Genomic DNA, 72,089 nt, shown 5'->3' with positions numbered 1-72,089 from the left:
GTGCTGATTTAATATTACACTGCCTGGTGCAGCATTAGGACCAAATGAGCTAGCGATAAATTTGGCTGCCAGAATTTTCAAAAGCGCTTATTGCTCACTACCAATTCGAATATTAGTGCTTATTTCTGTGCAGTGAAACCCGTTCGTACGCTTAAAAATAACTGCAGTGGAAATACAAGCAAAGTAGTAATAAATATGATTAAGCTAATCCTATCATCAGCCGAGTACCTAAACCCAAGCGTTTGTGTCCTTTAATCACCGGCTTAGCTCAAAACATAAGTGCGAGCATGTACGAGGACCCCAATAAATGTTAGTTTGAAAGCATATCTAACCTTGCGAATGCACTCACCTTCACAACATTATGTCCGTGTTATAAGTATAGAGAAGCTAGCATATATTTCATTATTCAGTCATTCAGTTCCTGCGAGCGTCCAGCCTACTTGTCCGCCTCAGTGGATCACTAGCTAGGGTGCTCGGCTGCTGACTCGAAGTTCACTGGTTCGATCCGGGCTGCGGCAGTCACATTTTGAGGGAGGCGAAATGGTAGAAACTCATGTACTGTGCGATGTTAGTGCACGTTAAAGAACAACAGATGATCAAAATTTCCGGAGCCTTCTACAACCGCGTGCATCATAATCATGTCTTGTTTTCAGACATCAAACCCCGCATATAATGGAAGCGGTATGCTCTCAGCGCATGAAGGAAGATGAAGAGGTGGAATTAGGGTAAGAAGAAGTGAGAATAAAATGGCGGATGGCAGCCATCTACTTCAGGTTAAGTCTTTTTAGTCTGTTAGTTCACAGGAGGAACACTACACTTTGGCGCAGCTGTCAGCTTCTGAAGACCGGAAATGTGGGGGGCCTTTTTCCTCGATGAGGCATCATCGGAGCCCCTTGTTTTCACCAGGTACCAAGGTCACGGTGATCCAGCTATGGACATGCCTTATTGAGGTGCTCGAGCGGACTGATCGACGCGGTACCGCAAAAAGCTTCGATGAGTCGCCAAGCGCTCGAGCAAGCGGGATCAGTGAACGTGAATCTGCAGCTCGAGGCTGAGTGAACTCGTTCTGAAACCCACTCACCATGGCACCTTCAAGCAGAAAACGCCTCTCGATAAGGTGAACATCGTTTCAACTGCTGTTGAGCAGCAACGGAGGTGCTGAGGCAACAGACTGAAATAATCAGAACATTGGCCAAGTCTCTCAGCCAAGAAAAATTCTAGAACCTGACCTAATTCAAGGAGACTCGCAAAGCGCGTACCATTGAATCTGGTTTTTCAAGTATGCATGCGAAAGAAGCATATGAAAAAGGAATGACGCTAGGATTCTGCACACGCGCCGTTATTTTGGTGCCACCGCGAGAAACTGGTAGGATGTACAACTTATAAATACAGCACCAAATTGTTGGGAATGGTGAAAGAGTAGCTTTTTGGCTGCGTTCCAAGGGAACGCTGTGAAACGATGCGATGCGGCACTATACGCTTTAAATAGACGTCTGGCTCTCTGCTTGATTATTTTCTTGAAAACCACCGCCTCTGGCATTCTGCAGAACTGACTCTACCGTATTCTTCAGTTGTAGATTTGGTGACACAAGGCTTGTCCATCGAGATTTGCACTCATATACAGCGCAATGATGCAAAAACGTTGAATGACCTTGTTCGACGTATACAAACCACAGGCCAAACATTTCTTTCACACGCCCCATATTTTGGTGAACAAGCCCATGATGGTTACAAGTATGATGAAAATGTAAAGTATCAGTATAGGAGCCATTTAGTCGGAAGTAACCATCAGTCAGACGAAAATGAGGGACCGGCTTCTGCATTAATTGAAGGAGCTTTTCAAAACCGGTCAATTACATTTGCTAACCCTGCCCCAGCAAAAAGCAACCCGGTGACAGGTTTTTGGTCTCATCAACCTCAACGTACACCCTGCTAAGGTCGACGGCTATGAAAAGAAGCCCTGGTGGACAGTGGGGCTTCTGTCTCCATCATCATTAAAAGTAAAGTGGATGCTAGTCGTCTGCACACTGATTGCGCGTGCAAGACTACTATGGATCAATGAGCATGCATAGTGAATGGATAACTATGACTATTGAGTTTACAGGACTCTTTTTACCAGTGAACTGTTGGTGATTCCTGATGCCACCTACAATTTTTTCTCGTGCCCAGACATAAAAAAAGCTAAAGATAAAACCTATTGGGACGACAAGCTTGACGTGTATGATAAGGTAACAACAGAGACTCGTGCTATGACACATAAACCAAAGGGACTAATTATCTGCCAAGAGGACACCAGAATGAGCGACCCAGAACTTACGTGCAATAATAACTACCCTCAATCAATGAAGTCGCACGTTTTTGCTTTCGAGCTTGCTGATAATAAGGTAGTTCACAAAGCCCCTTATATATGTTGAGAAAAGAAAGAGTGGCTTAAAAAAGAGAAACAAGAAATGTTTAATGCAAGCATTATTCGACCTTGTGTATCCGCGTTTGCTTCTCCCATAACAATTGCTCAAGAGGAGATGGGACATGCTGTCCCTGCACTGACTACTGGGCTATAAATCGTGAAACAAAATTGATTTTTCACCCTATGCCGAGGATTGATGACTTCATCGGTGAAACTGAAGAAGGTCATTGTTTTTCACGAATAGACCTCTGCAAAGGGTTTTGGTAGATTCCTCTACCAGAAGAAACGAGAAAATACACCGCCTTCATAACACTTTTTGACTTGTTTCAGTATATCCACCTACCATTTGGCTGGAAAAATTCTCCTGCGTGGTTCCAGAAGATTATGACCGACATTCTGAAACCTCATTTGGGCGTATTATGTAACGTACACATCAATGACATCATTGTGCACTCAAAGACAAAAGAAATGCACGGTGTTCTCCTTTTAAAAGTTCTTGTCGTTCTCAGCCTTTCTCAACTGAAAGTAAATTTTATGGAAGGTGCTTTCTTTCAAGATAAGGTTGTATTTCTTGAAAGGGTGTTCGACGGAAACACCAAAAGCACTGAACAAGAGTCGATAGAGAGAAATTTGAAGCTTACACAGCCGTACGATTTGCACTCCTTACGTGTTTTCGTTAGTCTGGCCGGGCACTTCAGAGCCTTCCTCACATACTATGCATTTAAAACGAGGTGCCTCACGTGCGTAACCCAAAAGACATGCATTTTCTGATGAAACCACGTGTGCGAAGCTGTCTACTGAGAGCTAGTGAAGTTAATATTATCGGATCTAATCATGTGAATACTTCACATTTTTTCTTTCATACTGAATACGGACGTATCTCTTTATGCAACGGGTGCAGTACTTTATCAGAAATACTCAAAGCAGGCTGATCAGATAAAGCATTACGTTGTGGGGCAATACAGCTAAACCAGCTGAGATCAATTACTTGGCCACGGAATAGCAAGTGCTGGCTGTAAGCCGTTCAGCATTTTCGAGCTTACCTTGAAGGGGCCAAATTTATGCTTTTCACATATTATCAAGCATTAAAACAACTGTTGAATATGACACAATTAAAAAGACGCATTGCTAGATGGGTCACAATCTGCAACAGTTTGATTTCATAGTTTCTCACCGTCCTGGCCTACTTATTTGAGGTTACACAACGCTTATTTGAGGTTACGTCTTTTTAATGTGTTAGTTGCCAGGAGGAAATTTGCATATAATAATACCAGCCTTGTTGAATGATTGTGACACTGGTGATGGTAGTGGTTAGAATGAAGAGGAAAAAGGCACCTAATTTCTGTCTGCCTTCAGGCGACACGGCGCAGTGCCTTATAGGGGTGGGGGGAAGGAGGGATAAAAAGAATAGAAGGAAAATAGACGAAGAAGTAGACAGGCAAGCGATGGAAAAAAGAAGGAGATAGGAAAGTGGGGATCAGGTCGAAGCAGTCCAAGGGCGGGGCGCCACAATGCGAGAGCTGCACGGCGTCAGGAGACCACGGATGGCGAACCAGTCAGCGGGAGCTATGCTGGCGTCGGAGATCGCGAGGGCACAACCGTCCAGCTTGAAATCCTGCGAGCGAATCCATTGTGACACTTTTGTGTGTATTGCTTCCCTTCTTCCCTCTCTCATTTCTTTCTTCCTAAATTTTCTGCCTCGTCTCATACCTTCGTCAGTGCAGGGTAGCCGATTAGATATTTGTTTTCTGAATAGCCTCTCTGGCTTTCCGCATGGCATTTTCATCTCTCTCTCTTGATCAGTTTGTAATAAATATATATTTGCGAAAGATATTTCAAATGCTTCGATAGAGATACCCTGAAATGCACTCTCAGTTTGAAAGTTCCCCGATAAAAAAACATGTTGAGCTTCATCATGACTGCCTTGCAGTTCACTAATACCATTGATCGTAATATTTAGATACACTTTACTTAAGTGTTGATAGCTTGCGCCTGATGACGTCATGAACGCGGAATCTTAACCGACTAGTGTTCCAACATGGTGGATGACAACACACAGAACTAAAATGATGCTGTATAATAGAATGAGTTGCTCTTCCACTGCATATATATAACTTAGCACGAACGTATGTATAGCGCACTTCCCTTCAACATGTCATAGCACAGACAGGACACGTGGCGATACAAAATGAAGACACAGCTGGACGGCGTCGTTAGTAACGTTCTCCCTGTGCTATGTATCACGTTCAGTAGTTCAGAAAAACGGCAAGGCTTCTCTACATATTCCTTGCTTCAACAATTCTTCGACTCACGCATGCATTATGTATAGTTCTATATGTGTCATTTATCCGATGTTACACACCGCTCCTCTACCAGCAGTGAGGCTCATACCCCTAATCTTTTCGAACTACCCTCGTCCCATGACGCCGATGTCATCAATTTTTACTGAATGAATCTAGGCGTGAACAGAAGTGTATCGCGTTACTTTTTCACTTGTTTAGTTCTTTTGCGTGTTTGGTTTGTCTTCCTGCGGTACCATTAAAATCACACCATGAATCTTGCTTCTATGCGGCCGAGATAAAAGAATCGCCCGCTAACGACCGCCGGGACCATTCGTCACATGCGCAATGAGAGGGAAGGTTAACGACATCGCGTGGTGGTGGCTCGTTACCTCTGTAGGAGCGTAGGCATAAAGAACTGGTATACTTCGCTGTGTAGAGGTGGTGCAGCATCAAGCGTTCGCTGGTCATTCAAAATGCATTATCTTGCACAACAGTAACTCGAAACTGCCCACGGCAATAGCAGTGATTTGAACGATGTCGGCGATGTTACCTCCGTCGATGTCGGGCTTCGTCGCCTTAGTGCTCACTTTCCCACAGAATGGCCGAAAGTGGAGGATTGCGTACACATAAATAAACAACAAATAATCGTTAGTATACACCATTCCAGTTATAGCGCCTGCTTCCACAGAAGCCTTGGCTAAAATGTCTATGTTGTATTATACACTAACGACGCATGCCAGTGTAACAAGTCACTGCCAGCCATGTCAAACAGAGTATACGTTTCTGTGCAATCAAGTAATAGCATGTGTGTCGCATAGTATACTAATGAAATTCGAGCATTTGATTCACGACAATGTTTATGTGCAATATTTCTTCACAAGAAATGGGAAAATGGTGGCAATGCCGAGGTGTAGTCTATTTTACAGTTGTATGGCTAAAGGGCGAGGGGAGGGGGTAAAAAAAACAAGGCGTTCACAGTTATCATACAACGTCTGCTTAAATAAACACTCGTAAAATCAATATCTCTTCGGAAACATCTTTGTCGAGTATGTACGCAAGCTAATAGTGGAGTAGTACGTGGAGTTGTAGTGGAGGCTGAGGGGCATTCACCTATTGTAGGCTCGTACTTCACAAACTTACCTTATCTTTATCCTGTGTTTTTTTAAGTTTCTGTGCACTCTTTCGGCTTTTTAAAGCCACAAAAATAGTAACAGTGTAAATATTGCTTCAAGATGCATTTCTGAGTGCTCAATTGCTTTGTTTATCAAACGCACTAAAGGCACGACACGGATGAACAAAACGCTAGATAAAGATAATGTTGGTTGTGTGAAAAAGGGTCAAATTCAAGGAGTTCAGCCCCATTGCGTGGCTTCTGTTGGCGACAGCAATAGCAAATACGTAATTGACTAATGGGTCTACCATTAACACTAACAGCGCCAATTTGAGTAGGTAACTTGGCAAATCATGGTGAGGGTGGTGTAAATAAAAAGAGAGTACCTTTCGAGATCCCAACATATGAAATTATCAATCCTCGCTATGCTCGAAGTCCTCATGTGGCAGACACCACAAGTGACATGCAGAAGAGAAAGAAAACAAATAATGTTTCACTGGCTTTGCGCTTCGAGCTGCTTACACGCATGAGCCTTCACTGCCGAGAAACCATGGACCTGTAATCGTGAAGATTGTCTTTAAACTCACTCAAGCTATCAAGCGCAAGTCCTTAAGGGAAGGTTAGGGGCGTCCACCTAGCCATTATTGGTCTTTTTCTCGCATTGGCTTCAGTAGGCTCTTCTTGCGCTGCCATTTTCACTGTTTGTGGATCCCGCGTTGAAAACCATCGTTTCCAGCTCGGAAAACACTCGGAAGAAAAATGACCGCCTAACTCACCGACAGGCCCATAGCGCCAGCTGCCTTTTCGAGGACGCTGGATCACCAGAAGAGTAATATACGACTATCTCCCATTCCGTAGGATTGGCTCGGCTAACCGTTTCTCTTGGCGAAACCCTAGCGACACTTGTACACCTTGAAATATGCGTCTCGCGGGAGCTTCGGATGAACGAGGTGAAACATATCGTGTCAAAGAGACTGAACTGCGCCTAAAGACGCATATTAGTCTTCGAAGGCGCCGGACAATTGAGGCGCTCCTTGTTATTCTTCTCATTTATTTCAAATTGTCTAAGAGAACATTTGCCAGCTTTTTCTTTACTGATATGCTTGTCTTCCTCTCGGTAGATGTGGAAGCTTCTCACTTTTGAATACACGGCTGGTAACTTTCTACGTACGGAGAGGAAAATAAATTTCACAAGAATTGCTGGACTGCACATGTGGATTTAATAGCTACTGGTGTAGCGATAATAAATTGATAAAAACAAGCCTGTCAGGGGCGACGTTACAAACAAAAGTTTCAGGATTGTTTTTAATTTAATTTTTTGTACTCATTGTATCAACTCTGTGTTCTGGTGACAGTTCATAGTGAAAACCCAGAGCTCCTTTGGTTTAATGTCGAAGGAAGGAACTAACTGAAGGTGTTCAATAGAAACCACGGTGTTTCACTTCGCACATGGCTTGGTGATTTACCTACAGAACTTGCAAGGTCTGAACCTGGACGTATGATAGCCAATATACGCGCTTGGTCATTTTAGTTCAGTGTAATTTACCTACTCTTTCATTTTAGGCATTACAGAATGACATTTATACTAGCGGCTCCTAAAGAAGGTGAACGCAATAACGACGAAGCGATGGACATAGAGGGCTGAAAACCGGATCTGGTGACTCGGCGAAGCACCGCGTTTTCACGCGAGGTCTCAGTTATTCAAAACTACAGGAACGGTGATTGCCTCCCCGTGCGAATGAAATGCAAGAACGCGCTCGCAGCGCAACTGCAGTGCTAATCAATGGAGCACCTGCGAGCATTCAGTATAAAAACAATTTACACTAAGGTGTCTCGCATATATTTCAAGATTTGTATATAAAAGCCAAGCGCAATCAATGAAGTGCCATAATATAGAACAAAACCTTGACAAATAACAGAGTGTTCTTGTGCGAGTTCTATCAATACGGGTTTTCACCATTCCACTTTAAAGCCCCCCCCCCCCCCCCAACAAACCTCGAAAATACGTAGAACAAGAGAGGGATTCTCTTCTGGCGTTCTCAGTGTTTTAGGCCCAGTTCGTGACGCGAGCAGATTGTTCACGAAATAGCATGATAAATAGGCTTTGGATTGGTTCATATACCAGGGATATAAGTGGTGAATTTTCTCGTACACTGCTTCAATAGGCAGTCGCACACGTGTTCTTTCTACACTCCAACGAACTTCTTGCGTGATGCACTGATTTTAATTCGTTTGTGTGTTTTTGACTGTGTAGGGTGGAGGTAAAATGTACCATGTGCCGTTGAAAAGAGCAAATTATTGACAGTCTCAACACTTAGTGCTGACATTTTCCACAGGTTGTGTAAAGAAATAAGTGGCAAGGAGGATACAATGCTCCAAAAAACGACATAGTGAAGGCGAGAAAGAAACTAACTCAGAGCGGTTTGGGAGCTCTTTATTAAGTGTTCCGGCAGACGAACGCTTAATGGACAGCTTCACCAGAATGTTCGCTGCTCATGACGACCCGTTGGCTTGTTCACGAGTTGTCCTTGCTGGGCAATACTAGAATAAACTTAAAGCGCATGTCCACGAGTGGGAAGGTGGGAGAGCTTCTTCGCGACTTTCAAAGAAAATACTGCCTACCAATCAATCAATCAGTGAGTATGTTTTTTCACCAAATATGGTGAAAAAGAGTAGATGGTAAACAAAGCTGCGTGAACTGCAGCATGACTAAACATGTCCTCTGCCAGAGCTGTGACGGGGTATAAACAAACACGAAAAATACAAAACAAGGTAAAATACAAATGAACGAAAAAAAATCAGTCCACACTGGTATAAAATACATGAAGGTAGGGCGTCGCGTTTTTGCATATAGCACCGCCGGCAGCGTGAAAAACTAGTACATACAGCAACAGAATTTAAACTATGTAGGTACACCTACGTGAACCATCTATAATTACCTTATTTGCATTATATATCTGGATTTTTATGTTTTGCTGCTTACATTTGGCTGCTTTTGTACCGCGAATAGAGCGAATAACGTGATTTTTCAGGGGGGGGGGGCGTTATATCCATAGTTGCATATGCTTTTAAGGATATTCAAGATTTGCAAGTGCCAAACATGTATCAAGTTTTCCGCGATTTGCACTAATGCTAAATTTCAGCAACCTTAATTTGTATGTCTTTCGTCATAGCAATTTCATGGTTAATAAGAAGTTGTTCTGTGTGTTTAGGGTACAGTATGTCGTCTATTACCTCAGTCGCACTGAGCCGCCGTGCTGTACCGCTGTTACAGATACTCAGCTGCGGACCCGAATGTCGTGCGTTCGATGTGAGTTGCGGCGGCCGCATTTCAGATGGAGACAAAATGCTTGAGGACCATGTAGTGTGCGAATCTGAGCATGTTGACGAACATCAAGTTGTCAAAATTTATGATGACCTCTGCATTGACGGGTCTCGTCATCAAATGGCACATGAAATCCCAGATATAAATATAAAATCACCCCGATAGAATAAGGAATAGAGGATAAAGACAAACGTTGGTTTGGCACTGTATATTTTCACTCGCGTTTTATCTGGTTGACCAGACTTTGTCAAAGTAACAAGTACAGAGAAGTAGGTTTCCTTTTCAGCACGCCTAAACGAGATAAATTCACGAGGGTTATCGATATCAAGATTGAAAAATAAAAACACGGTCACTCACATGCAACCTAGAATCATGCGTGCACAACGGTTACTTGTGGCAATTAAGCCAGATTACAAAGAGTAAGATATATTACTCACACAGTTGATATGGTATTACACAGTAGTGATGTGGCAGTAATATTAGATTGCACGTAACATTGAGGCAAAAAGGGAAAGAGATGACGTAGCATATACGCTTAACTTTTTGTAGTAACGTAGTCACATGCTAGTGTTATACTGCAAACAGTTTGAGACCGCAAACAGTAAATCGGCACACACTACCAAAATCGTATCTTCAGAATAATTGTTCTTTTTCTTTTTAGCTTCCCCTCAACCACACTTAAAAGACGTTAAGGTTAATGCAGCAGGACGCTCGAAATGAAGTTGGAAGAAAAATCGGACGTACACAGCACAGACACTGATCATGATGCAATGCAGTACGTCAACACGTAGTATGGTACAATGAATATGGCAGGTGATGGGCGATTATTAAAGCAAACTTATAGAAAACATGCACGATATTACAACCGAAGCTGCCTATCCTGAGGAACACCAGATTTTGACTGATTGTGCTTAGTGAGAACGCTGGTAAGTGTGTCTGTGCTTTTGTTAATACCAAAGAAGACCGTGTTAAACTTGAAGATTAGGTAGACTCGCGGGCCTCCCGATTGTGATGCGAACGAAAGCCTGACTCAAGTATAGTGGCCCGACTAATTTTAAAAGAATGTCCCGGTCACCTAATGTGTTTTTATAATAGTAATCTAGAAAGCTTATAGGCATGCGATCTATGGTTATTGAAGCGCCCTGGAAATGAAGTCTCCGTATGTTCAATGTACTGTTCTTGGCAGACGGTACATTCAAGCATATATATAACGTTATAACTATCACAAATAAACGAACCTCGAATGTTAAAAGTTAAGTCTGAAAACGTGCTGATGGCTTTCTGTGTCGTTTGCATATGTGTGCACACTTTGCAACATGCTTTGTTGCAATGTGCACCGCCAGTTATTTTGGGCTCCTTTATTTGTGATAAAGTTAATAAATCCCAGATATTCTTGGATCGTCGTTATTTCACGCGAGGTAGTTCAGGCAAAATACTTTTTAGACGTTTACTTTGCGCAAGAATAATATAAGGGCGTTTTAATATAGAATGTACTTTTGGTGCCGAGGCTGAGTGCATTAGTATAAACTAGGTACTATTATGCATTTCGGACAAACGTTTTCTGTTCAGAATTTCGGCTTTATCTAATTTATCAGCTCTATCTATAGCGTCATCAATTAAAGCCGATAGACATTGTCGCTTTGTGAGAGAACTTTTAAGCTGTTCCAATTAGGAACAATATCTTGGCAGATGGAGCACTTGCCTTTAGCAATTATGCTAATATATTTCTTGATATTTTGAAGCATGATTTCTTATTTAGCAGTGACATACAGCATTTCATTTATAAGCGATTCATTGTTGATATCTTCTTGAATTGAACCAATAGGAAGAAAAGCCTTTTGAAATTTATGAATTCGTTTATTGTGTCCCATCGTTAAATCAACCTGTCGTATAATTACTCATCGCTATCGGTAAACTTTCTAGACGTCAATGTGTCGATATGCCAAGGAAAACTGCTTACTAAACTATACCGCAAAACTATCGATAAAAACCCGCTTCTGCAGTTCAAGAGCAGGCATGTACGACATTGCAAGACGGCGATTCCTTAGTCAGGCCCACAGCTTTAAACGACTGTGATCCAAACGCGAAGATTTCATTAATAATTGCGAACAGCCTAAAACTTATTCTACAATACAACAATATCCATCGGATTTAATTGATGACGCTATAGTAAGAGCAGATAAATTAAATAGATTGAAAATTCTGAGTGGAAAACGGTTGGCTGAAAAACATAATAGCGCCAATCTTATACTAAAGTCCTCAGCCTTGGCAACAAAGGTACATTCCATATCAAAACGCCATTACAATATCTACGCAAAATGAACGTCTAAAGAGTATTTTACCTGAACCACCTTGCGTGGTATACCGACAATCTAAGATTCTCCGGGATTTATTTACTTCATCAAAATAAATGAGCACAAAATAACTGGATGTGCCCCTTGCAACAAAGCACGTTGCAAAATGTGCGCACATATGCAAACGACACAGAAAGACATTAGCACGTTTTCAAACTTCACTGTTAACATTCGAGACCCCGCCGCAGTGGTCTATATTGGCTAAGGCACTCGGCTGCTGACTCGCAGGTCGCGGGATCGAATCGCGGCTGCGGCGGCTGCATTTCCGATGGAAGCGGAAATGTAGGCCCGTGTGCTCAGATTTGGGTGCACGTTAAGGAATTCCAGCTGGTCGAAATTTCCAGAGCTCTCCACTACGGCGTCTCTCATATTTATAGGGTGGTTTTGAGAAGTTAAACCCCACATAGCAACATTCGAGGTTCGTTTATGTGATCGTTCTAACGTTATATATATGCTTGAATGTACGATCTGCAAAGAACAGTACATTGGACACACGGAAACTTCATGTCGAGTACGCTTCAATAACCATAGATCACATGCCAATAAACTTTCTAGCCTACCATTATCAAAACACATTCGGTTACAGGGACATTATTTTGATAATATTCGGGCCACTATACTTGAGTCCGGCTTTCGGGCGCATCACAATCGGGAGGCCCGCGTGTCTTAACTAATCTTCAAGTTTAACACCGTCTTATTTGGTATTAATGAAAGCACAGGCACACTTTCGAGCGTTCCCAATAAGCAGAATCAATCAAAATCTGGTCTTCCTCAGGATAGGCAGCTTCGGTTCTAATATCGTACATGTTTTCTGCAAGCTTACTTTGATAATCGCCCATCAGCTGCCATATCCATTGTACCAGACTACGTGCTGACGTACTGCATTGCATCATAATCAGTGTCTGTGCTGTGTATTTTCGATTTTTCTTCTGACTTCTTTTTGAGCTTCTTGCTGTATTAACCTTAAGTATGTGAAGGGCAGTTAATGGGAAGCTGAAGAGAAAAAGAACAATTGATCTGAAGATAAGATCCAGGTGGTGTGTGCCGATTTACTGTTTGCGAGCTCAAAGTGTTTGCAGTATAACGCTAGCATGTGACTACGTTACTACAAAAAGTTAGGTTAGGCGTACATATGTTACGTCATCTCCCCCGTCCCTTTTTTGCCTCAATGTGACGTGCAATCTAACATTACTATATATATATATATATATATAAATGATTGAAAAAAGAAATTCTGTTGGTCCGGTGCAAATATATTTAAGAATAAAGGAGCACACTTACGAAAATTTGATAATTGCTTACTCTACGTTTCGGCCGTGGCACAGCCTTCGTCAGGATAAACGTGGTTAATCCTGACGAAGGCATATATATATATATATATATATATATATATATATATATATATATATATATATATATATATATATATATATATATATATATATATATATATATATATATATATATATATATATATATATATATATATATATATATGTATATATATATATGTATATATATATATATATATATATATAGATATATATATATATATATATATATATATAGATATATATTTATATATATATATGTATATATATATATATATATATATATATATATATATATATATATATATATATATATATATATATATATATATATATATATATATATATATATATATATATACCCTTTTAAAATATCCTATAATATTTGCTGGTTTAGCTCCGCAGCTGTCATTGTATACAGGCTGAATATTGTCATCTCTGTTGGGGTATCATTTGCAGAGCAAGTTACAGTTCCTTGCCCCTCATGCGTATCTGTCAATTTATCAGTGAAGTCCACTACGAACGTGGTCTTTTTAAGCTTCGCAAAATGTAGAATATTAGATGACATATTACATTGTGATAATACTCACCTGGCTGTTAGAACGCCCAATATGAAGCACCTGCTTTACTTGCAGCCCACTAGCTATCTTTACTTGTTCAAGTAAACTCAGTAGTTTGTTGAGTATTCGTGCCATTCAATGAAAGTTGAAGGGTCCATGCATACCATATTCAAGACAATGAAATGTCAAGGCATATGTTTTTTATATACAGGGTGTGATAATAAAAAAAAGGCTAGAAATGCAGAAAACTGAAGCATTTTTTCCACAATGAAGCGCAATTTATTCAAATAGGCAAAACTCTACTTATTGTTAACAAACTGTGCCTTTTCTCTCGGTGAATCTCCATTGGTTATGAACAGTTCATTCTTTCGCTTGCCATTAATATTGTTTCAGCATGTCCTGGTCTATCCAAGCTTTTGGCACATGCCCCATCGCGCCACGATCACAATTTTTTTACATTACCTCCGTATTTAAAAAGTAGGAAACGCACTAAAGCCACATTTGTCTATAATAAAACGTCGCGGTAGATTATTAACTCTCCTTCTCTCATTCATCAAACACCCCCACATATTCCCGAGATTGATACTGAGTCTGCTATCTTTCACCCATATAGGCTTGGCACTCGATAAGCTTCAAGTTGCTGACTTTGGAATCGGCACGCCACCGTTCCATGCATGTAATCGTGCAAGGTCCAGTAGCATCGATATGTCATTAGAAACAATTTTCTCATTCTGTACAGAAAGATAACGTATTCCGGGGGGGGGGGGGGGCGTATTCCTTCAAGGTTCTTTACACAAATTATAAAAAAGGTTGTGTCCCAACAATCGGTGATTGTGCCTTCAATTGTTCAATTGTTTAAGGTTTATTACACAAAGGGCTGTTTGTCGGCAAACGTACAAGAATGTCTTTGCCTTTAAACGAAATAGCCACAGGTAGCATGCTCGAATTGAAGTATAAAAAATTACGATTGAGAGCTCATAGAACTAAAATCTTCTGCTCTTTTTGACATGCCGAGGGATAATATGTTCAGTTATCTTTATGATGGCAAGTGCCACATCACGTTGAGTGAATACGTCTATAATTTATATGCCAAGCATTTTTTTGCATACTACAAGCCCTTCTGACGTCTATCTGCATATCTATCTATCTAGCCACCTACGTCTGGGTGCTCTCATCACCCACTTAACGAGGGTACACCAAAATTAGTACGGGAAGGTTAAATAGTTTGATGAATACGGTGCACTAGTGCTGACATGAATAATGCCACAATCTCGTCGCTTTCGTCGTTAAACACTTTGCAAATGTTAGTGCCACATACCCGGCAGCGGGTACGTTCCACTGGTAGGCGGGTATGTGCCACATGTGACAGACATTTCATATCAGCCCAGAAACGATGAGAATGCACGTGAGTAATTTCAACACTTGAGCGTTAAGAAAAAGCTGACATCGGCAGCGTTGACCGGACAAATGCAAAGAATAAATATCAGTGTATCAGCGGAAATCAATTCCTATAGCTTTCTGCGTGTCAATCAAGTATTGTACTACAGAGCCAAGTCAGGTCTAAAAGATACTTTTCATATACACCCTAAAGGTCATGAAACGTCAATTATGGTAGCAGTACTGTCTATGAAATTTATGAAAATTACATATGTACTCCTATGATACAGCTGTAATATCAGGTTAACATCAATTGCATTCATCCGCTGAGGTTTATTTCTGTAGCAGTGTTGAGGGCTATCATCCTCGCGTGCACGCTGCAGGGCAAACACCAACGCTTCATATCAGCTTACCGCTTCTGGTGTTGTTAATATCCATGTCGCTGTTCGCATCGTTAGGTAAATGCAAGCAACTGCTAATATAAAGCATATGCTGCTGTTTAACGTTTGTCTGTGCGTGGATGTGCAATTATATTGAGCACCATTTGATGACGTCTTGCTCTATAAAGAAATTAAAAAACATTCACCTTGCCTCCACATGATTCGCACAACATCGATTTCGAGAGTATTTAGGATCTGCCATTTCTTTACTTGGTATAAGGGTTGCCTACCACAGTAAAATATAACACAAGTACATTTGCCTTGTTGTATTGAATCAACACCTTCAATAAAGCCCATAGTGCCCGTAATAGTATTCAGTTTGTTGGCACGTATTCCCAAACACTGACGGTCTGAAAAATGCTTCTTCTTACAAGCAAGCACGTTGACGCGGCTGGCGTGATTTACCGACGCTGGGGGAGTTTCATAGACTCCCCGTTAGGGTATTCGTCGCAGCGAAAATTAATATTCGACATCAGATGATTTTCGATGCAATTTTCTTCCGCTACAATGTAGCGACTGTACATTTCTTTCTAGATAATAAAAGGTACATTTTTCCTTAGAACTGAAGCTATCACAGCACCTAATGGCCCTTCTTCTTTCTATGCAACAACTCCACCGATGAGGTCGATTTTTGCAGCACATCATCCAAGAAGGACGCCACAAAGAATTGCCGAATACGCACCGGATTATTCCTTCCGGTTGACCTCCCTCCCTTCTGTCTCTTTCGACACGAGTAGAACCATTTACTTCCACATGCAAGGTATATAAAAACCGAAACAGCAAGCCACATCACAATTTGCAACGGTTCAGCCTTTTTAGCTTGATACAGTTATATCTCTCAGTGAAACAAGAAACGCCGGCTTCTTCCAAGTTGTTGTTACCGCTCTATGCGTTGTTCTGCTATGTCGATGTTCATAAGTAAGGAGGCTCGAGAGAGCAGACCATGTCGCCAAGCTAAGCTTCTGCAGTTCAGCAAGCGTAACGACCGTAATCTCATCCACAGCAGAGTTCTCGAGATCGCTTCCATCGATTCGTAAATAAGGGGCTTAACCCGGGAGATTGTCCAGGCTTACATGGTCAGCATTTATGGGCTCGACGACCACTCGCTATCAGTTCCCAGGCTTATTTGATTGGCGTGGAATCTGGAGAAAAGTGTAGTAACCTTTTGCTGCCCGTTTGTAGGTAAATATATACATCTGCACACGAATGCGTCGACGAGAGCCAGAGCACCATTTGTTACGTGCGTCTCTTTTTTTTTCGCCTTTTTCTGCGCCCTCTGTGGCATCTGGTGAATCCAGTGGCATAGCGGAATAGCACGCCTATTATAAGCCAGCAATTATGGGCATGCCAAACTGGTTGACATATATGGCGTTACGCGCACTCATTGCCCTTTCAACCGGCAAGTCGGTGCCACGTTTCTAATGCAGGAAAATCATGCTGTATTCTTTCAATTATAGCTCTTTTGTATTATTTAGCTTCCAAAAATAATGAAGGCTATTAGAGACGTCGTATTGAACGGCTCCGCATAGTTTTCAGCATCTGGTGTTCTTCAACGTGCACTGTTATTGCACAGTACACGCGCCAGTAGTATTGTGCCTCCATCAGAATACGATTGCCGAGACCACGGTTGAGCCGGCATCTCTCAGTAGGGCCGCGACCACCGTAACCATTATGGAACCATGGCAGATATCTTCCAAATATAGTGTTTCATTAGTGTTAGCATGGGGGGGGGGGGGGGTACATGCATACGTATACGTACGTACGTGTGTATGCATGTGTGTGTGTGTGTGTGTGTGTGTGTGTGTGTGTGTGTGTGTGTGTGTGTGTGTGTGTGTGTGTGTGTGTGTGTGTGTGTGTGTGTGTGTGTGTGTGTGTGTGTGTGTGTGTGTGTGTGTGTGTGTGATGCGGAATGATGTACGTGCTGAATAGTTGGCGTAATACTTCGTCCCGAGCCATTCAATGCGTGTTATTACATGACCCATGCGTAGGTTTTGAAAGCTGAGATTAAATCATAAGTCCGTACACATTTGGAATAATCGGCAACGAAATTTTATTATAAGTCAACATAATGACTCTGGGCCGCCGCCATCATGCCGTGAAGCTCAATAGAAAGTATATAGCGTAGGCGAGTAGTAGTGAATATATGCATGAACGTTTATATATACTATACTACCGTCAGCGCACATGGGTTGTTTGACATTCCACTTCCGCGACGTCTTTCCGAAGCGTCAACAATGACGGGTATAGCCATCTTACAGACAGCAGCTGCTGATATAGCGCTCGCCTATATGATCTTTCTCTTTATTCTTATTTTCTGTTTTTGTCAAGATATAGCATCGTCAAATGCTGCTGGCATTCCTCTTTTTCCTACACTCTTGTTTTTTTTTTTTACTGCTCAACGTCTGGTCATGAAATCTGTCTTCAAGTGCACTATTTTTCATCTCGGTTTGCCTGTGGAAGAAAAATGACACCTCGATAGATTTTTCACACGAATTCTTGCGACTGCACTGTGGGCATCCGGCTGCCGTCCTGAATCGGCAGCGCATATAAATACACGGTGCAATTTCCAGCGCCGAAGTCCTCAGTGTAGCATTCTTTTGAAGTTGTCGGGAAGACAGAGACAGAAAAAAAGCAAAAGAAATACCAATAGGCAGAAGCGGAAAATCGTCTACAGGCGCAGCTATAGAGACTTGGTATTTCTACCAGTCACGTAGACGGCTTTCATTCACTTGTCGTTTCACAAAGCCAATTTCGTTCCACTGCCTCACGTCTTTTGCTACTTTTGACTGCTTAACTTATTTCCAATTCATCTCTATTTTTTCTTTTTTTTTGTTCGTATATTGATAATATCATGCCTGACACATTGCCTGAATGTCACAGCTCTTTTCAGTTCGTGGCCTCACTCTCATGCGCCCCGCGATTTTACTTGTCTTTTTTGCAGTTTATTGCTGGTTGGCTCAGGATATCCGTACAAACACCGCAAGTCTCACGACCAAGCAACTTTATTCAATTTTTTTTCTTAACTTATGTCATCAACAGTTTTCTAGGACTCAAAACACATTTAATGTTCTCTGAACGTTCGCAAAGACTCTCATTGTGCTCAGAAATGTTCACCAATTTTCAATTTTTTAAACGCCCACACGAACCCTCAACATTCAAACGACAAACACACCAGAAGCTAGCATCAGTCGTTAAAACTTCGGAGTGTTTTTTGTTAAAGTGCGTTTCCCTGTATACATATATACGTAATTTATCAAAGAACAGAGGCCTACTGGCACGCACAGATGCCTTGTCAGTTTCCATTTTTCATCTAGTGTTTCCAAAGTTCGACCATTATGGCATGTTCTGCTCTTTATTATTGAACTGCAGTGAATCACCAACTGCAGTGCTGCACCCTAAAATGTGTGAAGTTCATTGTTGTTGTTGTTGTTGTTGTTGATGTTGTGTTTGCTGTTATTGTTGTTGTTGTTGATGATGATGATGATTATGATTGTGATGATGATAATAACAATGATCGCCTTCGTTGGACTTCAACTTTCCGACCTACTCAAGCTTTTTTTTTTCAATTATAAATGAAAAAAAAGTGCGAAGGTGAACTACGTTAGAGCCAGCTATCCTAATAATATGTTTGTAATGTACAAGATGAACAAAAATATAAGAAATATCAAAATGGCGACTGAATGCAGAGCATATTATGGCTTGCACTTTAGCCCCACTTGACCACCAAGTGCAGTCAGCATCAAAAATGCTTGAGATCACCAAAGACGACAAAAACCACTATATTTCTGCCTTTTAGACCGGCAGCCTTGAATTCATATTACTGGCCTGTTAAAAAGGACAATAACAACACGCACTGTGCAGCACGACAGAGTACATTTCGATATTGTTGGGAAACTTAGTTTTTTTTTTTTAACAAGTGGTCTCCAACTTTTACATATCGGTATATTCACCCTGACATCAAGAGTGGCATGTTGGACTGATTATTTTGACTATCTCAAATAATTGACTATCTCAAATAATGACTGAGAGGTTGGCATTGGACAAAGTTTAGTTGGGCAAGTTGGTACGGGAGTATCTGAATACACTGTACGGCTCGACGGAACACGAAGAAAGAAAGCATGCGCGAGTTTGTCGTTCCTTGTTTCTTCGTATCCCATCTCGCGCGCAGATTTTTCCTAAAGTGATTAGTGCAGCGTATTGGTTCAGTTTTTTTTTATTAACAATAATATCCGTGCGCTGGCCGACGACGCGGCGCGCGCTCTGCCGTAGCAGACGACGCGGTTCAATTTTAAACGCTTGAAGCGACTGCGCACGCGTTAGCTGCCGCCAGCGCGCGATTGCAGCGCTATTCGCATCGCGATTCCCGGCACTTCGAGATTTCCCTCAAGTAGGAAAGGGAAAATATAGTAGCACGTGCCATTGCAATGTGGCCATGATGTGGCTAGCAAGGATAGCGCGACAGTCGCGCGCCTGCAGCAGCTCGCGCGTGAGCAGACGCTCGGGGGCCTTAAGGCTCATTCACACCGAAGGCGGTGTGGCAAAGCGGGCAAGCGAGCTTTTCAAAGCACCGAGGCAGCCAGCGCGTGCACCTGTTCCGACGAGTTCAGACCACCGCGGTAGAGTAGGCGAGCATCTCGCGCTTTAGGGCACGCGTTGCTATATGACGTGTCAGTGCTTCTCCCAAACGTACACCCGCACCACCAACGCGCCTCCGCTGCGTGGCGTTCTCATTTGTTATAGAGGTACTTTTACAGTGAAAACACAGACACACCGCAAAGAAAGAGACGACATGCACAAGCGCTGACTAACAACTGATTTTATTTCGAGAAAAGTCAATGCATATATATCTCGAAGGCAGCCCCCCCCCTTATACACACACACACACACACACACACGCACGCACACACACACACGCACACACACACACACGCGCGCACACACACGCACACGCACACACACACGCACACACACACGCACACACACACACACGCACGCGCACACACACACACACAAAAGTGTTCTGAGTTGGAAAATGAAGCAATGTAGTAGATACGCGAAGAAATGAAATCAAACACGGATGGGTGCAGGGACAGAAACGTGTCACTTATGCAAAAATGAGCACTTTTTCTGATATAATAGGCTTCCAAAGCCAGCAGCGCATGCTGTTTGGTGCTCCTGCATGCCATGGATCAACGTCCCTTCAACTGGTGCCGCACGATTTCCGCAAGCGTGAATATGTGCCACAAGATGAGCTCCTTTATCAGCATTCCTGCTAATTCTTTGTGAGTGTTTCCTGAACCACTCGTTGATGCATCTTCCAGTTTTTCCGACATAGAACTCACCACACGAGAGCGAAATGGCATAAACTACGCCAACGGCACACGTAGCGTAGGTCACACCGTGTCGAATTTCGCCCCATCCTCGGCTCATGTCGAAGGTGTGGGAGCATAGCTATAAAAGCTTGTTCGGGGCAGACAGCGCCAAAGTGACAGCATGTCTGCCTGCCACTTTCTTGAGCCTATGGGAGAACCGCTGCATATACGGGAGCACCACAAACCTCCCTTGTCCTGTACGGGGTCCGCCCACATGGTGAGTCTCTTTTTTTGGATGAGCGTTTGGCTGCGGCGAGCCTCGGCAGGCGGCAAGAAATTGCTCCGAGAGCGATTGTCCTTGCCGCCTGGCTTTTCTCCCGATGTCGCCACATGGAGAGGATGTTTTTCTTGCTTTCCGCGTTGCCGCCTCGCTGCTTTGGCCGCCCCGCCTTCGGTATGAACAAGCCTTTAGTGCTTAACGGTTCACCGCGTCGTCAACTATTGCGGTGTGTGCTGGCCACATTTTTGGGTAGCGGGCGGATTTCAACGTTACTGCGGGAACTTGGCTGATATCGCTCATCGCGTAACTGTACGCGTCACTACCGTCCAAAATGAGCTTCCTCATCACTGCTGCTGGGGGCATGAGGAAGTATTCAATGAAGTTGGAAGCTTCACTCATGCATTTTGGCTTCAGTGAGGGAGAGCTGCCTCATGTAATGAATACCATATAGAAGCACGTTCAGGTCGTTATGTAGACCTACATCATTGCTGAACCCCTTCTCGTTTGTTTCATTGTGTTAAACCAGCATAGTTGCATGAAAGTCATATGTTTTCTTTTGCGTGAAATGAGTACCACGCGCGGTACGTGCTCATCATGGTGTTCCTCGTCGCAGCGTACTGCTGTGCAGACAAAAAGAAGAAATGTGTGTGAGCACGCTCAGTACCACGGCGTTTCGAGAAAGCAAACAACGTATGCTGTCAAATACTGTTTCTAGAACCCAAATATCGCCAATGAAGGCTGATAGGTTGGCATCGCTCAACATTTATACCGGAATATTGACCTATACTGTATTTAAGAAGTTCCTATCAGCACTGCAGAGGATAAAGGCCCCTCAGCCGAGAGGAAGGGCGCTTAGCCCCTCCATATGTATTCATTCACGCCGTGTCGTTTGTTTGCTGTATTCATGGCGTCTGCTCAGCAAATTGTAGTTGTTATGGTCAGTTTCTTAACTTCAAGTGCAGTAAAGCTATTAAACAAGCTACTACAGCGGGAACTTAAAGAAGCGTAAATTTGTTGCTCTGCTGAAGATCGGTAGAATCTAATGCCGGTGGATGACTTCACCTTGTGGCTGTTTTTCTCTGACGCTGTTTGTGGCAGTCGTATGTGTTGTTCTCGCTCGACGCGTTTCTTCGCGTCTCCCACTGCAACGCTCCTTTTTTATTTTTTATTTTTTGTTTCCACTGAAGGAGGACCCGACGCGCACGGAAGCTTTTGCCACGTTGCATGTCCGGTATTTGGAGATGCAGCATTCTTGGTCTGACGATGAAGTCCGAACACTGCCTCGGCGCGTTAGGCTTAGCAGGTGCGGGTTAGCAAGCAGCACATCTTACTAATATATATCAAGAAAACGTACCTGATGCTTTATATTCCAGAGTGAGATGAAACATATTGATGGCTAATTTCACCATTTGTTTACTGCTGTGAAGGATGTGGGCGTGTAGCAAGAGCAAGTACGGATCAAAGCGGGCAGTCACTTCTGTGTGGGTGCTGCCATATTGATATGTAAACGCAGTTATCGGCGGTAACCGACATAAATAATTAAATGCTTAAGAAATAAATGCGAAAAATAATAAACATATCTTGTATTGACGTGGCGTAAAACACCAAAACAAATAACGTCCATAGTACCCAACCTCGTCAATTTTAGGGCACTTGTATGGGGGACTACGTTTCGCTGCGCAAGCATGTGGCTTTCTTACACCCCGTAGCTTTGGTAGTGCGGAACTAAAGTGGTGAAACAGAGTATAGTTCCCACAGCAACGAAGAAATAAGCAGCCTGCCCGACAATCTGGTCAGCGTGCACCATGGTCGCAGCCGTTCAACATCACGCTCATAAGGCGCATGCGCCAGCTACTGGCCGCGCGCACCTGCAGCGCTGGCAACATCGCGATGCCACGCACTCCGAGATTTCTCTACATCATCTTGACATGCAGCCTGCACTTTCTCTCAATAAAACTGAAAAATGTGCTATGGCATGAGTTCTGACGTAACGTCGGGCCTAGGGCTACCCCATAGGTGGTGGTGTACTTGACGTACCTGGTAAGCACTAAATCGGCGCAGCAATTAGTCAGATTACAACGACATCAATCCTATTACGCTTGGCTAAAAAATAAAAGAAGAAAGAGGAGAATAAGATCAAGAAAGGAACGGAAGGGAAAGGAAAGGATGTTGAGCAGTCTACAACGACCGGTATAAGCTATTCTACACGGGGAAAAAATGCAGCGTAGGAAAGTGGCTGGTGGCTCCCCATGAAATCGATTTCCGAAATGCGTGGGCTTTGTCAAATATTTCGTACGGCTATCTTCCAGTCAAGCGAAAAAATTGAGAGCTCCAGCAATTAAGGAAGTTCCCAACAAAGCTGTAAGCACATGAAAATCTTTACAAGCAGTGAGAGTGTTGGACTGACTTTCGTGGAGTTGTGGGCACGAAAGAGTTGTGAACTATGGGGACGGGAGAGATTGAAAAGGATAGCGGCACGAGGCGAATGAAGAAAACACCATGGGCTGTGGTGTGTGAAGTGCTGGACACATGGTGCGAGTACGGATGTGATTCGCCGTAAGGCTGTCGGGCAAACAGCCGCATGTGACAAATGTTCTCCCGACAACACAAGTACAAAACATGTGAAATCCATTCGCGCGCCACGCGGGCACCCATCTTGCTGAATATAGCCGTATACAGATGCCCTATCCGCCTGGCAGCTACAGCCAATGGTAGCGCGGGAGACGTGGGACGTGACGCCACTGTTGCATGGAGCCCACTTTGCTGGTTCATTTCTTGCCAATACGAGGCCCCCAATCGTCCTGGCATTTGCCGAGATCACTGCTGACGGCGGCTTAAAAAAACTGAAGTTTAAAGAATAGCAGGGTTTCATGACAAGGGCAGACGTGCCTGCTCTTCCAAAAAAAAAATGGTCAGATCTCACGTTCAGTGGTAATCGATGCATTGCGAAACACAAATGAGGAAGGTCGATATGTCACTTTAAGATCAGGCAATGTTACGAGGTGAACGTAAATTATGCCGTACATGACACGCATGGCATGATTATCACGTTTGAACGAGCCATTTACCTACGTCTCCTGTTCGCGTCACGTAATACAAAATTTGGTATATGTGAAGCTGGCGACACGATCGAGAGCGCATCATGAGTGTGGCATGTAGTCATGTTGTTACATGGAACACACGTCGTTATTATCATGTTTGCACCATTCATATACCGTCGTCATTCATTCACGTCACGTACTACCAAATTTAATTGGTACATGTGAAGCTAGCGGAAGAGCCACAAGCACATCATGAGCGTGGTTTGTTTCCATGTTCTTACTGGACACGCATGCCATGATTATCACGTTTGCACCAGTCAAATACCTTCGTCATCCACTCACTTCACGAAACACCAGATTTGCTATATGAGAAGCTAGCGAAACAGCCACGAGTGCAACATGCGCGTGGCATGTAGTCTGGTTCTTACCTGACACGCATGTCATGATTGTCATGTTTTCACCAGTCATATACCTTCATCATTAATTCACGTCACATAATACCGAATTTGGCGTATGTGAAGCTAGCGAAACAACCGTGAGCCTGTCATGAGCATGGCATGTAGTCATGTTTTTACATGTCATGCATGCCTTTATTATCATGTTTGCACCAGTCATGTACCTTCATCATCCATTTACGTCACGTAATACCAAACTTGGTATATGTGAAGCAAGCGAAACGGCCCTGAGGGCATCATGAGCGTGGAATGTAGTCATGTTCTTACACGTCAAACATACGATTTCAACGAGAGGGCCTGTCACTTATGTTCGCCATGCAGTCATTTTATACCCGACCAGTTTTACGATATATCATGTGAACGAAACCACCACAGGAGCAGCACGACCATGACATGTAAATCTTGACATTCATAACATACATTTCATGATTTTCACGTTATAGCTAGTCAGTTATGCTCGTCATATAGTCATGTTATGCCATACAAATTTTAGTATAGATCCCATTATCAAAACGCCCAGAATAACTAAAAGTTGTAGGCAAATAGATAGATAGATAGATAGATAGATAGATAGATAGATAGATAGATAGATAGATAGATAGATAGATAGATAGATAGATAGATAGATAGATAGATAGATAGATAGATAGATAGATAGATAGATAGATAGATACGATCAAACTCTTCAAAGTTCGCTAAGCATATAAAACAATGAATAACTTGTTTTTGACATGAAATAGCTGTTCATTGAATAAAATGACGTTTTAAGTGTGCCATTACTGTCAAGTGGCACTATAGTTCAGGAATGACTATCGAGATATCGAGCAGCCATGGCAAGCCTTCTCGGTGGTAAACAGCGGCATCGGTCTACCAGCCATGCTTCCGAACTGGCTATTTTCTCTCTTATCTTAGCTCTTCACACCGAAGCTGTCGATAAAAACAAAATGCGCACGTCAACGTGTCCCATAGGAGTACCAGTTATTATCGTGTTGTCAAAAATAGGCGCTCGATGTCGAGCTCGCACTTTTTCGCGACCGGCGCTAGCGGCAGTGGCCGCCCTGCTAAGCCCACGCTCGGAGTCGGGAGTGAATGTGGGCTGTTGAGCTGGTCGTCACTCGCGAAGGTAAATATTTACAGATTATGATCTTTCGGAACGAAGACTACTGTGTAAGGTTGCTCGTTTGGTTTCGAATGAAGAGAATAAAATATACAATATCTTCTAAGCGTACAATATGGGTTGAAGTATGTGGGCGGAACGTATACGCACTGTTTGCTCGTTCGCCTCACGTATCTTGAATCGTCGTACGCCATGTGTGGTGTCGCACGTCACGTTGGAAGCCGAATCGCTCTAAGTGTTTAGCGCTTGAATGTGTACTGCGCTTGCTACCATTCCGATGGAGGCGGAAATGGCGTAGGCCCGTGTGCTCAGATTTGGGTGCACGTTAAAGAACCCCAGGTGGTCGAAATCTCCGGAGCCCTCCACTACGGCGTCTATCATAATCATATGGCGGTTTTTAGGACGTCAAACCCCACATATCAATCAATCGAACCCCTAGCAAACAAGCAGAGAAACACACAGGGGTCGTGCAAACAGTGCTCTTGCAAATTCTCCGACCAGCGCATAAATACCCTTGACACTGAATTACAGAAAAATGACCAAAATGGAGGCAAGAAACACTATTCAAAGTAGGGGTCTTATAAAAGCCTTGAGAAGTTCGATAAGTTTTGTATTTCTCCCCAGACAAGAATTGAACAGAAAAAAAAAACTCCTCTATTTAGCAAGTCATTGAATTATATATGTGGACAAGCAGATGTTCTTATTATAATTTCTTTTCACTCAAGATGCCCTGAGAGCGTCTGAACGAGGTGGTTCGAGAAAGCGGCTTGAATAGCTTTCATGCTATAGCCACGAAGGACTCTATAGTTGCAACAGAAAGCTCTGGCACGTTGCCCAGACGAGTATATAGGCCAACCGAAATAGAAAGTTGCCCCTTTGTTTGCTCGGCAGTTGATGTTGTGGAGCCAGCTCATGGTGAAATTGAAACACGCGCGGGCATTAAAGCGAAACCTGTCGCATTACTGCGCAACGCAAAGAGAAGCACCTCGCAAAAAATAAGTCGCGGCGAAGTACCTCACTCGTGCGCGCTCTACAGTAAAGCAAACTGGGGAAATTGGGGGATATAGCTTAGCCCGCAACTTTTAGTGCGAGTTTCGGGCCCAGTTGAAAATAAGAACGCTGCCGGTTGTTCTCTGAATCTGCTTCGCTTTAATATAACGTCGGTCTTGTCGAAGGGACTGAGGCTTGCAGTACCTTCATTTTGCTGGTAACTGGTTTTCTAGTGTATATGTCGGGTCAATTCGAAAGAAAAAAGAAAACCTTCACTTTTTAGATAAAATGAGTTTGAGATGTTTGCTCTCTTGAGCTGTTATTTGGTTACTTCTTTAAGGCATTCTCCCGTGCAAATATGTGCTGCGCTGGGAAGAGTGTTCCCAGTTGTAAGTGTATTTTATTACGCTGTCGTTAGTAAACACTTTCAATTCGCCTGCTCGATGGATGGTTGGAGCTATATCCAGTTCTGTTAATATGAAAATGGAAATCTCTCGCAAAACTGTGCACTAAAATGCAGTAAAGTTCGGAATGGTTCTTCAAGTTCGAATGGTAATTTCTAGTCCTTCGATTATTCTTTATTACTATGTAGCAGCTACGAAAATCTGGTCACGCGATCAGGTGACCATACTCGGCCCATTACACCGTATTCCAAGCGCTTCGATAAACCTTTGTAGCAGGTGGTCTACAGAGGAACACGCGCTCAAGGAAAGCTTGCAAAACGGGTACTCGTTTCTAGACTATAGTTCTTTCTTAGGGTTCTGAGAAATTCACTCAACCCAACTTCAAGACGAAAACCGAGGGTGTACCTGATGAGATCGACAACACTCGTAAACTAAATGGGAATGCTCAAAGGTTTAATCGTTGCTCTGCATCATTGTGTATCTTCAATTTCCCGCTGATTAAGTGCAATTGTTTAGTACGGAAACTGATGAACTGAACAGGCATGGCAGTTAATTAGGCACCATATTGTATTTTATTACCCTGCATGCGTGTTGAATTAAATTCTGTTTAAAAGAGAAGAGGAGGAGAGATAAAAACATTAGTGACTGCAGCATTAGTTGCAGTACTTCTCAAAAATCACTACGATGCCTTCGCTTTGAGCGTTTTGCATTGTATAATAACGGATAGTTGAGTAAATGCGATCCGCGTGGCCCCGACGTATTGTAATGGCCGTGCTATATTAAATGTTCGACGGCCTATAGGGCACGAAGCCCACGTCAGTCGCAAGAAAGTTCAAAGCTTCGCCACCTTGAAATGCGAGTGGCGCTACCAGTGGGCATTTTCCTCCCTCCTCGTTGCAGCAGCCACTGATGTAGGAAAGGTGTAGCAAAAAAAAGTGATGAGTCACTCGGCCATTGTCCCCACCTGCAACTTTTAGAGCAGAAAATTTCAACGCCGTCGTTTGAAATTCAGCAAGTGCATCGTAATATATCGGTGAAACATTCTGCCTAACCACCACTCAGACGAGATTGCTTCTCCCCTTAATTATCTTGTGGCAGATTATGTCTATATACTCGCTACCAAAAACACTGAATGACGTCTATTTGTAGTACCAACAGGTTGATGTTAAGCCACGTAGCATCGTCATTGTTTGAAACTGCTGCAATGGCTCCGAATTTCACTCTCGTTGTTTGTGATCTTTATTCGTTTGGTCTGTGCTTAACTAAGTAGCTGAAACGCAAAGTTTTCCATAAACTTTTGCCCATTGTGTGGTGTATTATAGTTCAAATTACCTGCTGAAAGTTCTTCTGAACTATGACGTGTAAGATGGAGAAGTAGGGATGCAGACGCTAGATTGATTGCGATTTGTTATATGTACCTGAAGAAAGCGTACGCTAAAAGAGGGATGACAGTGCACGTGCAAGCAGTGGCATCTACACTGCGTGCATAAAGCCTAACGCAACAAACACCATGCCAGCTAGGAATAAAAGGGAGCGAAAAAACGCACCACGTTAGAGCTCGACGGGAGGCAAAAGCCAAACTGAGAACCTTCGCATTTAACGTTGGCATTTATATATTATTTACCTGTTTTCAGTAACAGCCGCGTATAGTCGTATTGCGCTGTAAAGGAGCCCGTGATTTCTAGCGCCCGGCTGACTGCCTGCGGAAAAGACCTCTTCCATTCTAGTCCCACTTCAGCCAGCAGCAGCACTGAATGGGCGAATCGCATCCCGTATGGATGGCACGTCCAACCAGCAAAGGCCTCTCCTGCCACTGAAGATCCACATCTGCGTTTCTCAGAGCATCTTCTCCGCAGAAGGACAGCAGTCTCGAATCTATGCTGCCTGTAGTTTGCGCGCGCCTCAAGGATTTGTTTTATGAGGTGTCGTGAACGTTTATCAGGAGTGTGTATATACACTGCGATGACTCGGTGTTCCCTATCATCCTACGCGACATCTTTGCGCAAACCAGTGCGGGCGTGCTTGAGTGACGGAAAGACCGTAACGCGCCCATGGTTGCACTTCTCGCTCTTTATACTGCTCTCTTTGTCTATTACAAGGTCCTCAGAAACACGCAGGAGACAAAACGGAGCGGATTGTTCTTTCAGCGAGCTAGAGTCACGGTTGCTTCCGCTCATCCAGCAGCCTTAGTGACGCTTGCTGAAGGTCACGCAGTGTACGCTGCGTCTAGGTCGTGAAACAATTGGCCCGAATCTACATGTTACACTGTAAATGTCGTCGAAAGACGATATTCTTGCGTCTGGAGAGAGTGAACAAAACGTTTATTTGATGTTCTGCGCTAGAAAATCGGTGAATGGTATTCTGCAGGCGCTGCGTTAGAGTGCCTCGAGCATGTTGCGGAGGCGAACGAGCGCATCTAGGCGGTAGATGTTCTGTCTCTAGGCACGTTAGACACAAGTGCCATATGGCAGTTATCTTTGAAAACGAAGGCGCGCAGCCCGCGGAGAAAGATGCGCGCCAGTCTCGGAGGTGATGAGGTGTAGAACGCAAAGCGACGTGCAGGTGCCACCACCGTGACGTCGTAGCAAAGCGTTGTAAACACGTTTTTGAGCACCGCGTTGCAGTGTCAGTGCAGCGCGATTAAACGCTACATTCCTTAGAGTTAATTGTGCGTAACTCTTTTGTATAAAGGTACACAGAAAACATCGAATCGTTGTTGTGGTGCCTCAAATATGCGCAATTATTGCTTTTTAATTGACAATCGCACAGCTAGGAAAGCTAAACCTTGCGCAATATTGGTGGGTGCTGTGGATGGGGTTGGCCGTTTGGTGCCGTTTAAGGTATCGTTAGGGCGAACAAACATACAAATGTACAGACAGACAGACAGACAGACAGACAGACAGACAGACAGACAGACAGACAGACAGACAGACAGACAGACCAAAATTTTTTCGTCGAAGGTCCCCAAGAAAGACATTCGTCTTTTAAACTGGTGAGAACAGGAAGCGTTTCGCGAGTTAACTACGCTGTAATGATGCGGTTTCTCAGATTTGGTTTGTCCGGACTATAAAACAAGCCTTGGTGATGGATCTACGCTGCCTAAAGCCCTAAATCCTTTATCTAGACTGTTCCTACCCCTCGAGCTATCAGTCAATAATTTAACTGGAACATACAAAAACACGTTGTTCAAACTGTTTCATGGGCAAGGTAATGAACAACCACAGAAAAAGTCATTACACTCGCGGCATTGTGGTCTATAAACGGAATTCACAGAGCTTTACATTTCTAGTAGTATGTGTTTGCATAGTTATGAAAATATGTAAACAATACCGCGGAAGTGACAAGGGAATGCCCCTGTTGACTATACTGTTATACTTTCTAGCATGGGTACACCTGATACTTGAGCGATAGACAGTAGGGGGTGTGATAGTAAGAGAGCGAAGAATGAGGAGAGAATAGTTGAAGGTGGAATACCCTTTATATATGTGCCTTGGCTAGATTATAGAACAAGTCTCATAGTTCCATTGTGGTGTAATATCCAAAAGAGAGCTTGCCACACGGCCCTGCACACTGCCAATATTACGTCACTTGGAGGGACCGACTAGCCAGGCCGGACTATTTAAGCAACGCATAGTTAACACCTATATCCTCCTTGCGAGAGGGAGCCTTACGCTACAGAGCGTCGACGCTGCCTGCCTGCAGTTCGTTCGCACGGGTACAGAGCAGCCCTCACGGAGCTTCATAAGTACCACACCACAGCATTAGGCGTTCAATGGTGTTCATTTTACCACAGGAGGGTGCCTCGATGCCCACCCCTACGCTCAGTGGGAGGAGATATGTGTGCCATCTGTAACGGCAGCCGCCATTCTCACTCCCACTGCGTATTCGTTTTGCTCTCACGTAGGAAGCTCCACTTACGTCTAGCGAAAACTCGAATGGGCACAATTGTTTGAAATGGTTACATGCCTAGCCAGCAGAAGTTTGGCTCCTTAACTTTATCCCACCAAGCTCTCGTCTTTGCGAAGAAGCAGTAAAAATCAGTTCCTGGAAGTTTTTATGCTCTAAAGGTTTGCGATTGCGCTGTTAATGTGAAGATTACCTCCGAGTAAGCTGCGGCGCCTGCTAGATACAGCTTCAAGATACTATGAAATAGATTAAATGTCGTGAGCTGCTGCCGAAGTCAGCACATATCTCGAACAACACCGCGGGTATTACCAGGCCTGTCCGGGTCCTCCTCCCCAACTATATAAAATCTCTCGGTCCCAATGAATAAAGTTTAAAAAGCCGTTATCCACTGTGTGTGGAGGGGGGGGCACAATGTATTGATTGAGAGTTCACTTGATCCAATGCCCTTCATTGTACTTCAATTTGTTATTGTTATTTGTAGCCCATTTACTCTTATAGCATCAGTGTCAAATTTATGAAGCACATCGGGAAATGCCTGTTCAAGCCTGATCAGCCCAATGGCGGAAATGCTGTAGGCCCGTACGCTCAGATATAGGTGCCCGTTAAAAACCCCAGGTGGTCGAAATTTCTGGAGCCTCCGCTACAGCGTCTCTCATAATCATATGGTGGTTTCGGGATGTTAGACCTCACATATAAATCAATCAGGCAATCAATCAATTTAATCAGCCTAACTAAAATTTCTATCATGAATGACCCAATGCATGCACACTGGCTGGCACTGAAATTCAAGAGGTAAAAGAAAGCGAGCTTTGGTTTTGAAGGAATAGAATCGAATCAAGCCTATCAGCAAAAGTAGTGAAATAAAATTTCACGCCTCTTCATCGAGCCCTACGCATTCTTTTTTGTTTGAATGCTGACAAAATCTGTCACCTAAGCAAACAATTAAATACCTATTCATTGTTCATAAGCTCAAATACAGAAGTTAATTTTTAAAGGAAGAATGTGAACTAAACACCACTCCACTTGTAATATTTATTTTGAGTGTTCAATTGAATACAAGAGTTTGTAAAGCTGTTGTGATAACATGTGCAAATGCATGCAGACTGCCGTCTTCAGACTAATTATATAAACTTTACCTTCCATACAGCTTTAAAACAAAGTGACATGTCAACCATTTAGCGAGTATTTGGAGTATACATCGATTGACTTCCAGCCATTTCACGTCGAAGAAATTCACGTGAACAAGACAACAGTGGGTAGTAGAATGGCGCCCAAAAACCGGTTGAAGTGGCGTCGACTGGTACAAAAGCTCGCATCACCCTAACTCAATCTGTCTCCTGAAAACACTCGCTCAAACACCCACGTCCACATACAACGCAATCGGCACGCAACTGTAACAGACGTGCGTTAATGTAAGATTCTACACGAGGTAATCGCAGGTATAGCCTTTTCATTAGCGCCATACGTTACGTACTAAATTTAAGGCTAAGTGGGCTTCCTGTGTTTGTTTACCGTTCACAAAAGTTTTGCGTAATAGCTCTTTGCGTAATAGCCCTAAGATTTCTTATTATGCTGCTGACAGATGAGCGAATGTCGCAAAATTTACTTGGTAACGGTCACTGCTTCTTTTAGCACCGTTGGTAGCCTAACTGTCGCTACCGTTTTAAGTGGCGACTTTACTACCACTTACGTTACTACTTGTATCTACCTAGGTAATCAATACTGCAAGAAGTAGTTAGTACTTCAAAGTTTCCATCGTTTTTTTTTACATATTGCACCAATAATGATTGATGTTTTAGGTCGCGAATCACGTATAGTAAGACTTTTGTTGAAACAGATACGTGTTTTTTTTTTAAATCTGTATTCCTTTTTTTTTCGACCACAAGGAGTCGAGTTTCATTTTGTGCCCCGGCAGCCAAATTTCTATGCCTGAAAATGTAAGGACACTATTTACCTAGATTTAGGTGCGCATGGAAGTACTTCAGGTGGTCAAAGTTAATTCGAAGTCCCCCTTGACGGTGCTCCTCATATTCGTATTCTAGTCATAGCACATACAACGTTATAATATACGTATCCATCTAATCTATTTCTACACACATTCGTGTGTTTCAAATGACAGAAGAAATAATTTTGCGTAAGAGAAACAAAAAGAAAAGACCAAGAAAAAGCATGCAGGGAGGTCAACCACGCTGTAACTAACTTGCTTCATAGTCAGTGCACTGCGATATCGTTCATTTACCCAGCTTCCCCACTAAAGATGGCCGTTTACTTTTCGTTTTTATACACGCATAACAAAAATTGCCTGACAGAGCAAAATTTGAGTTGTCCAAAGCTACATTTTGTGCCTGTGCAATGAATATTTGACCCTAACTGCACACACAGCTATACGGCTTTTGCGCATGCAGCGATGGTTTAAGAAGTGAGGCAGTTCAAGAGAACGCGAGAGAAATGTACTTTGCCGAGGTCTTCGTATGTGTAATCAAATCGGTATTCATTAGTGAGAAGCCTCTCGATAGCTAGGATCTTTCCACGTGTAAGCGTGCTTTCTGAGATACTCCTTCAACTCGTATAACTATTTATTTCGTAGCATTCAGAACACGTTGATTTATTTATTCTATCTCATTATATTTCTGTGGAACATACACGGCTTACATATAGTTAGCGCAGACGCAAACAAATAAAGATTCTCTTGCGCTTTCTAGTGCAAGGGCGGACCGGCTTCATTTCTGTAGCCTCTGTTTACACGTAAGTCTTCTTTACCGCTAACAATGTCTTCAGGGTATTTTCCGTCCCTAAAAATGTGCCTCAGGATGTAGAAAGAACATCAATAATCGCTGGCAACAGTTTAGATAGAAGCTCCAGCCTCCTTTGTCATCACCGAGTAGAGTATGAGCTGAAGCCACGCTATTCTCATCGCACAGGTCCTGAGTGACCAAGAAATAAAGGCGGTAACCACTTCAATGTTGTTACTAGACATATATGTAGCAACTTTGATATTTTCGGCTCATTTCTTTCAGAACTCTATTTGTCATCTCAAACATGACTCATACGAGTGGCGTACGTTACGAAGCGAGCTGAAGAGGTGCTTTACACCACTTGGTTTACGCAAAAAAAGGAAGAAGGGTCTAGTACTTGATAAATCCTTGCTGCGCTGGTCAATGTGTGCAAAAAGCGCTTTTTAGGCCAACTTCGTTTTTCCTGTGTTTGTCCTCTTACATGCTCGAGAATTTCCAACATAGTGGAAGTATCGCCGCCGTTGTTAGCGGCATTCGGACGTAGCCCATCGAGCCCAACATACTGGTAATTCATCTCCCAGTACCTTTCTCCTGGCAAGTTCTAGAAACAGGGAAGCTATAGTTGTAAAACGGTTGATAGGCGGGCTGGTTGGTTTATATTCATAGTGAAATATTGGGAGCATACACTAACAGGTCGCAAAGGAGGAAAGAAATGAACGCAGAATAACACTTGGTTTATTCAGCGAACATAATATATGTACAAGAAAGACAAGAAGAGGAAAAGAAATACAGGAAAGAAGGTTTCACCGTGATCAAGTCTCCCCTAAAAACGACATTTCACAATCTAAAGTTGGTGTAGATGGAGACCTGACACTACTATCAATAATACCTTTATGAAAAAGGATTTCACAATCTCCCTACTTTTTTGTCACGATAATAGCATAATATAGACGCGAGCGAAAATTTAGGCACGCAGCCACACCATGTGCAATTGGTGAACAATTTCGACTGCCCATTGGGCTTTTGACGAATGGTCGGTCAAACGTAGTTTATTGTATCCCACTCTCGTGTGACAGGTTATATATCGAGCACACTGGGCGTGGCCTGAACGTTCGCCTATGAGAACACCACAATGCGCTGAAGTCGGCCTTGGGTTACATTTGTCCGCCCATTGTGCAAAGTGTGCATGCGTACCTGAATTTTCGCGCACGTTTATATTATTACACCCATCGCGACACAAAAACTAGAAAGATCGCATAATCCTTCTTCTTAATAAAAAAAGAATGTTGATAGTTGTGTCAGCTCACCACCTGTATAGGTTTAGATTGTGAAATCTCATTTCTAGATGACACTTGATTATGGTGGAACCTTCTCCCTTATATTTTCCTTGCCTTGCTTGTCTTTCTGGTATAGATTATCTTCGTTGAATAAACTAAGTTTCAATCTGCGCTCATTTGTCTCCTCCTTGCGTTCCGTTAGTTTCCGCTTCGAATGATTCCTTTGAAAGTTATAGTTACCACATTCCTTTCATCATAATTTGTATGGGCAACACAAATCGGAAGAACAAGGCACCTCGCAGAGTGAAGTGAGGCGCAACAGAACACCAACAAGATAAAACCTCCCACACACATAGCGCGTGCCATACTTCACCTCCTCCTCTAGTTTTCCCAATTCAATAAGGCCATCAAATTAACCTTATCACTTGCATGTTACGTTCACTTCGGTTCACCACTTCTGGGTGAGTCGGGACGTCCCTCCTACACTTCAAGTTTGTTTACTAAATAGTGATGCCGTTTGCTTAATACGCGGAGCGCCTATAGTCAGTCACAACCTAAAAAAAACGGCGTCAGCCCACACAAAGCCTTCGCTGTCCAAGGGAATTTGCATGCATGCTTCATGTATGCAAGCTTTTCCTCGTCAAAATAATTGATTGGGCGAGTTGGTGATTCATGGTGCCTTGAAATACGAGCACTATACGTAGAATGTGGCAGCTAAGACACGGACACGTATTGCGCTCGTATTCCAAACCATGAAATCAAGCTTTTACTCATTTTTGTGAAGTCATGAATTACTTGAGCGATTGAGATAGTTGGATTTTCAGACGAACGTGCCCTTCGGTCTCTGGCCGGAAACTTGGGTGTGCTGATGAGTTTAGTGAGGGATTCTGACGTCCTTCTTTAGGCAAGCGTAATGTTTTAGTACCGATAACGAACGTCGTTTTCTTACTGCGCAAAGTATATACATTAGTCTGGAAAATGTAATTGCAATTAGAACGGAGACTCGTAAACTTGACTTCTTTCACAGGTGCATTGTATATAGTAGTGTGCGTGAAGTCGAGTGTCGACACTGAAACGCTTCAAGAACACTTATGCACTTCCTTGCGAGTTCGGCAAATTCTAACAAGCATTGAACTATACGATGATATTGATTTATATACGGGATTCAACGTCCCGAAACCACCATAAGATTATGAGAGACACCGTCGTAAGTATCTCCGGAAATTTCTACCACCTGGCGTTGTTTAACGTGTACTCAAATATGAGCAAACGTGCCGGCATGCAGCATTATCACTTTCATCTAAATTGCAGCCGCCGCAGCAGGGATTTGATCCCGCGACCTGCGGGTCAGTAGCCGAGTACCTAAGCCACTAGACCATCGTGGTGGGGCAACTCTACCATGAGTGTTGAAGGTTAAATATATAATGGCGTTGTGTCAAATTTCAAAGCGTAAATATATTGGTCACGTGGAGCAGTTTTAGTAAACAATATAGACGTAAAATTTGTCATTCACACACTTTTTAATCTCATTTTTAATTTCGAAAGAGCTACTTTAGGCATAATCCTAAGCGGTGGATGAAGGTGGGCTCGGCGGCTGTGCACCAACGCAGACCGCTAATCCTTTCACTCTTGTCATGCAGGTGTTTCAGTGCGCATTCCTGCGCATACTGCTTTCCGTTTTCCTGCCAGCTTCCTTGACCACACCGTTGCAGTATCAACATCGTTCCAGCGAAAGTGGCACGCTTACCTGTCACGCCCTCTTGGTCTTCGACACAAGCTTATCAACCGCAACGTACTTGGAACCACTGGATTTCACCTCACGCAACAGATCTGGATCCCTTCCGGCGCCACCGGTCAGCTACATGGTCCTCGACAAAACCTGGTCGACGCTATCAGCATCGGCATCGATGCCTGTGTCGACTACAAAAGAGCGGCCTTTGCCGGCGGCGCTGTGTGGGCTCGGCGGCTGTGCACCAACGCAGACCGCTAATCCTTTCACTCTTGTCATGCAGGTGTTTCAGTGCGCATTCCTGCGCATACTGCTTTCCGTTTTCCTGCCAGCTTCCTTGACCACACCGTTGCAGTATCAACATCGTTCCAGCGAAAGTGGCACGCTTACCTGTCACGCCCTCTTGGTCTTCGACACAAGCTTATCAACCGCAACGTACTTGGAACCACTGGATTTCACCTCACGCAACAGATCTGGATCCCTTCCGGCGCCACCGGTCAGCTACATGGTCCTCGACAAAACCTGGTCGACGCTATCAGCATCGGCATCGATGCCTGTGTCGACTACAAAAGAGCGGCCTTTGCCGGCGGCGCTGTGTGGGCTCGGCGGCTGTGCACCAACGCAGACCGCTAATCCTTTCACTCTTGTCATGCAGGTTAGTAAAACTTACAGTCTTCTCGCTAAGAAGTCTAGTAATTACCTGCTGTTTCAGCTGCCGAGCCCACACTGCTGCGTTCTTGTTGCACTTGAGTGTTCTCGTGTTATTCGTGCCTTGTTGATGATGTCGGGCGATATTGAAAGCAATCCGGGTCCTGCTTCTAATGCTGTACTAACTGAACTGCAGAAATTGTCTGCCGGTCAGACGGAATTAATCAGTCAGGTACAGGACCTTAAGTCCCATTTGCTATCAACAGATAAATCTATAGCAGATCTCAGTAGACGCATGACTGATCTGGAAGGGCACTGCCAAAATATTATTTCCTTACGTACTGATGTGGAAGCGCTCAGAAGAGACACCGCTCGCGCGAGTGACCTTCTGCGCAAGCTTGAAGCACGCGTGGATGAAGCCGAGAATCATTCTCGGCGCAATAACCTCATATTTTATGGCCTTCCTGAATCAACTGGATCGGAAGCACTTGTCCAAGTTGAACAACTTGTCATCAAGCACTGCCGAGATCGTCTAGGTATTTCCATCGATCCGAAGGAAATTGAGCGCGCGCATCGTCTGGGTCGCCGCAAGGGTACTAACCACCATCGCCCCATAATAGTTAAATTCGCATTCCATAAAACAAAAGGAGAGATTCTTTCTAATGGACGGAAATTTAAAGGAACCACTTTTAGTGTTGGTGAAGATTTTTCTCGTCGTGTGCAAAACGTCCGTCGGCAATTGATTGCCTTTGCTAAAACCAAGTCGCTGCCTTTTTCCATCACGTACAAGACACTGCTAATGGGTCACAAGCGCTACGTCTACGATGAGCAATCGCAAACTGTAAGGGAAGCGTCGTAGCAATTTCCTCGGCGCAAATCTGCCGGGCACACCCCCACACCTCAATCTGGCCTGTCACTTTCGGTAGTCTTTGCTAACGCGCGCAGTTTTTTTCCGAAACGCATAACTTTTTCTGAGCTTGCTTTGTCATCAAGCAGTAACGTATTGGTGATAACCGAGACTTGGCTGACAAATGATATAACCGATGCAGAAGTGCTAGATCACCTACCTGGATTTCAACTTTATCGTAAGGACCGTACAGGCGCACGTGGAGGCGGGGTTCTGATAGCTGTGCACCAACAGTTATCGTGCTCGGTGGCCAGGACCAACTCTCCTGAACTTGAAATTCTTTGGGTCGTTTGCCGTGCTCGCCCTCATACTGTCCTTGTAGGCGTTTGTTATAGGCCCCCGAACAGTGACCCAGATTTCGCATATAAGCTCAACAACAACCTGAGTGACCTTGGGAAACAGTATCCGCAAGCAGAGATACTGCTTTTCGGCGATTTTGATTTCCCTCAAATAGATTGGAGTAGTAGCGTCCCGTCAGCTGTGGGCAGTGAGCCCGCAAAGGACTTCATAGATTTCTGCCTGAATTGCAATCTAACCCAACTTGTATCCCAACCAACGCGCGTTACAGAGAGCAATTCCAGCATCTTAGATCTAATACTAACTAGTCATCAAGAGAGCTTATCATCAATTACATATCTGCGTGCCGTCAGTGACCACAAGGTAATCCATGCGGCCTTTGCGTTTCGACCTGTAAAACGCGATCTTGTCACCAAAACAATCCGTCTTTACGACAAGGGCAATTATAGTGCTATCAATAATGAATTGATATCTTTTCTTCCTGATTTCGAGAGAATAAGCCATACACGCTCTGTGGATGAGAATTGGATTATATTTAGAGATAAGTTAGCCACTCTTGTCGAGAAATTTATCCCAAAAATAACGTTTACCGCAAACCGAAACAAGCCATGGTTTTCACGTACACTTCACAAACTAAGAAACAAGAAAAAACGCCTCTTCCGATCAGCCAAACAGTCTAAACTTCTGTCCTTATGGGAAAAATATTACGCCGCGGAAGATGATTATCTTAGAACCATTCGAAACGCCAAGCACGTGTTCTTTCATGAAGAGCTGCCCAAAATGCTTGCAACCAGCCCTCGCAAATTCTGAGAGGTGATAAACCCTCAGGAGATGCGCACCACTAGTCTTTCAAATGCGCATGGCGATATAGTCGACAACAATGAATGCGCGAACCTTTTTAACGAGGCCTTTTTCTCTGTTTTTACGAATGAGAGTTCAGTTCCCGATTTTTCTTCACCTGCGCGCAGCACCGAGTCTATGCCCCCGATTGCATTTTCTACGGACGGCATCATTTCGATTATAGAAAAGATTAAGCTTTCTTCTTCTGCAGGTGTGGATGACATTAATTCAAAACTTCTCATAAATGTTAAACATGTGTGTGCCGCATACCTTACATTGTTATTTTCGCAGTCATTATCATCAAGCATTCTGCCAGCAGACTGGAAAGTAGGCAAGGTCGTTCCAGTCTACAAATCAGGTAACAGAGATTCTCCACTAAATTACCGTCCCATATCCTTAACAAGTATCCCCTGCAAAATCATGGAACATGTCATCTACTCCCATATCATCAACTTCTTGGACTCAATGCACTTTTTTCATCCTTCTCAACACGGGTTCCGAAGGGGTTATTCTTGTGAAACGCAGCTGGCCATTTTCATTCACGACTTACATTCTAACCTTGACTGCAACATTCAGACCGATGCTCTTTTCCTGGATTTCGCCAAAGCATTTGACACTGTCCCTCACAAGCGCCTAATTCTTAAATTATCTCTGTTAAATCTAGATCCTAATGTACTTGCATGGATAACATCTTTCCTGACTAATCGTTCCCAATTTGTGTTTGTTAATAATCACTCATCTAACCGACTACCTGTAACCTCAGGTGTCCCGCAAGGGTCTGTCTTAGGGCCTCTACTCTTTTTAATTTACATTAACGACCTACCATTGCATGTATCATGTAACTTTCGTATGTTTGCCGATGACTGCGTAATCTACCGATCAGTAACCAACATTCATGACCAAACACTAATTCAGCATGATCTTAACAACATACAAACATGGTGTGATCGTTGGTTAATGAACTTAAATCCTAATAAATGTAAGCTCGTTTCTTTTTCTCGCCACCGTAACCCTTTTGAGTTTACCTATTCCATCACTAATGTTCCCATACAATCAGTTCAATCATTCAAATACCTCGGCATCACCTTGGCTCATGACCTGTCTTGGCGTCATCACACTACTAACATCATCTCGTCTGCTAATAAATCACTCGGGTTTCTCAGACGACACTTACGCCATACTCCGCCTCACGTCAAGACGCTTGCATACAAATCATTTATCAGGTCCAAACTCGAGTATGCATCTTCCATCTGGAGCCCTCATCAATCATACATCATAAGTGAACTCGAATCACTTCAAAATCGGGCTGCCAGGTTCATTCATTCTGCATATTCATACGATATCAGCATCTCATCTCTAAAGGCGGAATCAGGTCTAGAAACCCTTGCTTCACGCCGACGGTGTGCCACCCTCTCTCTTTTTCATATGTTTTATTTCAGTTCACTGAATCATCCACCGTACATCACGCCCCCTCCGCACATATCCCATCGCACTGGTCATCCGTTACAAGTCGCATTACCACGTACCCGGACCACTGTATTCCAAGCCTCCTTTTTCGTAAGAGCAGCAAAAGACTGGAATGGCCTTCCTCACGCCACCTGTGCCATCACTAACCCATCTATGTTTGCAGAAGCCATTAAAAACACCGTTGTATAGTTCTCTCTTTTTTTTTTTTTTTTTGTTATGCACCACCCCTTATGTAATACCCCTACAGGGGGTCTTTAAGGAAATAAAAGTGAAGTGAAGTGAAGTGAAGTACCCATACAAAGTTGCTGCGTGCATGAAGTGTAATCGTTTGCGGTGTAGCCGTACGTGCATAAATTTTTTGCCCGAGAAGGCAATCGCAAGGAACAACTGCGACGACCGAGCCGGATGACAGAAAGCGAGTATGTTTCGCTCAAACTTATATCAAAATAAGCAGCCGCGTAGGAGAGATACTGCGGAAAGCCGGTATATTAAGTCTAATTTGCCTATCGTAAAACCAGAACTGGTGCTTCAACAGCCGTGGCGTAATTAATTAGATTGAAATGTCTCCGTTGTTTGAAAGAAACTCGACGTTCTATTCACATCGAAAACCAAGCTCACTGGCAGAGCTCGGGTAAGCTTTCTGATTGCAATAGCAGGCCCGCTGAATCCAGACAATGGCCTCTTTCTTCAAACCGAAGCCGACTATTCCTTTCAGGATGCCAAGACAAATTGCTCCAGCCGTTGCGTCTCCGGCGTTTGGTCGGCGAGGAAAGAAAGCCTGCTAGCTTCGGAAGAGGATCTTTTGTCCTGAAAGCTGGAGGCAACATTCAACTTCATTTATATTCTGCAAACGGTATACAAATATTTGTACTCATTGTGCATATGGCCATTCACCGTCGCCTCTACAAGAGCGACAAATTACTCGAAAATCAATACCAACCAACGGACCAAAAGAAAGCGTTGTAGCATTAAGGCACGCGCACAATTTACATATGATAAACATTGAGAAAGTTACCCGCTGAAGCAATTCGATGAGTGTATACAGTGTATAGAAACAGGAATGAAGAAAGAAAAGGAGAAGAAAAAAAGATAGAAAGAAAGAATAGAAGAAAGATGGAGAGAAAAAGGAAGAAAGAGAGAAAGAACCTATGAGAGGCGCGGTTCAGCAATGTGCGGCCCTATGAGAACATAGAAGAGCAATCTTGTACCTGTTTACGGGAGGATAGCACGTATACGCAAGCAGTTGTCATAGGTTAGGTAAAATGTCATTACTGGAATAACCCCGCTTTTATGGGAATCTGGTGCTCTAATCTGGACAACCAGCAGAATCCGGAGAAGGTGTCGTTAATAGCGTTCTGTTACAATAGCGGAAGTTGATGCAAAGCGTTCAACTATCATTCCGTGCTTTTTCGCAATATTAATCTCTACTTGAAGTTTGATGTTTGAAGTTCATTGTAAAATTATGAAGATACGATGGTCATGGTAATAAGTATTACAGGAGCAATCACCGAACTAAACGTGGTCAGGGGGAACTCCTAGCAATATTCTATTGTTTGAATAGAAAGCAGGAGAGGGGCGAGCAAAGAAAAACATGTTGGAAACACTAAATTGGGAAAAAACAAATGAAGAAATATATAGATGAAAATTGGAAAGCACTTAAAAGCTTCATCTAGAACAAGAAATACAACAACAGAGCATAAAGCAAACAAATCATGCATAATAAAATAAATCACAGCAGAATTCATGTACACAAGGCATACAACAAAAATGCACAGCACAAAAGATAAAAAAATTGAATTCAGTTATTAGGAAAATGGTCTAAAAATAAAAGAAACGTGAAGGTGGAACCATAAATTGCTAGGACAGATGTTGAAATAGATGTTTTTTTAAATGAAATTCAAATGATGTTAAATTGCGGCAGCTTTTAATGAACTTGGAAAGTAAGTTCCAAGGGTAAATACCAGGAAAAAAAACACTGCACCGACTGTTTGCCATCAGTTTGAGTGAACTATCGGAAACAGTAAGCTATGTTGTGAGGAGAACCTGGTCAAGCTAGCATTTATTAATTAGCAGGATGGCATACCTTTTGATTCAATGTCATGCTGACGAAGTGCGAAAAATGTGCACCCCTAATTTCATTGTTATGGAAAGATGGATGGGAAAAATGCAAAGGTTACTGAAAATGGGCGTAGCGGAGTCTCTCCAGTTACTGAAGGTGATAACCCTTATAACTGTGTTTTGTAGATAAGCATTCTTAGACAGAATAATTCTATATATGTTTGGACAGGAAGAAGAACAGTGGGTTAAGTGATTATGAATGAAGGCGAAGTATGATGAACGAAGAATCTGCAGTAGAAAAAATGTGTTTTTTTTCAGAACACAAACAACAGAAGAATTCTTACATGAGATAGCGAGAATGTGCTTATCAAACTTAAGGTGAGAATCAAGGGTAACGCCTAGAAATGCGGTTGCGTCAGAGGGATGAATACCATGGGCTTCTATTGTTAGGTGTCGCACAAATGGTAATAATTTTCATGGAGAGTGAAAAAAAACTAATGAAGTTTTAAGTGGAGTACTTACGACCTGATTTTTACGGCACCACTGTACAATATTGGTGCCATATTTATTTAATTTTTTAAGTTATCTAGATCGCTACCAGAGGAAAAGATAGTGGTCCATCGGCATATATAATACATCTAGAACAATTTTCACATTTGGGTAAGTCATTTGTATACAATAAAAAAAGTAGCGGTCCTAGTATTGAGCCTTGCGGAACACCTTCGTGTAGCGTATAAGATTTATAGAATAGGGTAATTACTTATTCAAATAGGGTAATTACTTGTTCAAAGGGTAATTACTTATCAACGTTTGTGTCAGACCACAAACACTAAAGGAGTCTAGTTTTGAAAAAAGGATAGTATGAACAACAGTGTCAAATGCTTTCGAAAAATCCACAAATACGGCTCCAGCGAAGAAGCCTATATAGATAGAACGTTTAACGTAATCTGTGAATTCTATTAGTGCAAGGTCTGAACAAAATTGGGCTTGCAACAAAAATGATAGTGTCGAACTATTAAACTTGTTCAGATAATATGTCAGCTGAGTGACGAGTAGTTTCTTGATAACTTTACTAAAAAAGGAAGTATAGTTATCGGATGGTAGCTATTGATGAGTGTGCGCTCACCTTTCTTGAACGCTGGAACTACTATGCCCTATTTTAGTTCGTCAGGAAATTCACCGTTCCTAAACATGAAGTTGAATATATGGACTAGAGGAATCGAAATGTCTGAGGCAATGAGTTTTATTCTAAAGAGATTAATTTTATCAAGGCCGGCATCTGTGCTCTTTAGTTGCTTTACTACAACAGAAATTTTGTGCGGGGAAACAGGGCTTAAATAAAAAGAATGCGAGCATCGAGGGAAGAAGGAAACAGCAGAAGACGTTGGTGCATTGACCTTGAAAAAATGTAGATTAAACGCATTTGTAAGCACACGTGTGCCATCGATAATTTTTTATATCTTCGGCTCGGAACCATGCAGGTTCAAAAATTCTTTAATTATTTGCATTTTTGGAGCTGTATTTTTCATTGGTAAGAATACGGCTCTGGTAGTAGCTGCACTTTGTATCTTTTAACAGCATAGTCAGTCTAATGGAGTACTTTTTAAACCGCTGCAAAAGTGAGAGGGTAAATGGCTGTATTTTTGCTGTTTCACGTAAGTTATTTTTTTCAATGCTACGCAGAAAACCATTGGTCATCCAAGGTTGTCTGGGAATCGAATATCCTTTTACATTTGATGATTTAGTGAAAAAAATTTTCATTGCATCAGTGATTTTATCACAAAGCTCATGGAAGGCAGGAACAGCAGATATACTGTTTTAGGCATCTGTCCAATCAGTCTGAGAAATGATGTTGCGAAATTGATCACTCTAACAAGCCTCTTTAGTTACAGTTTCCAGTTTATGTTTTACGCGAATATCTACTAAAAGAAACATAAAATAGTAGTCACTAAACAGAAAGTTAACAACACCGGCAGTATGATTTGTAGTGAAATTCATTAGAATGTGGTCAATGAGAGTGCTAAACCCACCAGAAACACTGCGTGTAGAAGTGAAAATTGAACACTCAGTTCATTACCAATTCTAAAAAATGAGAAATTACTTGCATGGATAACTGCTTATCTTTCAATGAGGAGCCAATGTGTTGCCATTGATGGTGTCACCTCGAGTTCTGCCCCCGTGAAATCGGGTGTGCCTCAAGGGTCAATTTTCGGGCCGTTGTTTTTTCTGTTATTTATAAATGATATTGTGCTAAACTTACCCGTAAAAATAAAGCTTTTCGCGGACGATTGTATACTATATCAGGAAATTTACAGTTACAGTGAACAAGAATCTTTAAATACTGCACTAGCAACGCTACAAACGTGGTGTGAAAATTGGCAGATGACTATTAATTATAAAAAAAACAGTAGCAATGCGAATTACGCGTAAGAAACAGCCGCTTCTGTTTACCTATCACGTCAATGACCATGCGTTATCCGAAATCAATAAACACAAATATTTAGGACTCATACTCACATCAGACTCAAAATGGGATGAACACATAGAATATATTCAAAGAAAGGCAATAAAAAAGCTTGGATATTTACGAAGGAGGCTTGTGAATGCCACACCACACATCAAATTTCTCGCGTACAAAACTTTCATTAGACCAGTATTAGAATATGGAGCTGCAGTGTGGGATCCCTTCACTGTGTCCAATATTAAAAAATTAGAAATGGTCTAAAGAAAACATGTCCGATTTGTTTTTAATTGTTATAGTTGGCCCATGTGCTCAGATTTGGGTGCACATTAAAGAGCCCCAGCTTGTCGAAATTTCCGGAGCCCTCCACTACGGCGTCTTTAATAATCATAAGGTGGTTTTGGGATGTTAAACTCCACAAATCAATCAATCAATCGATACCCTTCACTTCTACTAATTTAAGCGGATCTCGAAAAACTACAAGAGAGAAGAAGAATGGAAAGGCTAGAGCTTTTTTACCTCATTTTCCACAACAAAATTGGTATCAACAAAACAGGGCACATTAGACAAACAAGTGAATGTGCTGTGTGCTCACACCATTCAAAGAAAGTTTTAGATTACGTAAACCGCACAGACACATTCAGGTATTCATTTTTTTCCAAGAACTACCCGTGAGTGGAATTGCCTATCACCCGATGCTGTACGGTGTCCAACAGTTGATTTATTTTTACATGCTGTCAATAACCACTAACAGCTTTTTGTACCGTCATGCAGCCCAGAGTTGCTGAATGCTTCCATTTTTTTAGTACGTTCCAGTCAGCAAAACTATGCCATTGTTGTAATGTTTTTCTTTAGTTTTTTCATAAATTAGTACAAAATGTTGAATTGTAACCACTGTCGGTATGCTGTATGATGTCAATTATGTTTTTATCGTAAACAATTCTGTATGCCCATTCCTGCTTAAGACCTGGTAAACAGGTCAGCAGTATGTAATAAATAAATAAATAAATACCTTGAGAACATTTATTATATTTCAAGCACAATGTATTAGATATATCAGCAATGTTTATATTGATGTCACCCATGATGATTAAGTTGTTATTTTTGTTGTCAACTCGACTCAGCATTTTATCAAGGCAGAGCAGAACTCGTGGTAGGGTGAGAATGGCAAGCGATATATACATACCGAGACTATGTTTTACCAAGAAAAATAAGAGCGATTCAATTCTAGCCATACAGATTCACAGTGTTCAGTGGAAAGGGCTAAGTCATAGCGACGGTTGTACGCCAATGCATTGCGTACCCAAATGGCACATCCACCATGTAGTCTGTTAGCGTGGTGAACAAACTCGACACGGTAACCGGGCTGAACAAACAGTACGTCGTCTGATGATGACAGCCAAGTTTCGGAAAGGCTGATGACAGGAAAACCATGATCAAAGAGCGAATTGAAGTGTATATAACTTCGTCAAAACGTTTCGGTAAGCTACACATTTCGAAATGAACAAGTGAAAGGTGATTATTTGCGAGACTATGGAACAGTTTCTTGGCCTGTTCAAAGGTATTGAAAGCCATATTTGAAATGCTTGTTATCAGTTGAAGTTACCAAAAGACAGAAAGATCGCTGAGCTTGGAGATTTGAAAAACACGGCTTTCAGGTTTCTTCTGGCTTTGATGTGGCCGTTGTCAATCCACGAAAATTGCCACTTTTTTTTTCATTTAGCGAGAGTACTTGAGCAAACAGGCGCTTATTTTTAGCGGTGAAGTGGTCGTTGACAAACACTAGTTTTTCGTCACGGTCACTGAAACTAAAGGCACCTGGTGTAAGACGAGCTTTCTTAGCCTTGTTTGCAAACTCTGCTTTTTTCACCTTGCAGTCAGGTTAACCCTCATTCACTTTTACGTGACCTTTCTTTTTCTCTCCCCCTCCCCCTCAAACTTTATTTTACTGTCTTTCATGTTCTCAATTCATGGTGGTGATCTTGTGCATCCGTTCACGTGTCAAGACTCCAATTACGAAATAATTATATCAGCTACTCTAAGTGCCATCTTGCCCTTGATTTTTCGATGTCACTGCTTTTTGCTATTTCACCACCATATCCTAGCAACTTGCGTAATATTTGTATTTACGACGTGGGTTCAAAAATACGCTCTCATCAAAGTTATCACAATCGAAGTCTTAAAAAACACAGAGGAGCTGCTCACTCACAGGAGATAAAAGGGGAGACCGAGAGATAGAAAGCACAAAAAAGCAAGAAAATGCACATGCCTATAGGTTAATCGGCAGAATGTCAGGTTTGCAGGGTAACATATGTAAAAACATCACGCATCACTACACGATCAGTATTTTGAAAACAGTCCATATGCTCGATTGCTTCGTATATGAGAACAGGCACGAATGAATGGCCATGGATTACTATCGGCGTCAAGTGATACCCAAACAGTGACGAGCATTTGCAATGCTATAGTACATGCCCTCCAGTCGTCACCATTAAGAGGAGCATGCATCCGGTTCGAAAGCACGGTCCATAAATGTACAGCCATGGGAATAACCGGAGAGCACACGCTATATCATTGCGAATGCTTACTGCCGTTCACTTTTCATGTGACGCCGATAGTACATAATGCTTTTGGAAGCAGCCAACCAGTAGATACTTTTGTTTTTGGTTAATAACAAACACGTCTTTGGCAATCAAATTCAGTTCCTTAATAGCTCATAGAAGTTGCTAGGTTGTAGTAAAACTTTCTTCTCGTGTGATTTTTTGTACAAGTGATGTAAAAAATGGAAAATGCAATGTGAAATTGTCGCAATGAAACGAAAGCAAAACTGATGTCTTCTATTGATGAAAAAAAAATCCGAACTCCCTCTTTAGAAGTATGTTATTTCGTAGTTACCCCTTTATCATTAACTGTCATATCGTTTTGACGTCATGGGTGTAAGATACAATGAAATGCTTAACTGCATCTCTTAATAGCGTAAAGCAAAAGCTGTTCAGGAGCATGTATGTCTGAAGAGTTCACACGCGAGACTGGCGCAAAGCTAGGTTGCATTCTTTTAATGAAGATCTATTTTATTATTTATATGGTATTTTGGTTTAATGAATGCTTCACTGCAATGACATTTTGAACTTCACCTGAAATCTGTCTCTCTCTCTCTCTCTCTCTCTCTCTCCGGCTTTCGCACGTTTCGTTAATTTTAAATTTTAATATGTATTTATTTTACAGCGAAGCTCTTTAAGCACAGAGGAATTTGGTAGGTCACGCAAAATTATCATCATGAACTAGCGCGCACACTCTTTGTAGCTTCTTGATCTTCTTTTTCCCTCTAAGAAGGCGCGCGCCGATTTGTGCAAAATGGGATGGAATAACTCTGACGGGGAAGAAAGCGAGTGCTGGCAGCGAAAAAAGAGAAATAGACAGAAACAAATAAAGACAGAAAAAAATAGAGAGTTAAACAAATTTTATGAAGAAAGAGAGAAATACAAATACACTAAAAATATAGAGAAAAAAAGTAACGAGAAACAAAAAAGTAAAATAGACAGAAAAGATAGAAATAAGGAGCAAGCTAGATTTCAAAAAGAGAGACAGAGAGGGCGAAATAAGAAGGGAAAAGAGTGATACAGAATATTAATTGTTGCGGTGTAACGTTCGAAACAACCGTATAAATACAAAAAACGGCGTAGTGGAGGGCTCCGGAAATTTCGACCGCCTCGGGTTCTTTAACGTGCAGGGAAATCTAAGCAAATGGGCCAGAAGCATTTTTGTGTGCATCGAAATTGTGGTCGCCGCGGCTGGGATTCGATCACAGGACCTGCGGGTCAGCAGCCGAGTGTCTTATTCACTAGACTACTGTGGCGGTACAGAGATATAAAAAACGTGAGAAATACATAACGAGAGAAAGGAAGGAATAGAAAGACACATAAAACAGGTAGATACAACCGACAAAAAAGAAAGAAAAATAGCAGAAGAAAGAACATGCCCGAAGTAAGAAAAAATTTGCCCGAATCTATATGTTACGAAAGTAATGTACAACAACCTCGGCAAGGAGCAGCGCTTCGAGATAGGTAATGGTGCACTTGAAGTTGTAAAAGACTATGTCTACTTAGGGCAGGTAATAACCGCAGAGCCGAACCACGAGACTGAAGTAACTAGAAGAATAAGAATGGGGTGGAGCACATTTGGCAAGCACTCTCAAATTATGACAGGTAGTTTGCCACTATCCCTCAAGAGGAAGGTATATAACAGCTGTATCTTGCCGGTACTTAGCTACGGAGCAGAAACTTGGAGACTTACAAAGAGGGTTCAGCTTAAATTGAGGACGACGCAGCGAGCAATGGAAAGAAAAATGGTAGGTGTAACCTTAAGAGACAAGAAGAAAGCAGAGTGGATTAGGGAACAAACGGGGGTTAAGGATATCATAGCTGAAATCAAGAAGAAGAAATGGACATGGGCAGGGCATGTAGCGCGTAGACAGGATAACCGCTGGTCATTAAGGGTAACTGACTGGATTCCCAGAGAAGGGAAGCGGGTTAGGGGGAGACAGAAGGTTAGGTGGGCAGATGAGATTAAGAAGTTTACGGGTATAAATTGGCAGCAGCAAGCACAGGACCGGGTTAACTGGCGGAACATGGGAGAGGCCTTTGTCCTGCAGTGGACGTAGTCAGGCTGATGATGATGATGATGATGATGATGATGATGATGATATGTTACACTGTAAATATCGTCGAAATAGGATAGTCTCGCGTCTGGAGAGAGTGAATAAAATGTTCATTTTACGTTCTGCGCAAGAAAATCGGTGAATGGTATTCTCCTGGCGCTGCGTTAGAGTGCCTCGAGCGTGTACCGGAGGCGAACGAGGGCATCTAGGCACGTTAGACACAAGTGCCATCTGCACGCCTTCGAAAACGAAGGCGCGCAGCCCGCGGAGAAAGATGCGCGCCAGTCTCGGAGGTGATAAGGTGTAGAACGCAAAGCGATGGGCAGGTGCCACCACCGTTACGTGGTAGCAAATCGTTGGAAACACCTTTTTGAGCATCGCGTTGCACTGTCAGCGCAGCGCGATTAAACGCTACATTCTTTAGAGTTACTTGTGTGTGCCTCTTCTAGTATAAAGGCAGACAGAAAACATCGAAGCGTTCTTGTGGAGCCTCAGATATGCGCAATTATTCTTTTTTAATTGAGAGTCGCACAACTATGAACGCTAAACTTTGCGCAATATTGGTGGGCGCTGCGGATAGGGTTTGCCGTTTGGTGCCATTTGAGGTATAGTTAGTGCGAACAAACAGACAAATGTACAGACAGACAGACAGACAGACAGACAGACAGACAGACAGACCAAAATTTTTTCGTCGAAGGTCCCCAAGAATGACTTTCGTCTTTAAAAGAAGAGAAGGTAGGCCACCTATGACCGCGTTTTCTTTCATGCTTTGCACTGGTCCCTTAATATTTTTGTAAACGTAGTTTGGCATTTGCATGCCTTTATAAAAGTTCAGCTATAAAGTGATTCTTAAGGTGAGACATTGGTCTACAAAAACTTGGACTGTTTGTTGTAGTGACCTTCTCTGTGAAGGTCTACGCAATGCGTTAATGACTCATAGTCATAAAAATTTACAGCATCTCCCGCTAAAAGGAACCATGTGTTTAAGACGCGAAGAAGCCGGCGCTAACGCTCACACTGGCTGTGGCGTTGTCGCTGACGCTCAGCGCGGCGTTGCTGAGGAGAGAACCATGGGGAGGCGCAAAACACGCAGTGATGAACTGGTATTTTCTACTGGAACATGCCAATCGCTGCTCATGGCAACGAGAGTCACCATTTCGCAAAGCTAATTCTACCGGCTAACTATTACATCCTAATCTTAATCATAAATCCCATTGAAGAAAGAGACCCGCAACCTCTTTTAGTTAACGCGCACACTGCAAATTTTTATTTTCGTACAACACACAGGATCAACCTCAAACCAGCCCTATTTTTGAGGTCAAGATTGAGTGCCGATATATACGGGGTGGCCAGTGAACTGCGTGAGCAGTCGGTTTTTTCAATAAAGAAACTCCCTAGCAGACGTTGCCTGCGTCGACGTTGCGAGGCTAGAGAGTGGGGGAACGTGGGGGACTACCTGACAGGAACTCGGTGGACACCACGAAGCCCTTCCCGTTCGCCGTCGCTCAGCCGCCGCACGTCACCGCACCACCGGCAGTACTCTGGCTCAACGCGGGGCCGGTCTCTTAGCCCGTATCCAGGAAACTAAGGGCAGCAACCGATGGAGGTGCGGTTGCTGTGCGACGCACTACCGAACATCCGACGACGACGACGACGCCGCGATGGAGCTTTCCGCACACCACGCCAACCAGGCAAAGTCTTGACGACGAAACCTCACTCACCGAAGGTGACCTGACGACGCAACATGGAAGCAGTGGAACAAGCCGACGTGACGCAGCCGTGACCCGACGCCACGCCCTAACTGTAATGCGAGTCGGCGAACTAGCGACCTCGACGTTCTTATCGACGGCCGCAGTGTGACCGCTCTCGTCGATACTGGAGCCGACTACTCCGTCATCAGTGGGTCGTTCGCCGCGAAGTTAAAGAAAGTTAGGAAAGCTTGGGAAGGCCCTGAAATTCGCACAGCTCAAGGTCATCTCGTAACCCCTGCAGGAATCTGCACAGCGAAAGTCGCCATTAACGGCCATACTTATCCTACAGACATCGTAGTCCTACAGAGTTGCTCGAGAGATGCCATCCTTGGCATGGACTTCTTATGCCTTCATGGTGCTGTCATCAACTTGAAAACAAAGTCGGTAACGTTATCCACAGAAGAAGCACTACCACCGTGCACGCCGTCAGGAAAACATGCCTTGAATGTGCTGAAAGAACAAGTCACCATTCCGCCTCGCTCAAGCGTCATTATTTCAGTCGGCACTTCTAAATCACCTGACTTGGAAGGCGTCGTCGAAGGCAGTCAGCATCTGTTGGTCACCCGAAATATTTGCGTCGCAAGAGGAATTGCAGAGCTGCGGGAAGGCAAAACGACGGTTATGCTCACGAATTTCAGCAATGAGTACAAGCATGTGAGCAAAGGAACAACGGTCGCATACTTCGAAGAAATTGTCGAAGCCACCAGTGCTTTCGCCCTCGCCGATTCTGCGGAAGCTGCTCAGAGGAACCAAGCCCCTCGCATAGCTTTCAATCTCAATCACAGACTTCCGATTCATAAGCTATAACAGCTTAAGGCCCTGATCCTGCAGTACGAAGATTGCTTTTCGTCGTCATCGAAAATTCGGCAGACCCCAATCACGAAACATCGCATCATAACCGAAGAAAATGCCAGACCACTCCGTCAGAGTCCGTACAGGGTTTCGATGCGAGAACATGATTGATTGATTGATATGTGGGGTTTAACGTCCCAAAACCACCATAAGATTATGAGAAACGCCGTAGTGGAGGGCTCCGGAAATTTAGACTTCTGGGGTTCTTTAACGTACGCCCAAACCTGTGCACACGGGCCTACAACATTTCCGCCTCCATCGGAAATGCAGCCGCCGCAGCCGGGATTTTGTCCCGCGACCTGCGGGTCAGCAGCCGAGTACCTTAGCCACTAGACCACCGCGGCGGGGCGATGCGAGAACGTGAGGTCATGAAGAGACAAGTTTATGAAATGCTGCGGGATGACATTATCCAGCCGTCCACGAGTCCATGGGCATCCCCCGTAGTGTTAGTGAAGAAAAAGAATGGGACCCTACGTTTATGCTTCGATTATTGCCGCCTGAACAAAATCACAAGAAAGGACGTGTATCTTCTCCCACGAATAGACGACGCACTTGATCGGCTCCATAACGCCAAGTATTTTTCGTCAATGGACCTCAAGACTGGCTATTGGCAAATCGAAGTCGACGAAAGTGACCAAGAGAAGACGGCGTTTATAACATCGGACGGCCCCTTCGAGTTTAAGGTGATGCCCTTCGGTCTTTGCTCAGCGCCTGCAACTTTTCAACGCGTTATGAATACAGTACTGGCAGGATTGAAGTGGCAGACTTGCCTTGTGCACTGGGACGACGTCGTCGTGTTTTTCTCGAGTTTCGACGAGCATCTTCGGCGCCTTGAAGCTGTACTTCAAGCCATCAAGACGTCCGGACTCACACTGAAACCAGAAAAGTGTAGATTTGCGTACGAGAAGCTCTTGTTTCTGGGGCACATTATTAGCAAGTCCGCAGTTCGTCCCCATCGACGGAAAACAGCCGCCATCGCCGACTTCCCGCCGCCCACTGACAAGAAGGCGGTGCGCCGATTTCTGGGCCTGTGCGCCTATCATAGGCGGTTCGTAAAAAACTTCGCCCGCATCACAGATTCTCCCACTAACCTTACCAAGGCCGACGTGGAGTTTAGGTAGGAAACGCCACAGAAACACGCTTTCCATGAGCTTAAACATCGCCTCCAGACGCCTCCGTTACTTGCCCATTTCGACGAATTCGCCGAGACAGAAATACACACTGACGCAAGCAGCGTAGGCCTTGGCGCCGTTATTGTGCAGAGGGCTGACGGACTTGAAAGGGATATTAGTTACGGCAGCCGATCGCTATCCAAAGCAGAAGCCAATTATTCCACATCAGAAAAGGAGTGCCTCGCCATCATCTGGGCTACGTCGAACTTTCGCCCCTACCTCTACGGCAGGCCCTTCAAAGTTGTGAGTGACCACCACGCCTTGTGCTGGCTAGCCACCTTGAAGGACCCTTCAGGTCGCCTCGCACTAATTAGCCTGAGACTTCAAAAATTTGACATTACTGTCATTTACAAGTCCGGCAAGAAAAACTCCGACTCCGACTATCTCTCTCGTGCGCCTTTCGACCAACCACCACCTGATGACCCGGGTGACGACTACTTCTTAGGAACGATAACTACTGACGAAAGCGCTCCGACCCCAAACTTAAGGCCCTATTAGAATACCTCGAAGGCAGGAACGTCGAAGTCCCGAAGGTATTCAAGCGCGCAATTGCGTCGTTCTTCCTGCGAAACGGTCTTCTACAAAAGAAAAGCTTTTCACCACTTCGAGCTAAGTACCTCCTTGTGGTGCCTTCAGCTCTGCGGCCAGAACTCCTGGAGGCCCTGCACGACGATCCGACGGCAGGGCACCTCGGTGTTTCTCGTACGCTCGCGAGGATACAAGAAAGGTACTACTGGCCACGTCTTACCACCGACGTCACTCGTTATGTGAGGACATGCCGGGACTGTCAGCGACGCAAGACACCACCGACAAGGCCAGCGGGACTTCTGCAGCCAATTGAACCACCTTGCTGACCTTTTCAGCAGATGGACCTACTGGGGCCGTTTCTGACGTCGGCTGTCGGAAACAAGTGGATTGTGGTAGCTACCGACTACCTTACCCGCTACGCCGAGACAAAAGCCCTTCCGAAAAGCAGTTCATCTGAGGTAGCTAAGTTCTTCGTCGAAAATATCGTCTTACGTCACGGCGCCCCGGAGGTCCTTATCACCGACAGAGGAACGGCATATACTGCCGACTTAACTCAAGCGATCTTGGCATACAGCCAGACAAACCACCGCCGGACGACAGCGTACCACCCACAGGCCAACGGCCTCACCGAGCAGCTTAACAAGACGATCGCCGACATGCTGGCAATGTACGTCGATGTCGAACACAAGACGTGGGACGCCATTCTTCCGTACGTGACCTTCGCATACAACACGGCAGTGCAGGAGACGACGCAGATATCTCCATACAAATTGGTCTACGGAAGGAGCCCGGCAACGACGCTCGATGCCATGTTACCCAACGTCACCGACGAAGAAAACCTCGATGTGAGTGAGTACCTTGAACGCGCCGAAGAAGCCCGACAACTCGCGCGACGACCGACAGCCGCCGTTACAATCTTCGACGACGCTTCGTGGAATACCAGTCCGGTGAACGTGTTTGAGTGTGGACGGCGATACGCCGACTTGGAATAAGTGAAAAGCTTCTGCGACTGTACTTCGGACCATACAGGGTGGTTCGACGACTCGGCCCACTTGATTACGAGGTTGTCTCCGACGGCTACACGAACTCTTAACGATGCCGATCGCGACCTGAAGTCGTCCATGTCACGCGCCTCAAGCCGTTTCATGCGCGTTAACAAACTGAAACAGTGTTTTTTGTGTTATATTGTATCGTAATTTATTCATTGTGCTTTCTTGCATTATTGTTGTACCTTTATGTTTAGTTAAAGCATCGGGACGATGCCTTTTTCAGAGGAGGACAATGCGACGTTCGATTTCCCAGGTTTTGTTATCGTCCCAAAACACTACACAATTCTCAGCGCAAACCGCGCCTGCATTTTTCGAGAAGCTTCCAGACTGTAGTAGATCATTTCGATAAGATCACGCCCACTTTGCGAATGGTAGAGATTATTCTGGAACCTACGCCACCGCCAGCGATAACGCTAGAACATTCGACGGCAAGAGTATAAATGCCGACGCTCTTCGCCGCATGTCAGTAGTTGATCGACGGCCGACGCTCCGTTCGCCGCTATCAGTCCAAGACTGCTACTGTAATCGGACTTTCCGTTTGCCGGGCACAGGTTCGCCCAAATAAACAGTTAAATTACAACACAAAGTCTCCTGTCTTCGGCTACGTCACGACCTCGTGACAATATATCCTACGCTCATAGTGCGCTGACGGTCGTTTCGCTAGCTTCACATATACCAAGTTTAGTGTTACAAGACATTAATAAAAGACGAAGGTATATGGATGGTGCAAACTTGATAATCAAGACATGCCTCTCATGCAGGAACATGAAAACATACCACGCTCAAGATGCGGTCCCGGCCATTCCGGTAGCTTCACATATACCAAATTTGGTATTGCGGGACGTGAAAGGACGACAAAGGTAAATGACGTGTTAAAACATGATAATCACGACATACGTGTCATGTAAAACATGATTACTTGATACGCTCATAGCACGCTCGCGGACCCTTCGGTAGGCACACATATACCAAATTTGGTATTAAGTGATGTTATTGAATGACAAAGGTAAATGACACGTCTAAATAATATAATTTTAATATGCGTGTCTTGTAAAATATGACTCCATGCTACCCCAATGGCACGCTCGCGGCCGTTTTGCCAGCTCGACATATACCAAATTTGGTATCACATGATGTGATGACGAAGGGAAATGACACGCATCATAATCATGACATAAAAATCCTGTTCGGCCGAATTGATGTCCGACTCGTAACACTGTGCTGATTTTAAAGTGATCGTTCTTATTCGTGCTTTGCATATCATCGATTCCCACTGTACGTGGGATCTGTCAATCCTAAATGTCACTTAGACCAGTTAAGCGCCCACAACACCATCATAATTCTTTTTGAGAATCAGTGAAGGGTCCACTAAACGTACCTAGGGTAACACGCGAACCTACACAGCTGTTCAATTTGGTGATGGCTACGGTGTTGATTACTATTAAACTCTCCCGACCACTTTGTATTGGTAGGACCTCTAAAACACGCACACTCTGCTCAATTTATGCACATTTTTCGACACCTGACTAGTGTCTGCGTTTCTGCCACGCAATGTATGATGCGTTGAGCAGAATCCTTCCACTACATGACATTCATATAGTGTTTGTAATACGCGCTGTCGCGCAGACGGCCTGGGTTTGATCCTCACTAGGACACAGAAGTTTTTATTTTTCATTTTATTTGCATGTTTATCGATTTCTGGGTTAAAGAGAAGATAATGATTTTTCGGTTACAACTAACGACGCCGATGCTGACTCCGACGTGGGAATTTTCGCAATAGGAGCTCTTTGAGGCTATCGATTTAGTATTCGGTGCTTTGGGTTTGCATTTTCTAAATGCCAAGCAATTCTTAGCAGATTGAAAACAACTTCAGCGTACCCCATCGCGGTGGTCAAGTTGCTAAGGTACTCGGCTGCTGACCCGCAGGTCGCGGGATCAAATCGCAGCTGCGGCGGCTGCATTTCTGATGGAGGCGGGAATGTTGTAGGCCCGTGTGCTCAGATTTGGGTGCACGTTAAAAAACCCCTGGTGGTCGAAATTTTCGGAGCCCTTCACTATGGCGTCTCTCATATTCATATGGTGTATTTAGGAAGTTAAACACCACAAATGAATTAATGAAGCAATTTCAGCGTTTCTATCTACATATCTATCAAGCCGTCTATGCCTGAACGCCCTCATGATTGCATCCCTAATTTGGGTACACTAAAATAATTATAATAGTTTGACGAATACATGCAGTAGTTTGGCGAATAGTTGTCCACATCTTAGTGTTCTCATGATCGCCCTCTTAACATGGGGAAAACTAAAATTGGTATGGGATGGTAATATGGTTTCAGGAATATCCCTGGTTGGTCATGACACGTATAACATGAGATGAACGTCTCGTCACGTACGTCGTCGAATACTTTCCTCCACACACCAGTGGCACATATGTATACCCGTAAACCACGAGCCGCGTTATGCGGATATGAGCCACATGTAATTGATTGGAAGTCCATCTAACCAGGAACGGCGAGAGTAGACAATGACGTTTTATATGCGAGAGCGTTAGCAAAAGTTGCAACCAGTATCGTTGACCCGATGAATTACAAGAATAAATATGAGGGTCCCATCCGGAGTAAATCCCAAGAATTTAGCATGGCAATCAAGTAATATACCACAAAGCCAGGCTAGGACTCTAAACTTCTAAACGAGCTTGTGCAGTCGTAACGTTGGTGCAATGTCAACTGCAGCTGCAGTGCTGGCTGTCAATTTTTTAGATATTATATATGTACTACCGTGATACAGGTGTCACAATGGGTTAATGTCAACTCCATATTTAGGCGCTATCAACTGAAGTTGGTCTATGTAGCATTAGCCAGACCTATCATCATCGCATGCAGAAATGCTATATGTCAGCTTACTGCTTCTGGTTATGGCAATTATTATGTTGCTGTTGTGATCATTACGCAACTGTAAACAGCTAATTGATTGATATGTGGGGTTTAACGTCCCAAAATAACCATGTGATTATATGGGGGACGCCGTAGTGGAGGGCTCGGAAAATTTTGACCACCTGGGGTTCTTTAACGCGCATCGACTTATGTCTGAGCACAGGGGGCAACAGCATTTTCGCCTCCATCGACATTGCTGCTGCCGCAGCCGAGATTCGAGCAACTGTAAAGAGCTTGTTACATGAAACACATCCCGATGTTCATCATATTTTCATGCGCATAACACTTGTACACAACTTTGGCGTAATTTCGTAACGTTTCACTTGACAAAAAATTCCACCACAGCCACCCAAATAAAGTTTGGCACGCACCCTCCCAGCACAGCCACCTTCTCTGCGCATGCTTCGCATAACATTGATTCCCATGGTACGTGGATTCGCATAATTTCTCCTTTTGTCCATTTGTATCGGGATGTTAGTATATTTATTCCTAACTCAACCAACATGACTAAGTCTTTGCTTATTTAGACAGATTCATTAGCGCAAGAAGACAGAACTTTTAGAGAAGAAACGCACACACAGCATTGTACTTACTAATGATTTACTATTTCAAACGCAGGGCCTTTTTGTAGGCAAGCATTGAAACAACAGAAGATAACATGAAGAAAAGAGGCGATGAAAGCCACGTGACAACCACTTGCCAAAAAAAAAAAACGAAAGCAATCACGCCTTCTAAACTTCCCACGCACAAGGTACGCCCCCAATATGAAAAGAGAAAAAGAAAACGAAAAAAAATATGTACTTGATGCCAAAACCAACCGGGCTGAGCGCGATGAAGCCAGATAAGCTCAGGCAGCCACACACGAAAGACAAACAAGATATAAACGTTAAAAATAAAAAAAAATATTTATAGGAACAGTGTAAAGCACAGATTAAAGCTAATAAAAAGGCATGTGCTGTAGGTAGGTTATTTTCTTACTTGAGAGGGGAATGGAAGGCCTGCATACATTTTTTTCCACCAGCCTCTGAATTTCGGCTGCTTCTAAAATTTTTCTAACAATTTGTTCGCCATGCCTGGCTAGAACAATTGTACCCTTAAAGTGCGGTGAGCAGCCGCCGTCTCGGCAATGCGTCACTAAATGACTGCAGGCGACCGCTGAGAGGCTAGCAGGTGCTCTCTGAGACGGACATTAAGGCACCTGCTCGTTTGTCTAACATAGTACATGCCGCATGAGAGTAGCATGGAGTATACTACTCCTTGCTCGCATGGCACAAAGGGACGGCAGTGCTTAGTTTCGCACGTGTCCTTCTTCCCAGGGGGAGCGTTCACCACTCAGCACAACCTGCAGAGCTTTTCAGGGGCCGAAAATGCCAACCTGATGTCGCAATGCTGGGCAATTTTTTTTCAGGCTGTGTGACAACCTGTGCATGTACGGTACCACTACAGTCCTCTTCCTTTGAGTTGGCACCTGCTTCTGCATCCGGTCAGCACCTTTCAAGCCTCTGAACATGCTTTCCACTACGGCTGATAGCACGTGGAAAGGGTACCATGCTGAAGCCCGGCGTTTTGTTCACTTAGGAAAGCTTGTGCCAATAGAGTACTCGCGAGACTTACGCAAGGCGTTTGTGAAACATGCCCTCACCAATGCCCTGTTTACAAGTTTGGAGCGTGCCGAGTTAAATGGCAACAATGGGTTTCCTGTGCGTGGTTCATACGACCAACAGACATGTTCAGGCTCCAGTATTATCTTGAGGTCCAAAAAGCGAATGCACGCATCTTGTGGGATTTCCCACGTCACAACAAGCGGCGCTATACTTTCATGGAAAAATTTTCGGCATATCATTAGGCTCTGGTTAAACTTCTGCATGCTCCGTATTGAACAGTACCCCATAATCGCTACAAATCTAAATACTCGTGTGACATTAGTCTGCTGTAACCGCTTGTGCAACACTTTGTCTAGACTGGTTAAGTACAAGTCGTTGGGGACAGGCGCCACTGATGACCCTATACATACAACACTCCGCTCTAAAAACAAAACATCCCACCACTTTGAGCAAGTTGACTTGATATCAAACTCCAGCAGTTCCACAAAACTAACACTGAAAACACCCGCTTCATTCTGAAAGGCTATAGCGCCGTAGCTGTCAATGCTGCTTTCGATACAACAAGCAGTTGTTCGTGAGGCAATGAATAATATAGGTCTTTAACATCAAAGGAACAAGCCCGGAATTCTTTTTCCCTAGTTTCTTCGAAATGAGCGATCACTTGTTCAGAATTCTTAATTATAAAGGAGTAATCTACTTCCAGAAGATTTAGCTTGATTTGCAAGAGCCTAGCTACTATTTTCTGCCAGGTTCCATTTTCGGACATAATTACGCGTAGTGGGCAATCTAACTTGTGTGTCTTTGCACTGAAAATTATTTCTAAGCTAAGGCCCTTCTTAGAATCTACCAATTTTATTAACTGCTCCAGATTTCACTTCTTGCATGGCCTTTTTTGCTTCCGCTTTCACCGTCTTTAGGTTAACACTGCCCTGACGTGCAAAGAATTATTCAATAGCTTCATCTGGCTTTACCGCATCGAGTCTTCAAACTGAATGCGAGAATTCATCGCAGCATTCTCTTCATCTTCCGTGTAAAGTTGGTTTCATCCTCTATGAAAATGCACCACAAGGTCAAGGTTTCTCGGCTGACAAGTATTCTTGCCGAATTTCTATAGGATTACTACAGCTGGGTAGTTCGTTTTTTTTTTTGTTGAAGTCAGATTAAACTATATTTAACGTACACGTATATCCACGTGACAACCTTGTTATTTGCATATCGTGCCTTCTAATATCAATATAATCACAAGTTCTCACCAGCGAAGGGCTTGAGAGAGCCTAATATGACCTCTAACTAAAATGAAGCTTTCCCATTTTCTTTGCTGACATAAGGTATTCGCAGTAATAAAGTGCCGCACACCATTAGCAAATTAACCTCGCTCTTGTTCTCGTTACGAGATGCGCAGTGCCATGCTTTCTGCGGTGATTAGTTGCCTTATTACCCGCGTTTATAGCATTGTCATTTCGGCTTGTTATACGTGAAGAGGCCATCGTTTTCGTTTTGCAGCACTTTTTCTCAATCTCATTGTTTTTTTTTTGTGCCAGTCTCTTCAATTATTTTGGTCCTCTACCTAGACCACCTACCCCGACGCGTTTCTAGTTATCATTCTGACTTCTGTTCCTTTTCTAGTTTTTGCCTTATCTTATTCTTTCATGCGCTTATAAGGCGAGTAATCGTGTTTCCCTTACATCAGTTGTATACATAGTAGTCATTTCTTTCTTACATAGGCACTGCGCCATGCTCCCTACCGGGCTGCAGAAATTAGGTGCCTTTTTTCTCTTCTAACCACTACCACAACCACCATTTATCCGCTTTTCAAAAAACGTGCTTCTTCCACGCTGTTGCTGCGTAGTTATTTTATTTATCCGGATACCTCTTCACTTGGTCATGCTGTTGTTATTGCTTTAAATCTGGCGTCGCTATGATTATGCTGAATAAACCTGGAAACCAGGTGACTTGAAATATGACTGTAAGGGGTGCCACAGTCTGCGGTAGTGAGATTACACGTTGCAACGTGTTTTTTTTTTTCATTTGTAGCAAAACATGCGTAATTTCTAAGCTCAGGGGCCGGCAACATGTGGCCTACGTACCACTGTTATCCGGGCCCCGGCCCCGAGTCAAACTGCCCTGCCTCTCAACCCTGTCACTTTTCACTGAATGCCGAGAGGACAGTTTTGCCATAAAATGAGATTTTCACTTTTAACCTATGCTTAATTGCGACATTGGGACGTGCGCGCTGACAATAAACTTAATTTCTAACCCAGTTTTACAAATTAGCGTTGATGCGTGAAATTTAAGTGCTTTGCTTGCCACCCCTTCTTCATTCTGGGTGGCCCTCGCTTTCTCAGGTTTATGCAGCTTGGTCCTACAGCTCAAAAGGTTGCCGATCTCTGAATTAGCTGATTGTGGTAAAAACTCTAAGGACACGCGGGCGGGCCAAACGGACAAAAGTAAATATAAAATTTCAATTCTAATAGTACACATATTAACTCCAGAAGACATTTCTAGGAAAGTTAGCTTAAAATATAGTTTCAAACAAACGTTGTACGTTGGAACAATTGCTACATTTGTTTAAACCCAGTCCACCGTATTGGAGCCGTGGTTACGGCACTCCGCTGCTTAGCCGAAGGTCGCGCGATAGAATGGTGGCCGCGGCGGCCGTATTTAGATGGTTGCGAAACGCAAGCGGTGACTAGAGCTGGGTAGATAACACCCAGAAAAAGAGCACCTGGCGGAGAGTCGCGACACAACTCAGCCGCTCCCGCCAGGCCTCGGAAACTCTTAAGTTCAACTGATCAAGCTGTGGGAGGTGAAAAAGTCAACAGCGGTGCGTTTCGGCTTCATACACCCGGAGTAGATCTACTGAACTTTGCGTTATGCATCACATGGGTGCTCCCATACTGCACTTTCCAGGAGTGCTCTCGTCGGGGCCAAATTTCAATTTTAAAAGAATCGAATACTACATCTTTATGTAGCCCTCCACCTAAAAAGTAATTTGCTCTAACACCAAATAGTTTTGCTTAAGCATCTGCTGCGTCATCAATCTTTTTGTAATCGTATTTGCTCTAGCTTACTCGTAGTTCAAATCAGCCTATCTACATTATTATCCTCATTTGAAAATATACGGTGCCCGAAGGTAGTGACGGCAGGTCGCGGCTAGCGGCAAATTCGAATGGGTCGCACGCTATTTTGTTTCGCTGTAAATATTTTCAGCCACTACCATATGACACACTCTTTTGCACTGTTTATTTTGACTCGTTCAAATGCTTCATGAAGCGTATTCAAGTGACTCCGGGGGAAGAAGCGACCATTGAAGCTTCGGATGAACACGAGTCTTAAGCCTGAAAATTACGGGCCGGTGATTAAAACCTATTCAGTTTTTTAAAGGCTGGTTGCTTGCAGGGCTAGATTGTTCATTTCAACATATGTAGTTTTTTGTCAATGACTGCGGAGGCGTTACAAGGTGACAGCGCACAGCAATAATATTTTTTTAAATTTTTCAATGCGTCATAATCACTTGCGGCGTGGCTTCACGTGGGAGCTAGTCACTGACTCAATAGTGAATTTTATCCCCCTTACCCCCTTACCCAGTACAGGGTAGCCAGCCGGTCAGAGAACTGGCTAACCTCCCTGTCCTTCTTCTTTTAATCTTCCTCCTCTGAAATTTTATTGACAGATAACGCAAAGCAGGCCGTTGCGATGAAAGAAAGCAAATACATCACTCTCACCTCGCATGTGTGTTCGTGGCTAGCCCATATATTAGTACAAAAACCAACGAGGTGATAGCTGACTGAAGTGACACCTAATAAGCATTAAATCATTATAACTGTGATTTCGCTGTAGCGGTACCGAAATAGCGTCACTTGAATCAGAAATACTTATTTTTTTTTGCCACAGCCTTCTGTTCTACCTGACATGAAAGCAGCTGTGTACAGTGGGCAAGGTACGTGCCTGCTAAACAACATGCCTTGTGAAAAAGCAGCCCCCACATGTGTTATGGGGTGCCTAACATATATGTAAAACATACTGCTGTTTACTAGTTAACTTAGTTTATTTGTTTACTTTGGGAAATTCTATGCATTAATTATGTTTGTCAATATCTTGTGAGGTTATTTGTTTTTCCAGACTACCATGGAACGACAGCATGACTACGCCCGAATGTTCAATTCTGCAAGCACGTTAAAACTTCTGAACGTCCACTACAGCAGGCAATCTCGATGATTGATTTGTGAGATTCAACGTCCCAAAACCACGATATGATTATGAGAGACGCCGTAGTGGAGGGCTCCGGAAATTTCGACCACCTGGGGTTCTTTAACGTGCAATCAAATCTTGAGCACATGGGCCTACAACATTTATGCCTGCATCGGAAATGCAGCCGCCGCAGCCGGGATTCAATTCCGCAACCAGTGGGTCAGCAGCCGAGTACCTTAGCCACTAGACCACCGCGACGGGGCAGCAGGCAATCTCGAACCTCGCACTTGGAATGCTGTATTTGTGAATGTTTTACCACACATCTCATAGAAGAGTGCTTTATATTGGCCTCAAACATTGACTGGCTACCACAATATAAACCTTCACTTAAATAACGTCTAAACTGAAACACTACATTTGAAAGTTAGTTATGTTATGTGGCACTGCTGAACTCAATGACACAAATTTGATCATAGCCACAGTCACCCCATTTCGATGAGGGTGCAATGCAAAGACGCTCATGTGCTTAAACGTTATCTCAATCCACCTGCCCCACGTGATCCTATTCACAAGGTGGTGCACCTTGCCATTTGTTTCAGTTTTGCAGCAGTGGCGACCTATGAACCGAGCCATTCGTTTCAAAAGGTGCAGGAGAGGAACAGCACTAAGGCTAAGCCACTAGGCTATGTCATTTGTATTAATCCCTGGCAGCCAGAATAATTCAAATTTGCCCACTACTGTATGACTCATAATCATGTTTCAGTTTTAGTTTATTATCAACGTTTTTCAACGATCGAGTTAAAGGACAATGCTACAGTCACTTTTATTTGATGGTTTTGTAGAATGTAGATGGTCAACACAACATAATGCAAATCAGAATAAATGTGAAAAAGATACAAGGACAAGAATTATAGGCAGCTGAAATGCAGCTTCACGAGATTCTTGGCCCTAAAAACAGTATGGCTGTAGACACGTGGCCATGTGGGAGAGAAGAGAATTCAGCAAATCCCACGTACCTGGGAATTGACGTTACGCGAAACATGCGGAGGAAAAGTGACCGTGTTGAATTTCATTATTGAGCGACATGTCATGAAATGATGCTAAGTATATGCACGCACACACATATGTTAACGAGAGGCAAATGTTATATAACCAATTGTTTGCACTTTCGCGACGATGCCAACTGTAACATGCGTATTAGCAACACCAGAAGGTGATATGAAGCGTTGATACTCGCTGGCCTTGTACACTGCTACATATATTGACTTAAGCGCATGGCAACTAACCACAATTGACGTTAACCCGACTTGACTGCTGTAGTACATATGTAATGTTTATAAAATTCGGTAGGCAGCACTGCAAGCATTATTGGCGTTTTCAGAAGGTTAACGTCTTTTTGAAATTAGTTCCGAGACCTGGCGTAGCTCTGTGGTAAAATGCTTCATCTATACGAAGAATGCATATGTTCAATTCCAGCTGGGACCTTCACATTGATTACTTGCATTCGTCGGGTTCACGCTACCGATAACGGCTATTTCTTAACGCTCGCACGTTAAAATTGCCCATGTATGTTCTTGTCGTTCCTGGGTATATATTAAGTGCCAATTATTTGTGGAAGTTATCTGCATACCAGCGGCACATACCCGCCCATGGGTATGCGCCACTGTATGGCGGGAAGTGTTTGACGGCATACGCGAAGGTATTGTGACACTGTTCATGTCTTGACCAGCGTGTCATATTTGTTAAACCAGCTCAGTTCGATTTACCTGCTCCAAAAGAACCAATTCACGAAGTGCTACAACTTACCGGAGGAGGGAGGAGTAATAAAATTAATTATTGAGAAAGGGGGTGGCATATGGGGAAAACCAAGTTTGACGGGGGCTAGGTTGGGGCTCAAGGGGCCGCAACACTAGCAGACCAGTCCGCCGGCTGGGCCTGTATATACAAATTTGGGCTGCTTAAGGACCTCTCTCAGGCTACTGGTGAGGGAGAAGGCTGCAGGAGCTCCTCGGGTGGAGGGTTGTTGGGGCAACCACATAATATGTGGTCTTGTCCTGCCTGTGCGAGGCCACAGTTAATACTCTTGTGGAGCTTTTAATCTTTCACTATTGCGGCCAGTTTCCTCGGGCTGAGTATACAATGAATCTGAAGCCTTCGCAGCATAGCCGCTTGGGCCCGGGCTAATGCATAATCTGGAGGTTGATAAAGCCTTCTTTGTTCGCGGTGCTGGCTGAGCCGGTCTCCGTAGCTGAGCACCAGGTTATTCGGATTTGGTTCCTGGGACCGCATCATTGCCCGGTTTATGTTCCCTCGGGCTGTCGGTGAGCGGCCTCATTTCCTGGGCTTCACAGTGGCCTGAAACCCAAATGAGCTTGATTTCTCGTTGAGGTCGTGATAATTTTTGCAGTGCAGCAATTCAACGGTGCAGCCTAACGCCCTCTCCACACCGCTGTTCATTTTTCAAAAAGTGTGAGAGAAGTAAAACCTTGCTTCACGTTTTATTTCACGTTTTCCTCTACCTCTCTTGTTGGTGGTGCCGATACAGTACACTCTGTACACTCTGTACATCCGTTTTTGGCGAAGATGGAGGCTGAAGTCCACAGGGCGGTGGTATTGCCTACAGTTCACCAGGCATGCATACATCTGTTTAGCCTGCATTGTAATTATTAATACTAGCGCCTTTGATATAGAGTTCGATAAATATGTGAACAGGTACTCGCGTCAGAACAGGTACTCGGCTCTCATAGGCGAAATTAGCCTTAGCATTGACGCAATAAATGGTAATCTGACGACTATCATTACGAATTGTGCAGTGGAAGTTGGCGGTACTGTAGTTGGACAGCACTGCTAATCTGTCCGATGAAACAAAGAATCTCATTAAAAAGTATCAAAGCATGAAGGGCTCAAGTACAACAGACAAAATAGAGTTGGTAGAGCTTTCGAAGTTGATTAATAAGCATAAGGTATTTGATGTAAGAAAGTAAAACATGGAGAGAATCGAACACGCTCTGAAGATGGGGGAATCATCAACACAGTGAAGAGAAAACTTGGGGTAGGCAAAAACCTGAAGTATGCACTAAGGGACAAGGAAGGCAAAGCAACTACCGATATGGTTATGACAGAAAAATTAGCGGAGGAGTTTTACAGAGATCTGTACAGTAGCCAGCACAACCATGATCTTAATATAAGAACTATCAGTAACCCAAATGACACCACATTAGTAATGATAGAAGAAGTCAGAAATGTTTTGGAGAGCATGCAAAGAGACAAAGCTGCTGGTGAGGATCAGGCAACATCAGATCTGCTGAAAGATGGAGGAAAGATTGTGTTAGAAAAACTAGCGACCCTGTTTACGAGGTGTATCCTGACAGGAAGAGTACAAAAATCTTGGACGAATGCAAACATCGAAATAATACATAGGAAAGGAGAGAGATGTAGACTTAATTATTTTCCGGCAGATTGCTGGGATGGGCTCCCACCTAGGGGCCAACGGAGAGATCGTGTCTCCCGGCAGCTTTCTTGGAATGCTGGATCGCCCAAAGTTGCTTGTCCAGGCCCGAACTGAGCAGCGCAGTCCGCCAACGCACCCGAAGGTCTTCATTGGAGGCCACGACCCCAGAATTTCTGACTAATGCTGGACATTCCCATAGGATATGATCAAGAGTGGCTCTAGTGGTACAGTACTGGCATAGATTACAACTATAGAGGTCAGGATATATCTGGTGCATGATGATGGGGTTCATGTATATCCGTGTTTGTAGCTGCCGCCACTGAACGGACTGGGCCCGATTTAGCTTTGGGTGAGGCGGAGGATACTTCCACCTTTGCAGTCAATAGTATTGACTTATGTCATTAAATTTAGGTTACAAGGACTTGAAGAATTACAGGCCGATCAGCTTGCTCTCCTTATTATACAAGCTATTTACAAAGGTAATTGCTAAGAGAATTAAGACAACATTATAATTCAATCAATCATTGAACAAGCACGACTTCTAACAGGCTACTCAACAATCGACCACAGTCATACTATCGATCAGATAGAGAAATGCTCAGAATATAGCCAACCACTATACATAGTCTTCATATATTACAAGAAGGCGTTTGATTGAGTAGAAGTATCAGGAGTCACGCAGACACTGCGAAATCAGGGCGTCGACGAAGCATGTGTAAACATCTTGGAAGAAATCTACAGGAGATCAACTGCTACCATAGTGCTTCATAAAGAAAGTAACAGAATACCAATCAAGAAGGGTGTAAGGCAAGGGGATACAATTTACCCAATTCTATTGACTGCGGGCTTACAGGAGGCTTTCAGAGGCCTAGAATGGGAACAGTTAGGCATAAGAGTTAATTGAGAGCACCTTAGTAACCTGCGCTTCGCAAATGACATTGCACTGCTGAGAAAATCAGGGGACGAATTGCAAGTCATCATTACGGAGTTGGACAAGGAGAGCAGAAAAATAGGTCTTAAAATTATTCTGCAGAAAACGAAAGTAATATACAACAACCTCGGAAAAGAGCACCGCTTTGAGATAGGTAATATTGCACTTGAAGTAGTAAAAGTCTATGTTTACTGAGGACAGGTAGTAACCGCGGAGTCGAACCACAAGATTTAAGTAACTAGAAGAATAAGATGGGGTGGAGCACATTTGGCAAGCACTCTTATATCATGACAAGTAGATTGCCACTATCTGTCAAGAGGAAAGTATATAACAGCTGAATCTTGCCGGTACTTAGCTACGGAGCAGAAACCTGGAGACTTACAAAGAGGGTTCAGTTTAAATTAAGGACTATGCAGCGAGCAATGAAAAAGAAATTGGTAGGTGTAACCTTAAGAGACAAGAAGAGAGCAGAGATTCGGGAACAAACCGGGGTTAAGGATATAGTTGAAATCAAGAAGAGGAAATGGACAAGGGCCGGAAATGTAGCATGTAGACAGGATAACCACTGGTCATTAGGAGTAACTAACTTAATTCCTTGAGAAGAGAAGCAGGTTATGGGGAGACAGAAGGTTAGGTGGGCAGGTAAGATTAAGAAGTTTGCGGGTATGAATTTGTAGCAGCAAGCATAGGACCAAGTTGACTGGCGGAACATGGGAGAGGATTTTGTCCTGCAGTGGACGTAGTCAGGCTGATGATGATGATGATGATGATGATGATGATGATGATGATGATGATAAATTATGTGTACATTTCGACACCAAATTAGGTTGGATGCCAGTGCGCTTCTTACTGCGTGGGTGGGCGTGTAATGTGCATCTCGCATATTATGCACCACGACCGCTATGCAGGCACTCGTGTGGACAGAATTCGTTAACACAAGGCCATTTCACAAGACTTTAAAAACCTGAGCTGCGATGCGTGTTGTACGTTTTTTTTTTTGCTTGTACATAATGTTACTAAGGGTATGTTGAGAATATTTAATGGTGACGTTAGAGAGATTTCACGGTAAGCAAGTCAACTCGGATATATCTCGCAAGCATGTGTACGCAGTCACCAGTTTTGACGTTATTTGTCTTCCGTCGTCTTACTTTTCCTAACACTTGCAGAGCCTTTCAAATAGTTCCACTGTTCACGTTGTGGCAGTTTATTAGGTGCTCAATATTTTTTATCTCAATATATTCGCAATCTTTATAATGTTGTGTATATTGAATGGCGGTTCAGAGTGTTAAAAAACAAGGTTTCTCCATGACCACATTTTTTTCAACAAAATAATGCTCGCATGTCCCAAGAAGTTCAGATGCTTCAAATTTAGTACGCAGTAATACAAGTATTTAGAAATGCAAAATGTAGCGTTCTTTTAACACTTATTTCTTTTCTGCATATCTGTGGTTGCAATATTTCCTACAAGATGCCCAATTTCGTCAAACGAAATGGCATCATCAACCTTTTAATCAGCAACAAAGCCTTCCTGAAGCATGACTCTTGCAACATTTTCTTCATATATGGAAGAGTAATCACATTGGTTTTTGAGGACAATGTGCCATAGCAACAAAGCAGTGATGATGAATATGACATTGCTAGTGAACTTTTGGCCGACGTTCCACCTGTGGCACACAGCCAAGCTATTGAACATGCTCCAGAGCCTGAGCTATGGAGTGGACAAATAACAAGATTTTAATCAACAAATACAAGAAGCTTAGGGACCTTTTCGGCAAAAACGGTGGCTTTTGGTAAGTGTTATTTGGAGTAATTGTGAAATGCACCACTTATCTAACCTATACGTGTTGTTTCTAACACCTGCCAAGTTTTTCTGTTTGTGATCATTAGAATTTCGCATGTATTTCTGTCAGCATGAAAGAGGCTTTTTGGCAAACGCTTGCCGAATAATTTCTAAAGATTTCGAATCTCCGTGTAGCCCGCTGCAAGTACAAAACAAATGGAAAAGTCCCGAGTGGGCGTACTAACGCACCAAATCAAAAAACAACTCTCCAGGAAATGAAAGGTGTCTTGCAAAATTGAAGAGTGAGTAAATGTTACATTCAACTATTCATCAACATACTACACACGTTTTTTTTTATTTTTAGAGAACTTAGTGATGTTTCGGCAAAAAAACATTACATCGAACCGACAGTGTTGAATGCCCCAGGAAGGGTGATTGAAAAGAACTGGTAAAGTTATTGTTAATAAAATGTAAATATTACATGTTTGAAAGGTTACATTCATTTCAGAGACAGCCACAATGCAAGTAAGCCTAATGATCGTCCGCCAGTGAGTGCGTCTCAGGATGCAGAACTTGCCGAACCAGAAGGTCCGGCTGCTGCATATTCTGGTTCAGAAGAACCTACCGAACACAAAGACCCAGCTGCAGCTTAAGGAGCGTCAAGACAGCCCAAAAAAAGAAAAGGGTGGATGGCACCCCAATTCAAGCTCTCCTTCAAGAATTAAGAGAAAGCCGGAAAGAGAGGTAGGAGAGGTCGAAGGCGCCAATGAGCCTTCTTGAACGCCTACTGACTGCTGTGGAAAGCCAATGAGGAAAAAATTGCGAATAAAACGAGGTAAAACAAAATTGTTTTTCTTATACAACAATATAGTCCACCCTTTAATATCACAAACAGTTCACGACATTCTCACTTTACATTATCATTTATAAAATCCTCATTGAGGTACTAACAATGCTTTTGAGATATGGCCTTGTTGAGACATTTACTGTATGCAGCCAAACTTCGGTCTGTGACATCATTCTCATCATGATTTCCAGATTCTTCAATCTCTGCAGTTTCTTGAAGCTTAATGAAGAAAAGCCTCTTTTTATTGAATATTTTGCGCAATATACAAGCAGCCATTACTATAAGGCAGCAAGTTTGATTGTAGCAGCGTCAACAAAGCAACGCCTTTGAAGCCTTTGGTTCAGATGACCAAAGACATTCTCATTGGCAGATATCTGCTGTGGGTGGCACTTTTTATAGCGCTTTTTCCATGCTGTAAAAGTCTGGTCATTATCCCGGTAAGGTGTTAACAACCACGGAAGCAAGTGCTATGCAGAGTCTCCAAAGAGGTAACTGTCTGCACACTTCGTTGAAGAAAGGGCCTTTGCGGAGCACCCTGGCATCGTGTGCAGATCGAGGAAATCCTAGTCAAACGTCAATGAACTTGTTCCTGTCATTGCATATTCCCTGGAGCACCACAGATGGAAATTCATTGCGCTTGAAGTACGAATGCAATGACTCCTCCGGCTTCTTAATCTCTATGTGGCAACCGTCCACACAGCCTATGGTGTTGCGCGGGCCTTTACTTTCGCTTCTTAGGAAAAAACCAATCTTGATCCATTATTGCTCACGAATGTCTGGCCAAGAAATGACTTCTTCACCTATGCTGTGTAAAAAGTTCAATACGCGCTCAATGCATGTGTGCCCTGACGGCTCAGATATATCAAATCTGTCGGCAAGGGCGTACATACTCGACTGGCTACGGATGTAGCTCAGCACTACCAAGCAAGTGTTGTCTGCACTAATCCGTGGGCGACCACGAGCAGAATCTGGGAAGAACGAGGCTGTCTGGTAGCCGGCAACGAGATCTCCGAACGTTTCTCGTGAGAGCCAAAACACCCGTTTTAACCCGAAACCAAAATACTGGTCAACAACGTCCTCACAATACCTTGGCATGTGATTTCAGTCCAATCTCGCCAATTTTATGGCTGTTACTGCGACTAAGTCATCATACTCTTCGTCGCTGTCAGAATTCATCAGCTACATGGCGACATGCACGACAGTTGAGATCAGGCCAGAGTTCTTCTCCGTGC

At 43.5% G+C, this 72,089-nt stretch overlaps 1 protein-coding gene across 1 annotated transcript; it reads left to right on the top strand.

Moving 5' to 3' along the window:
* Window positions 1-36,296: 36,296 nt before the first annotated feature.
* Window positions 36,297-38,415, top strand: LOC119173391 (uncharacterized). Its single transcript, XM_037424231.2, has one exon. The coding sequence runs from the start codon at window positions 36,339-36,341 to the stop codon at window positions 37,938-37,940; it is 1,602 nt and encodes a 533-aa protein (XP_037280128.2). The 5' UTR covers window positions 36,297-36,338; the 3' UTR covers window positions 37,941-38,415.
* Window positions 38,416-72,089: the final 33,674 nt, after the last annotated feature.

Source organism: Rhipicephalus microplus, chromosome X (assembly GCF_043290135.1).
Source record: "Rhipicephalus microplus isolate Deutch F79 chromosome X, USDA_Rmic, whole genome shotgun sequence".
Taxonomy (NCBI): Eukaryota; Metazoa; Arthropoda; class Arachnida; order Ixodida; family Ixodidae; genus Rhipicephalus; species Rhipicephalus microplus.
The sequence above is the reverse complement of the archived record's forward strand: the minus strand, read 5'-3'. Positions and strand labels throughout refer to the sequence as shown.

Coding starts and splice junctions, on each gene's coding strand:
- LOC119173391 (XM_037424231.2), top strand. CDS start 36,339: ATGCAGGTGTTTCAGTGCGCATTCCTGCGCATACTGCTTTCCGTTTTC.